Source organism: Plecotus auritus (assembly GCF_963455305.1).
Source record: "Plecotus auritus genome assembly, chromosome: 6".
Taxonomy (NCBI): Eukaryota; Metazoa; Chordata; class Mammalia; order Chiroptera; family Vespertilionidae; genus Plecotus; species Plecotus auritus.
The window spans coordinates 102,652,334-102,724,422 of NC_137773.1; positions in this window are offsets into that span (position 1 = coordinate 102,652,334).

Sequence of the window (72,089 nt, forward strand, 5' to 3'; positions counted from 1 at the left end):
CATATGGGAAAACCCAAATGAACCTACACAAACTGCCAACATGACCTGCAGACTGATGAGAAATATTAAACATTTTAAGCCAATAAGTTTTAGGATGATTTATTATGCAACATCATTGTGACAAAGTTAATGATATGTGCATCTTCTAAGATCAGTGAGTACCCAGCTTCTGCTTGCATTATACTAGTGAAAGAGACTTAAATAATTGATCAGAAGTTAAGTTTTACTTTTATTCTTTTTTTAAATTAAAATTTTTTTCAGAGAATGGGGCTCTTTCAGTAGATCTCAGTAAATAATGACAAGGATATCATTGTTACCCCACCATTTTTTTTCTAGTTTATTCCAGTTCTATGGCATTTCCAGTTAAGATATTAGAGCTGATTTTTCCTAATTGTCCTATATATTTAGGACAATTAGAGAATCTGAGCAGTGAATTTGGAACATATTTTATTGCATATGTTCCTCAGGAACTATTTCTGAGGGGGTGGGGATTTTTAATGAGGGACTTTGGTTACTTTTACAGAATTGAATATTTCAATCATAGACGTGATATGTTGCGTCGAAAGCTCTGTGTCTACTGTTTATCAATTAGGAAAGCACGCAGCTGCAATAAACAAAAAAACTAATTGACATGGCTCCAACAAATGAGAGGGTTTTTCTCACCTACAATAAAAAGTGTGGAGTCACTGGAGCTGGTTTAACAACTCAACAATATCAATTTTCTGGAATTCTCATGAACCCAAGGTAACTATTCTAACTCCAGGTCTTTTATCAAGGCAAGAAGATGAGGTAAAAGGACATTACTAAAATTTCCCTATTTATTAAAAATAAATACTAAAGACCCAACTGTTTTGTACAATTGCCTAGAATTGTGCACATGGCCATTATTGCTGTAGGAAAAATAAACTATACAGTTAGCTTTTCTATAATCTATGTGGAGGCAGCAACAGGGAGAGAGGTGCTTAAGAATGGGTACCTAGTTAGCCAACAACAATGTCTACATCGTATATGTAGTAAAACAAAAAGTAAAGTTGGGGGAACAGTTAAGACACATTAATCAGTACAGGATTTATGTGTAGGCACTTGGCAATTTTCAAAAAATGGTAAATATTCTGAGACTTTGCCAGGGCCCCTAAAATTACTTGAAATAATAATGGGGTTATCTATATTGTGGAAGAGGAACCATAGCCTGGGAATATCAATTCACCCCATGGCTCCAGAACATGTACATTGGAAATAGCACACACACATTTCTATAAATTCAAACTAAACTTGCAACCCCCAACCCCTGCCACAATCCATCCTCTTCTTCGACCATACATATATCAATCCCAGTGCAAGCAACTCTGTCTCCCTAGTCTGACTCAAACCACTCTTCCTCTCCATTCTTACTGGTTCCATTGTAGGGCAGGTTCTCATTACCAACCTGCATTACTACAATTGGGGCCTTACACATTCCTTTCTTCTAGCATGCACAGGTACATGCAAATGAAACTGACCATCAACTTACATTATACAAGAACAAACTCAAAATGGAGAAAAGACTTAAATGTAAGTCGCAAAACCAAAAGAATCCTAGAAGAAAACATAGGCAGTAAAATCTCAGACATCTGACATAGCAATATTTTTGCCAATATATCTTCCAGGGCAAGGGAAACAAAGGAAAAATAAATAAATAAATAAACTAAAAAGCTTCAGAATAGCCAAAGAATCCACCAATAACATGAAAAGGGAACCCACTGTATAGGATAACATATTTGCCAATGATACATATGATAAGATTTTAATTTCTAAAACATCTAAAGAACTTATACAACTCAACATCAGGAAGACAAACAACCCAATTAGAAAATAGTCAAAGAACCTGAATAGGCACTACTCCAAACAGGAAATACTGATGGCCAATAGACATATGAAAAAATAATCATCAGAGAGATATAAATTAAAATCACAATGAGATATCACCTCACACCTGTCAGAATAGCTACCATCAATAAGTCAATAAACAACAAGTGCTGGTGAGGATTCAGAGAAAAGAAAACCCTAGTGCACTGCTGGTGGGAATGCAGTCTGGTGCAGCCACTGTGGAAAACAGTATGGAGTTTCCTCAAAAAATTAAAGATGGAACTGCCTATGATCCAAGATTCCACTTCTGGGAGTATAGTCTAAGAATTCTGAAACACCAATCAAAGAATATATGCACCCTTATGTTCATAGGAGTGCTATTTACAATAGCCAAGATTTGGAAACAGCCTAAGTGTCCATCAGTAGATGAGTGGAGAAAAAAATTGTGGTACATTTACACAATGGAATACTATACAGCTGTAAAAAGGAAGGATCTCTGCCCTAGCTGCTTTGGCTCAGTGGATAAAGCATCAACCTGTGGACTGAAGGGTCCCAGGTTTGATTCCAATAAAGGGCACATGCCCAGGTTGTGGGCTCAATCCCAGTAGGGAGCATGCAGGAGGCAGCTGATCAATGATACTCTCTCATCATTAATGTTTCTATCTCTCTCACTCCCTTCCTCTCTGAAATCAACATATATAACTATGATCTCTTACCCTTTGAGACAGCATGGATGTAACTAGAGATTATTATGCTAAGTGAAATAATCGAGACAGAAAAAGACAAATACCACATGATCTTACTAATATGTGGAATCTAATGAACAAAGTGAACTGAGGAACAAAATAGAAACAGAGGCATGAATGCATGGAACAGACTGAAAGCTCTCAGAGGGGAAGGTTGTTGGGGAAGTTGATGAATGAATGTGATATATAACGTATATGTGTAACATACAGTATATAACACATAGACACAGACAACAGTGTGGTGATAGCCAGAGAGAAGAGGGGGTGGGATAGATTGTAGGTAGGTAAAGGCAGGAAAATGGGGATGGAAAGAGACTTTGCTTGGGGCAATTGATGCACAATATAGTGTGCAGATGATATTCTGTTGAGCTGTACACTTACAAACTGTAGGCATTTATTACATTTATATTGAGTTAATAATTTAAAAATTCAGAACTGAAAAAATGAAAGTAAGAACTACTTACTATAGGGTATATAAATTTTTCACAACTATGACAAATCCTGCCATAAATATCTTTACACATAATTTTTATAGTCATTACTCTTCATTTCTTTATGGGATTTTGAGTAGAGTGCAAGTATATTTAAAATGTTTTTTTCTGATTTATTTACTATCCTATATAATAAAAGGCTAATATGCAAATAGACCAAACAGTGGTACAACTGAACAACTGGTTGCTATGACGTGCGCTGACCACCAGGGGGCACGCATGGAACACAGGGGTGTCAGCTGAGACAGGATGGTGGAGCAGGTGAGCGGGGGCACCAGACCAAGGCTGGTTGCCAGTGGCTGTCATCAGGGTGAGCCTCTGGTGGTTACTGAAAATTCTTTGCTTCTGTATGCCATGATCCCACCTGGCACTCGCACCCACTGCCAGCTCCCGGCGCCAGCCCCGATCACTCGGTGCCATCAATGGGTGTGAGCAGAAATTGCTGACCCTGATCACCCTTCAGGGTTTCTCCACCTCCCCCTGCTCCTGAGGGGCAATCGGGGCAACAGCCACCACTCACACCCACTGTTGGTGCCGGCCCCAATAGCTCCATGTCATTAGTGGGTGTGAGTGGGACTGGTGCTGTCAGCACATGGGAACAGTGGCGGAGAGAGCGGGGTTGCTGGCAGAGAAGGGACCGGGGTGGGGAGAACGTGGTGGGAGGGGCTAGGTGGGGCCGCTGAGGATGGGCCAAGACCCGCCCCTGCGCCCACGGCAGCCTAGCAGCCCACAGTTCCTTTCAAGGTGCTTGAATTTGTGCACTGGGCCTCTAGTTTATTATAAAGTGGTTGTTCAGAAAGACAGCAACTTCAAATTAATGAATATCATACTATTTTTTATCTCTTTTCATTTTGATAGGCAAAAGCTCTATTTTAATTCTTACTTATGTGATTACGAGTGAAATTGAAAAATTGTTTATGTTTATTATTGCCTCTTTACTGCTAACTGTTAATTTTCTTTGCCCATATTAAAGTTTTGAAATCTCTGTTGGCCCTGTTTATTTCTTATTTAGTTTATGGTTTATATAACAGCATTTATTACAGATAATAAAAATTAGAAATTTGTGTATTTTATATCTAAAAGTATCTAAATAATAAAATAGTGATATAAAGTGTACTTGCTTCATTTCTATATTGTCTTCATAGAAAAACTTGGAACTTTTGCCTCTTTCATTTCTGAGCAATTTTAATTATTTTTGCTCTTTTACCATTTCTTGGCTATTTCTTCTTATGCTCTTGTTGGTTAATATATTTTTAAGGGATTTGATTGTATCTTCAGAACATTCAAATGTATTAACACTAGTATTTTCCTATTTTTATTTTGAAATTTACAACACATCTGGCAATAACCTCGTTCTTAAACTATTATGTTTTCTCATCATTTTGGTTGTATTCGTCATAGATTTAACCACTCAATGACATTTTATTTACCTCCCACCCCAAATCAGAATGAAATAGAGATCACTCTGGAGTGAGATTACTTTTATTAAGAATCTTAGTTCCATCACTTTTTTTTTTTTTTTTGCTGTGTGGTTTCAGAAAGTTGCCTTACTTCCCTTGGCCTCAGTTTTCCTATATGTACAAAAAGATGATGAGATAATAGAGTAGGTATGTGCATTATAAGCATTACTATAATGAAAAGTTAATATATACTTATGCCAGGCACATAATAAGGGCTCAATAAATTTTGACAGTTATTAGCATATTTTGCTATGGAAGTTGAGATGTATAAGGCATACTACCACAGGAGAAAGAAGAAATTTGGAATTGAAAGGCTAGAAAGCTTGACAATTTTATAACTTTACTAGCCATTCTGGGTGAAAATATTTAAAATGTTATGACTTTTCAGGATTTTCTTAGTGCAGGAGCGCTCAGGACTCTAACATTTTAGCACCATGGTGCTAAAGGCAAACAGATGCTTCTATAATAGAGCAATGTCAATGTCGATATCAATACCAACACCAATAGCTACTTGAGAACATGAATCATTTCTTGACCTCTGGATCCAAGCATTAATAAAAGCTTTCAAGGAACCACTTATTGCTGATTACTTTAGTGGAAATAGCATTGCACCAAAGCATGAAAATCATTTTTATAGTGATTCATATTCTATTCATTTCCAAAATTATGATTTCCTTCTTTGACATTCAACATAAGTTTACCTAATTATCTCATCAATTTGTATCTCTTATGTATCAGCATATGTTTGCTCTTAAGGAAAAAAGGAAAGATTGCAAAAGCAATTGATGATCTATCAAATGTCTTGGCACTAGATGAGTCACGGACCCAGAGCTGATTAATTGCACAACTCCAGCACAACTCACATTGTTCTCTATATATAGTGCATGTAGTACAATGTAAGTGCCTGAAGCCCTCCCCCACATTGATGATGTATCACAGCAATTCAATATCAGGAAGAAATGTACTTCTTGTCCCATCTTGCAAAGGAAAAATGGAAACAAAAGTTGTTTACGATCTGTCTCAGAAAATTAGTGAATTCCTAGTTTTGAATGTTCCATAACATTCCAACCATTTTGTTAAAAGTTAAATCGTAATATATAATTTTCAACTTAACAACCTAGGAAAAATATGCTTATGTCATTTAAGTAATTTCTTACTGTGAAAAATTCAATAATTCTGGATTGGAACTATTTCTCTTTTTCTATAACTACTATAATTCCAAGTCATTTTTTAGTCCCCAATTTCTCCATAAAGCATTCTCAGATTGTTCTAGGCCAACTCTTTGAAAACTTATAGAACTTCTGATTGGTATCATTTATTTTCCTTTGCACCATAAAAAAAATGAGGTTTCTCTGGTATTGTTGTCTATTTTTCCATGTGCTACATTAAGCTTTCATCCACTTATGAAGACACTACCACAGGCCAAGATTCTTGGTGAATTCTTGGTCAAATAAAAATTTTTATAATGTAATTGCAGTCTGCCAGGAATTCACAGAATATTGATAAACACACAGTATACTGATGAATAGACAGAGAAATAAATGTATGCATTGCATAAACTATAACTGGGAGTGACAGGATATCATAGAAATCTAGAAAATTCAGCTGTCAGCTCTGCTTAAACAAGGAAGGCAGAGAAGAGAAGAAAATTCATAGAATGGATGGCATTTCTTAAATGGGTCTTAGTAGGTAAAAGATCATGTTACACAGTAAAATGGTGGGAAGACATGCCAAGTAAAAAGTAATTTGGCCCCTTCCTGGTAACAAATGAAAGTGAATACACAACAACCCCAAATTTATGGGACACAACAAAAGCAGTCCCAGCCTCAAGAAACAAGAAACATCTCAAATAAACAATCTAACCTTAAAACTAAGAGAACTAGAAAAAGAACAAAAAGAACAGATCAAAGTAAGTAGGAGGAAGGAAACAATAAAGACCAGAGTGAAAATAAATGATATAAAAACAAACAAATAAACAAAAAACAAATACCCATGAAACCAAAAGCTGGTTCTTTGAGAAGATAGGCAAGATTGATAAAATTTTAGCCACAATCATCAAGAAACAAAGAGAGAGGACCAAATAAATAAAATGAGAAATGAAAGAGGCAAAGTAATGAATGACATCACAGAAATACACAGGGTTGTAAAAAAATACTATGAATAGCTATATGACAACAAATTGGACCACCTGGGCAAAATGGACAAATTACTAGAAATATACACTCTTACAAACTCAATCAGGATGAATCAGAAAACCTGAATACATTGATTACAATAATGAAATTAAAGTAGTGATGAAAAGAGTCGCAGCAAACAAAAGTGTCTGACAGATGGCTTCACGGGTGAATTTTATAAAATATTAAAAGAAAAATTAATACACCTATCCATCACAAACTATTAAAAAATAAATAGGAAGGAAGATTTCCAAGCCCTTTTTATAAGACCAGCATTATCCTAATTCCAAAAACATAAAGACACTACAAAGAAAGAGAATTATAGGTCAATATCCCTGATGAAAATAGATGCTAAAATCCTCAACAAAGTATTAGCAAATTGGATCCAGCATTACATTAAAAAGATCAGATACATCATGACCAAGTGGGATTTATTCCAGGGATTCAAGGTAGGTATAATATTCACAAATTAATAACTATGATACATCATATAAACAAAATGAAGGGTAAAAATCACATGATCATATCAATAGACTCAGAAAAATCATTTAACAAAATCCAACATCCATTTATGATAAAAACTCTCAGCAAAGTTGGAATAGAATGATCATACCTCAACATAATAAAGGCCATATATGAAGAATCTACAACCAACATCATATTCAATGGGCAAAAAACTAAAAGTGTTTCCCTTAAGATTAGGAGAAAGACAGGGATGTTCATTTTCACCACTCTTATTCAACACAGTACTGGAAGTCCTAGCCACAGTGATCAGACAGAAGGAAGAAAAAAGAGGCATCAAAACTCTACTAGATTTAATAAATGAATTCAGAAATCGAGAGTATTTTTATGCACCAACTAGAGGACCGGTACGAATTCGTGCACGGGTGGGGTCCCTCGGCCTGACCTGCGATCAGAGCCAATCTGGGGTGCCAGTCTGCCGGGTAGAGGGACCATGGGAAGTTGGCTGGTCGGCTGGGGGGAAGGACTGCAGGAGGTTGGCTCCAGTAGCAAGCTAACCAATGGCTGATTCTGCGAGGAATTGGGCTCCCTCCTCCCTCCTCCCTCCTCCCTCCTGTCTGGGTCCGGGGTGTGGGTGAACCAGATTCGGGGCTGTTAGGGCTCCAGAAGCAAGGTCTGGTCAGTTCGTGTCATAGCTACCAGCCAGTCATCCAGTCATTCTAGTCGTCCCAGTTGTTCGGTGGTAATGGTCACTTAGGCTTTTATATATATATATATATGTAATGAAATACCAGAAAGATAAACTAAGAAAACAATCCCATTTACTATTGCAACAAAAAAACATAAAATACCTAGTAATAAATTTAATCAAGATGGTAAAAGACCTGTACTTGGAAAATTATAGGAAACTGAAGAAAGAAATTGAGGTAAATACCCATAAATGGAAGCATACATCATGTTCATAGATTGGAATAATTAACCTCAATTAAAATGTCCACACTACCCAAAGCAATCTTTAGAGTCAACTCAATCCTTAGTAAAATATTAATGGCATCTCTCACAAATCTACATCAAACACTGCAAAAATTTATGTGGAACCAAAAAAGACCCTGAAGAGCCTCGGCAACCTTGAGAAAGAAGAACAAAGTTGGAGGGACCACAATACCAGATATAAAACTATGCTATAAAATCACTGTAATCAAAAGAGCCTGGAAATGGCACAAGGGCAGACATAAATCAATGGAAAGAGAAAAAAAAAAAGAGAACCCTCCAAATAAACCCACTACAAAGACTTAAATGCAAGTCACAAAACAAAAAGAACAAAACAAAACAAAATCCTATAAGAAAAACATAGGCAATTAAATGTCCCACACCTTTTGGAGCAACATTTTTTTCTGATATGTGTCCAAGGACAATGTAATCAAAAGAAAATATAAATGAATGGTTCTACATCAAACTAAAACGCTTCTGCACAGCACAAGAGACCATGAACAAAACAAAAAGTGAACCCACTGCCCTAACTGGTTTGGCTCAGTAAATAGAGCATCGGCCTATGGACTGAAAGGTCCCAGGTTCAACTCCGGTCAAGGGCATGTACCTTGGTTGTGGCACATCCCCAGTAGGAGGTGTGCAGGAGGCAGCTGATCGATGTTTCTCTCTCACTGATGTTTCTAACTCTCTATCCCTCTCCCTTCCTATCTGTAAAAAATCAATAAAATATATTTTTTTTAAAAAGTGAACCCACTGTATGGGAGAACATATTCACTAATAATTCATCTGATAAGGAGTTAACCTCCAAAATATATAAAGAACTTATACAACTCAACATCAGGAAATCAAACAATCCAATTAAAAAATTGGTAAAAACATGAATAGACACTTCTCCAAAGAGGGCATACAAATGACCAATAGACATGAAAAAATGCTCAAGGTCACTAATCATCAGAGATGCAAATTAAAACTACAATGAGACATCATTACACACCTGTCAGAATGACTACTATAAATAAATCAACAAACAAGTGCTAGTAAGGGTGTGGAGAAAAAGGAATCCTACTGCACTGGTGGTGGGAACTCAGACTGGTGCAACCACTGCAGAAAACAGTATGGAGTTACCTCAAAAAATTAAACATGGAACTGCCATTTGATCCAGTGATATCCCAAGAATCTTAGGACACCAATCAGAAAGAATACATGCACCCCAATGTTTATAGAAGCATTATTTACAATAGCTAAGATCTGGAAATAGCCCAAGTGCCCATCAGTAGATGAGCTATGGTACAGCTACACAATGGAATATTATGCAGCTTTAATAAAGATCAAAATAGGACCAGAGTTATGGACACATGGAACAGACTGATGTATCCCAGTGGTGAAAGGGGTGGAGGGATGGTACTGGAGGAGATTAATTCAGAGAACATATATGCATAAATGTATAGCCCATTAGCACAGACAATGATATGATGAAGGCCTGGGGTGGGGTAGGGGCTGGGTGGAAAGGCACAGAGTGGGGAGAAATAGGAGACATGTATAATACTTTAATACTATCAACAATAATTTAAAAATAAGTAATTTGACTCAATTTGTATTTTGAATCACTAATAATTTCTTTACTTACGTTTTCATATAAATATCTGCTTCCTAGTAATTTCAAATTTATTTAGAGAACTAATGATATCTGGGTAGTAATCCTATATAATAAAAGCCCAGCAACCGAACAGTGGAACGACCAGAATGATAGGTCGACCAGTCACTATGATGCACACTGACCACCAGGGGGCAGACCCTCAACATAGGAGCTGCCCCCTGGTGGTCAATGTGTTCCCACAGCAGGAGCTCAGAGGGTGGGTCCACAGCCACTCAGCTGACCAGAATGAGCATTGCTCCCGCAGTGGGCCGATCCTTGCAGGCCATGCCCCCCCACCAGTGCACAAATCCCATCCACTGGGCCTCTAGTCCTATCTAATAAAAGAGTAATATGCAAATTGACCATCACTCCAACACACAAGATGGCTGCCCCCATGTGGACACAAGATGGCCAGCAGGGGAGGGTAGTTGGGAGGGACCAGGTCTGCAAGGGAGAGCACTTGTGGGCAATCAGGCCAACAGGGGAGGGCAGTTGGGAGGGACCAGGCCTGCAAGGGAGAGCAGTTGGGGGAGATCAAACCTGCAGGGGAGGGCAGTTAGGGGTGACCAGGTCAGCAGAGGAGGGAAGTTGGGGGTAACTGGGCCTGCAGGGAAGGGCAGTCGGGGGGGGGGACCCAGGCCTACAGGGGAGAGCAGTTGGAGGGACCAGGCCTGCAAGGGAGGGAAGTTAGGGGTGACCAGGCCTGTAGGAGAGGGCAGTTAGGGGCAAACAGGCTGGCAGGGGAGCAGTTAGGCAACAATCAGGCTGGCAGGGGAGTGGTTAGGGGGTGATCAGGCTGGCAGGCAGAAGCAGTTAGGGGCAATCAGAAAGGCAGGCAGGCGAGCAGTTGGGAGCCAGCAGTCCGGGATAGTGAGAGGGATGTCCGACTGCCCATTATCGGGCCTAAACGGGCAGTCAGACATCCCTCAAGGGGTCCCAGATTGGAGAGGGTGCAGGCTGGGCTGAGGGACACCTCCCTGCCATGCGTGAATTTCATGCACTGGGCCTCTAGTTTTATATAAGAAAGTTCCTAATCAACTTTTGGTCTTCCAATGTTATTCTGAAGTGCCTTGACTATAGACAAACATGGGATGAAGTAGCTATGAGACATTAGTTAAATCTAAAATTTCTCTAGCCTCTGACTATAATATTGAAATACATAAATATGTTATCATCCACATTGGTGGAGAGGAAAACTGAAGCAGAAAATGACCTGGCCAGATTTGATTCATTTCCTAATAAAATGTAATTCATATATCTCTATTTATAATCATCCAATCATGAAAAACATTTCTATTATATATAGGACAGTTCTCTGTTGAATAAAAAGGTACTGGGGGCAGCAGGTTGTATGCACCACCTCCTTTCTTGCCTGCTGAGTTGGTAACTTGTATAATCAGGCAAAAGGGCTGGCAGAACACAACCACCTTGTTTTTCATCCATTGGATAATAAAGCTCAACTTCACCATTTTCCAAAAAGTTAGTTTCACAAATTTAGCACTAGGAAAGAAAGAGGTTTAAAAAGTAGAATTCACATAATATTTGGAGCTGTCTTATGCTATGCACAGCATGACAAGACATTAAAGTTAACTGTATCTACTGGTAACATTTATTTAAAGAGTCAGTGTCCAAGCAAACCATGGATTTATTCTCTCCAGACTTTCCTTCCAAAAACACCCTAAAGAGAATGGTAAGATGCCAAAAGTGATGATTTCACACAGTTTACATTAGCAATTATATATTTGGCATGAACTCTATCAGAAAAAAAAATACATTTGTGTTTGGTATAGTGCCTTTGCTATTGATGGCCTATAAAATTACATTGAAAAATCAATGAAAGTATGTAGGTGACTGTCAGGAAAATGGAGAAGCCATTACCATTTATAAATGCTTTTACATTCTAAATTCTAAATCCATTAGTGCAGTATGTCTATGGTTATAAAAAGGCATTTTGCTATCAATCTTTGAATAAGAATCCCTCTATAGACACTCAGATGTCTCTCTCTCTTTTTTAAATGGAGGTTAATGTTGACAGAAAAAAATGTGTTAGACATGAATCCATAAGAAAATTATTTTCTTAAATTTTGTAAGTGCACAGTCATTGGAGAAAATAGTAATGTGCAAGATACGTAAATATCTTGGCTAAAAGTTGTATAAATACTCCCTTGACTTAAGTGAGCAGTTATTTATTTGAGCTTTTGATTATTCCTCCTTAGAACAGAGCTTGATTCAGAATGACATGCGTTTAGAAGATTCTGGTTTCCTGACCTGGACCGTAAGCTAACTGAACCCCGTCTGGAGAATATTGCTTTTCGGAGTGACCCATCCATGCACAATAGTAAAGCATTTTCTTAAGGAGAAATTACAGAATAGGTTGCAGAATTACTTTGTACTATTTTCTAATGAGTCCTGAAATGTGGGAGAACTTGGTCTGTAACTTAGTACAGTAGAATTTGGCTTTGTAACTTAGTAGGCAGGATGTGATAGAGAAGACCTCAAGATTCCATGCAGCTCAACTGCCCCTATTATCTCCCCAAAATATTGTGCATGACCAAATTTGAGATACAGGGGGCTAGGGCTTCAACATATGAATTTTGGGGGAGGACACAACTCATTCCGTAACATTAATTACCCTTAACTGAGGGTGTTGAAAACAGATTGTATTAACAAGATATGAGGACTCTTCCTCTCTCCTCCTCCTCCCTCTCATTTTTTCTACTCTCACTCTCCCGGTCCTGTGCTTCCATGAGGGGCAGGTTGGAAAACTTCTTGTTTTCCTAAATAGTTACAGGGTTTCTGTCCCTTCATCCATGCCAGCCCCTTGAAGAGAGGGGACTTTTCATTCATGCCATTTGCCTAGCATTCATATAATTACTCTCGCCATCATGGCACCTTAGGTGGTTCTCTTCAGACCTTTGGATTCAGGTGTGTGTGTTTTGTTGTTGTTGTTGTTGTTGTTTGTTTTTTTCCATTGATTTCCAGAGAGAGTGGAAGGGAGGGAGGAGGGGAGAGAGAGGGAGAGCAACATTGAGGTGAGATGAAACACATTGATTCTTGGCCTCCCACAGGAGCTCCTACCAGGGCTGGGAAACCTGCAACAGAGGTATGTGCCCTTGAATGGGAATCAATCTCACAACGCTTTGGTCCCCAAGCTGACACTCTAACCACTGAGCAAAACTGGCCAGTGCTGGATTCAGGGTTTTTGTCAAAATAATGCTTTATTCACTCTTGTAACCCTTGCCTCCAGAAGACATTATCCAGATCTCTCTTTGATCCGTTCCTTTGTCCAATGGTGAGTCCTTTGGTAGGGTGGAGAAGTGACAGTGAGCTCTTCCCACAGCCTGGAAATCTCCACCATACCAATTAGCCTTGTCTCTTGGCTAAACCTGAGTCCTCTTACCAGGTTGTCCTCTTCAAGTTTCTTACACTTTGCTTTGATGACACCAGGGTGAATTTGTAAGCCCTTAAAAAAGGGGAGGGGGCTGAGAAAAGAGATGCCAGTCATGCTTTCCTGCTCAACTTTTATGTTGAGCTGTGTGCAGGATCGGGAGATAAGGGCATGGATGCTTTTTGTAAAAAATAAAGGTAAAGGAAGAAGGCAGTCACTAATGTTTAACAGATGACTTCTGTCTTCTAAGACACTCTTTCTTCCTCCTAGCTTCAAATTATGAAAACCTAGTAGGAAAAATCAGGATTTCAAGCCTTAAAAGAAGATATCCCTGGATATAGAGTAATCACAGAAGCTCAGAAAACATAAAAGCTTCACCAAATACTTAATATGCAAATGCTTTTCAGTCAACCTGCCTCAATTTTTCTTATTTATAAAAATAAAAATTATATTGAACAAAACCTGCCAGTCATTTGGTGCCTGGAGTCCCTTAGAGACAGATGCAGGATAAATGAGAATGGAAATATATCCCATTTTGCTCTGTGTGCTTATTGGTAACTCAGTGAACTCACATGTTTAAGAACACACAGAGAAGCAATACCCCACCACAGAAACACAATGCAGCAAGAAGCGGGAGACTGTGGTTCTAAACCTGTCCCTGATACCAACAATTTATAAATTGGGCAAGCCACTGAATGCCTCTATTTCTGCATCTATGAAATGGTGGGTGAAATGATTGGATGAAATAACCTCTAAGATTCCCTACTCTTTTAAGGAAATAAAAGAATTGAATACTGGCTAAAATAGATATGAGTGGGGAGTAATGGAAGGTATGTGGATTAAAACTCACCTAACAAAAGTGCTATTTTACAAGTGTAAGCTAAACCTCTGCATTACAGAAGCAATATAGTACTTTATAAATAGAACACTTCCCCAAGTAATCATTGTGAATTGGGCGCAAGCAACCTGGAAATGGCAAAATAATTTCTCTGTGTTGGCTCTTCATTTCACTCTACTGATAGAAAATGTGTTTGTAGAGATAATGCTGAAAATAAGGCCAGTCATGATTTCACAGGTAGCACTGTCCAAAAGGTGCAAATAACCTGACCTTTTGTTAGTCAACCAATCTCTAAGTAACAGTCTTCACTATGCTGGTCTCAAAGCCATTAGGGTGTAGTGGGCCTCAATAATTATGTTCCAAATGGAAGGCAATAAAATGAAATGTATGTTACTGTACATTACAAACAGTAAAAAACAAGTATTTTTGAAACTATTTCCAGTTTTATATATGTGTATATATATCACATGTACATATACAGCATTTATTTATATGTGTACACATTATGTTTACATATGCATATATAACATATATCATATTTGTGTATGTTTATACAGTCATGTGCAGCTTAATGACAGGGTTACGTTCTGAGAAATGAGTCTTTAGGTGATTTCTGTAGTTGTGTGAACATCATAGAGTGCACTTACCCAACCCTAGATGGTGTGCTATACGATATACAGACTTTGCTCTTAAGCTACAAATCTGACAGCATTTTACTGTACAAAATACTGTAGGCAACTCTAACATAATGGTAAATATTTGTGTATCTAAACATAGAAGATGTACAGTAAGAATGTGGTATAAAGATAAAAAGTAGGGTGCTTACCATGAATGGAGCTTGCAAGACTGGAATTGGCTCTGGCTGAGTCAGTGAGTGGGGAGTGAGTGAATGTGGAGGTCTAGAACATGACTGTGAACTACTGTAGACTTTATGAACACTAGACCCTTAGGCTACACGACTAAAATTATAAAACAAGTTATAGTTCAACCAAGCATGAGGAAATGATGCAATCAAGAAACACAGTCAACACAAGATGTATGATAAACACACAGTTTGTGACAGGGCATATTGTTTTACAGCAAACTTTGTTTTATAAGTAGAAAGAGTACACTCTGAAATAGCAATAAAAATATTGTACAGTAAATACATAAACTAGTAACATAGTTGTCTATTGTCATTATCAAGTTTTATGTCATTATCAAGTTATGTGTGCTATACTTCTTTATGAATGGCAGAGCAGTAGATTTGTTTACACCAGCATCACCATGAACACGTGAGTAATGTGTTGTACTATGACCTTATGACAGCTATGACATCACTAGGTGACAGGAATATTTCAGCTCCATTAAATCTTATGACATCACCATGGTATATGTGGTCTGTTGTCATTATGTGGCTCAAATAGGTCATTTTGCAAAATTTATTTTTTTATTCTAAATCAAGAATTTTTAAAAGGTGAGAGCCATTGCGCTAGGGCAGCTCAGATCTTTCCCATTCTCACTCCCACCTGACTCTGTGGGACAAGAGGGCACTAACATTGTGTAGCTTTCTGGAAAGAAGCAGAACATGTAACAGGGATGAAGCATTTATGTTAAAGAGAATTCTAACTTCCCTGAAGCACCACTTCTTGACTCTTGCATTTGTGTTTTCCCCAAAGGCTCTGATAGAATCTTTTATTTTTATTTGTAAACATAAAGTTTCTGACTATGTGGTTGATGCATAAATATAGGCCACACCCCTCTTGCCTTGTTTTAGAAACAGTACTGTCCTAAGTCTGTTAGGGAGTCTGGAATGGAGGGTAAAGCAGGGGAGACCTACTGAGACCAATTACTGACATCTCTCGTGGGCATGGGAGGTGGAGAGGGATGGAGTGTGAAAGACGAAGAAGGTAAGAGAATTATGCTTGAGATAGAGAAGTTCCCAGTATGCCACACTATAGGTTTTAGACATGATGCCATAGGAATTGGGGAGAAAAGAGAGGCAGTCACAAGAGAGGCCACTGAAGTTTAAGTCAGGAAATGCAGGAACCTATTTATTGCATTTAAGAGAGTTTTCTGAAGGCAGTGTCAAGACCCAGTGACAACCATTCTCTTAGTCTAGGCAAGAACAAAAATAATGCAAGTGTGAACTAGGATGCCAGCAGGAGGCAGAGGATGAAGTAGAGCCAAGACCTTTTTAAGAGACACAGGATTTGATCCCATATCTCTAATGCATTTGTCTACATTTTACCACATACACAAAGCATCTAAAACTTAAATATTTTCTCCAGAAAGAAAAAAATTTCTCTTTCTGACTTGATTCATCACTAGTAGAAGAACTATCTGGTTACTCAGATGAAAAAATAATTATAAGCTTCTTGAGTCCACAGTGTCTTTAGCCCTTTTTCTTTTATTATTGCCCAGACACTCAAATCTATATTTTTTTGTTCTTCCCAAACATCATTAACTGGTCGAGCCCACTGAGATAGCTCTTCTTTCTTTTTTTAAAATTGATTTTAGAGAGGGGCAGAGAGAGATAGAAACATCAATGATGAGAGAGAATCAATGATAGACTGCCTCCTGCACGTCCCCTACTAGTGATCGAGCCTGTAACTCAGCATGTGCCCTGACCAGGAATCAAACCATGACCTCCCAGATGATAGGGATGCTCAACCACTGAGCCAATCTAGCTGGGCCACTGAGATAACTTTTCAACAGGTTTTCTTTCCCTTTCTCATTCTTCTCTCTCCCTCTTTATTCTCTGCCTTCAAACTAATCTTTCTATGACACTACTTTTGTGTCTATACCGCCCCAGTTATGGATTAGCAATGAGTTCCAATAACCAAGAGAATAAAGTTATAATGCTTGCCATTCAAAGACCATTACAGTTGGTTCCTATCTTATCAATCCTACTTTGTTTTCCAAACTTTCTTGAACAGATTTCCCACTTTTAATTCATCCTACAAATAATCTGACCACTCATGTCACCTATTTAAGCTGTGCACAGGAACTATGGTAAAGAAACATGCTAGAAATAAATGAATTTGTTTCAAAGCATGGCAAGAAGCCATCAGAGTTTATATCAGTTTTGGTTTTTAATTTTGTGTTTTTAAAACATGGGCTGACATGACCTGCTTCTATTTTGAGCCCTTAAAGTCTTTCTGAAAACTGGGTAGAGAATGGACTCCCGAGAAGTCAAAGAGAAAGAAAGCAGCCATTACATTATTTGGGAGAAGTTATTGTGACTTGGACTAAGATGATAGCAGTGGAGACAGAAAGAAATGAATAAATTTTGAATATCTTAGGAGGATAATTTACAGGACCTGGCTGATGGATTACCCTTAGGAAAAATGGCAATAAATTATTCAGTAAAGACTTTAGAGTTAGATATAATTGTCTGACCCTGAATAAACTATTTAACTTTTCTGAGGCTAAATTTCTCTATTTAATTAGGATAATAGTATTGCCATTTTGATTGTAGTAACCTACAAAAACCATATTTAAACAGTTTAATCTAATACAAACTGACAGAATTATTGTAAGGATTAAATGAGATAAAGTATTTAAAGAAGTCAACTTCTTACTGTACTTAGTAGATGTTGGTTTCCTTCCCCCTTGTTTTTCCTTTCTTATATTTCATGATCCAAATAAAAATTTTTTTATTGTAGTCTTCTTTGATTAACTACTGTACATTGAACTTTTTACTCTCTGAACTCTAATTAGAAAAACAGATTTCTCTGCCCTAGCTGATTTGGCTCAGTGGATAGAGAGTCAGCCTGTGGACCGAAGGATTCCAGGTTCAATTCTGATCAAGGGCAAGGGCACGTACCTTGGTTGCAGGTTCCTCCCTAGCCCGGGCCCTGGTTAGGGCTTGTGCAGGAGGCAACCAATTGATGTGTTTCTCTCACATTGATGTTTCTCTCTGTCTTTCCCTCTATCTTCCACACTCTTTAAAAGATCAATGGGACAATATCCTCAGGTGAGCATTAAAAAAACAAAACAAAACAAAAAAACAGATTGCTCTACTTTAACAATCCCCATATCTGCCTTGTTTGCAAAAGTTCAGACAGGACAGAGGCTTTCACCTGTTACATGGCAGGTTAATAATGGACTCAGGGAAACCAACTTGACTAATGGGTTAAAGAGTAAAGTGGGTTAAGAATTGGACAGGTACCATATGTAAGGTATGCATCTTTATAGTAAATGGATAACAAATATTGCATTTGTTGCAATTTTGTTCACCACAAAGGCACTAATATGAACATTAATCTACTTAGAGACACATAAAAGTTAGCAAGAATATGGAACTAGATGCAAATTAGTCCCATAATGATGATCATGCCACATTTTTTTTATTCACTAAAATAAGCAGAAAACTATTTCTTTACTTAATGATATCAGAAGTGCTATCTATCACATATGTGATGCAATTAACCATGACTAAAATAATTGCAAATATCCTGATTTAGGCAAAACCAAGCCACCATGAAATAGTTAAGTATCTTGATTTTGTTGGTTGATAGTGAAAGCTTTAAACTATAACACAATTTGGTGAGAATAAATACAGGGTTGGGCAAAAGTAGCTTTACAATTGTTCATATGGAAAATAATAAAAAAATAATGAATGAGTAATAATACAAAGGTAAACTGTGTTTCATGTGTCCACAACTGTAAACCTACTTTTGCCTCACCCTGTATTTAATGATAGGAGCTGGTATTAATCCTTGAGTTAAGTCTTTTCTGTGATGGTTTTTGATTGACAAAAAGTAAAGAAGGAATCAGGTCCTGGGTGAAGTTCCTATACTAGACACAGTAGGATCTGGAGGGGCTTACCTGGCTACATGAAGACTCAAAGCAGACAGAAGTCACTGTGAGCTTTTGTGTCTCTCAGACTATAGTTAGCATCAGTGTTTCAAAAGAAGCCAGCAGAGCAAACTGTTGGGAATCCAGAAGTCATTAAACCTTAGTCACTCCATCTAGAGATACTCTGAGAAACATATTTCCCAATAGAGGTATTTATTTAGTACAACTTGAGATACTGAGTACCTTTAAAAAACAAAAATACAGCTCAGCAATAAAAGAAAGAAGAAAATGTTTGGAAGAGAAATTGGGATAAAAAAGTTATTTTTTTGTCTTTAAAGACTGGATGAACTTGATGTTTAAAAAAATTTTTTTGCTTAATCTCCTACCAAAAGGAAAGAGAGGAGGGGGAGAATGAGGGTGTAGGGAGATAAATAGTGATGGAAGGAGACTTGACTCAGGGTGATAAACACATAATACAATATACAGATGATGCATTATAGAATTATACATCTGAAACCTATATAATTTTATTAACCAACTAGAGGCCTGGTGCACGAAATTCATTCATGGGCTGGGGGGTGTTCCTCAGCCTGGCCTGCATCCTCTCGTAATCTGGGCCCCCTTGGGGGATGTCCAACTGCCAGTTTAGGGCCGGATATCCCACTCGAAATCCAGGACTGCTGGCTCCTAGCCTCTGGCCTGCCTGATTGCCCCTAACGGCTCACCTGCCTGTCTGATCACCCCTAACCACTCACCTGCCTGCCTGATCACCCCTAACCATTCTGCATGCCTGCCTGATCACCCCTAACCACTCTGCTGCCTGCCTGACCGACCCTAACTGCTCACCTGCCTGCCTGATCGACCCTAACCGCCTCTGCCTTGGCCCCCGCTGCTGCAGCTTTATCTGGAAGGACATCCAGAATGACATCCAGGAGGTTGTTTGGCTGTCTGGTCTAATTAGCATATTAGACTTTTATTATTATAGATGTTACCCCAATAAAGTCACTAAAAAGGGGGGAAGGGGGGGCTAGATGGACTTAAGCAGGTGAGTCAGAATAACAGTGATAATTGAAAATACATAAGACAGAAAGAAATGATTGAATTAATGTCTCTGAATAGGCAGCAGGAGAAGGAATCTGGAATTCAGGGATGTTGCAAACAAGAAAGGAGGAGAAAGTAAATACATATAAATATAGATGTCATTAATGCTAAGAAACTTCCCAGCCAATGACTTTTATATTTTATCCTAAAAATGAAGTGAAATGACACAAAAGCAAAAGCCTTGAGGAGAGTGAAGAGTGCTTGAAATGGCTTCTGAGGAAATTGAAGGTAAAGGCAGATTAGGGAAATGAGTGATTGCTAAGCAATAGGAAAGCATTTAAAAGTGTAGACCATGATTTCCTAGTGCTTTTCAATATTGCACAATACCAAACATGGGCCCACAGAGTAATGCTTAGTTTTTATTCTGTTAACTGGATACAACAGAAGAAAAATGTGATGAATGAATTGGTGATATTTGTGTAAACACATTTTAAATGATGGTACATGACCTCTAAATTGAATAAAGTATAAGACAATGACAGGAAAGGATTCATAGGAAAAGAATGGAGGATCTAAAAACTAGCGATATACATATTATAGGAAATATATTTAGAAAACATTACTAAGTAAGGAAAATTAATTAGATGCTATAATATTTAAGCTGACCTTTGAATTTAAGTTTTTAAGTTGAATTAGGGTTGTAAATCAAGGGTATAATCAGGGTACTGAATGACTAAGTGAAGTGGCCAATATGGAAGGAATTAAGAATCCTATATAATAAAAGGCTAATATGCAAAATTTCCCCTTGACTTGGATTTCGACCAGGAGTTCAACCAGAAATTCGACCAAGAGGCAGGACCAGCCTGCCAATTGCCCATGGCCCCTACCCCCAGCTGGCCCCACCCCCAGTCGGCCTCCTCCACCTTGATTGGCCCCAATCAGGGACAGGCCAGCCGGACCCCACCCATGCATGAATTCATGCACTGGGTTTCTAGTCTATAATAATTAAAAAGTGTATTTGTAACAGGGGTCCTCAAACTTTTTAAACAGGGGGCCAGTTCACTGTCCCTCAGACAGTTGGAGGGCCAGACTATAGTTTTAAAAAAAAACTATGAACAAATTCCTATGCGCACTGCTGGCCTGGGATGAGTTGGCTGCTAAGCAGGACAGGCAGCGACACCCAGCGGGCTGGATAAATGTTCTCGGTGGGCCACATGTGGCCCACGGGCCATAGTTTGAGGACCCCTGATGTAGAAGAATAGAAGAAGATAGGAAAGAGAGTAGGAGTTTGGCACCTTAACAAAGTTGTGACTAAGAGGTATTCAGCAAGCCAGTGGTAGTGAGGATAAGGGTACAAATTAGAAGAGCCATTTTGAATAAGGCTCTAAGGCCAGATATGCAGGGAGTAGATGAGGCTCTAATAAAGTTTAATTACAATGGAATTAAATTACAGAAGTCATAATGGGCATTTGGGGATAAAAGAGAGAAATATGCCTTGAGCTAGGAAAAAGCAAATGTGAGATGAGAGTAAAAGATAGGATAGATAAATGGAGCACTTCTGTCTTCATAGTGACCAAGAAACACTGGGTTTCCAAGGTGAGTGTTCCCATGAATCTCATTTGGATAGACTGTGCTCTTGAAAGAAAGTTATCCAAAAGATAAGATATTTTTAAAATATATTTTTATTGATTTCAGCGAGGAAAGGAAAGGAAAGGAGTGAGAGAAACATAAATAATGAAAGAGAATAATTGATAAGCTGCCTCCTGCATGCCCCACCCCAGGGACTGAGCCCACAACCTGGGCATATGCCCCGACTGGGAATTGAACCATGACTTCCTGGTTCATAGGTCAACACTCAACCACTAAGCCATGCTGGCTGGGCTAATAAGATATTATTAATTGCACTTATCATTCCCATCTACTTCTATGTTCATGATTGTTTCACAGGGCTAGAATTCTAAACACTATTTCTCCAAGTACCTTCGAACTTGAGTTCTGTATGAGAATGAGGTTTCAATAATGAGATGCACTTGAGGAAGTTTGAAGGACAGAAGGAAGCCAGAGACTATAAACCTGCATCTGTGGCAGGGACCAAGAAATTTTCCATAAAATCAATGTTTGTAAATGTTGGATTGTACATTCTACTGGTAGCGGCGGCAGCAGTACTGGTAGCATGGCCAGTTTTCTGACACTAGGATCTAAACATTCAGCAATATCTTCTGATTTCTGCTTTTCTAGCCATTATCATGGTTTTGTAAGTATCCAGTTTCCTTTATTAAATCCAATCTGCTTTGGGGAAAAACAACTAAAGTGATCCCAGTTTCCTATAACTAGCTAGTACACAAGGTTAGCAAGAACAGCCATCTTTCGGAATCCTCACTATGTGTGGAAAACTGAACAGGTCTTCTTGAATGGGCAGGCTGGAGGCTGAAGTCCTCTTCAACCTTAATTGTGTTCTAAGTGGTTGCTTGGCCCAATTAAATAAATATGATGATTCCAAAGACTCATACAAATTGGAAATAGCAGCAACCCTGGAGGATGGGAACATGAAAACTGCAGATAGGACCCAAGATGTAGTAAGGAATCAGATCCTTGTCTTTATGGATCCTAGACTCAGGATAGGGAATCAATTAGATTCCAGGACTTTTGTGGTTGTTTTTGTTTTCTTTTTCTTTTAATGGTTCAATATTTTTTTCCTTTTATTTTAAAATAATTATAGATACATAGGAAGTTGCAAAGAAATGTACAAGCAAACCTCATGTACATGTCCTCCAGTCAAAATTAACTTCTAACATAACTATAGCATAACTAGAGGCTCAGTGCACCGGTGGGGGTCCCTCAGCCTGGCCTGTGGGGATTGGACCAAAACTGGCAATCTGACATCCCACAAGGGGTCCCGGATTGCAAGAGGGCACAGGCCAGGCCGAAGGACCCCACTGGTGCACAAATCCATGCACCGGGCTTCTAGTATGCATATAAGATCTTTGGTTAATCTCTTCCCCTCCCATCTTCCCTCTGAGATTCATCAGTCTGTTCCATGTTTCCATGCCTGTGGTTTCCACTCCTGCATTGAACATCTGCCCCCTGGTTGTCAGTGTGCGTCATAGCTACTGGATGGTCTGCCGATTGCTTAGGCTTTTATATATATAGATATCAAAGTCAGGACATTGGTGTAATCCATAGAGCTTATTCGTATTTCACCAGTTACACATGTATTCATTTGTGTACTTGTACCTTCCTAATCACCATCAAAGATACTCAACCATCACTCTAAGGTTCCATGATGCTATTCATTTATTGCCAAACCTATCTCCTTCCCCATCATTAACCCCTGAAAGCCACTAACCATTCTCCATCATTATAATTATGTTATCTCACAAATGTTGCATATATGGAATTATGTAGGATGTAACTGTTTGAAAGTCTTTTCTTAATAATAAAAAAAGCCAGTCTTCCTGAAAAAAAGAAAACCACAATGTTTTGCACATTTTGTAGTGAAATATTATGTAAAGAAGATGATATTTAAACACACTTCCAGGTTCTGGATATAAAAACATCTTGACTAGAAGGTTTTTGTCAGTTTTAAATGTGGTTTTATTTAAAGTTCAAGAACTACTTCCAAATAACTCAATAGTTTCTAAAAGCAAATGATGGTTGAAATAATTTTCAAAAGAAGGTGGTTCCTGTGGGATGCTGCCTAATTTCCTACAGTAAATAACAACACAGATGCAATTATACAGACTTAGAAATATGCTGTCTCATGTTTCAGCAGTCACATTTTCAGGCAAGTGAGCTTCTCCACATTACTAATACAACCTGAATCTTATGAATGATGACAGTGCTTATTTTGGAAGACAAAATATATTCTATCCTCCTTGCTTTAAGAGGGAAAAAAAAAAAGGTAAACCCAAAAGAATTCAGCAAACTTTTATCCATGTGGGAAAAACTGAAATTAAAATAGGAACCCTGTGGAGGCACTGTCTGATTTGATTCAGAAGAGCTCAGAGGAGTACTAACGTGAATTGCATTATCAGCAGGGGTATATAATGGCCAGAAATTCAACTTTAAAACTCTCTCCATTTTTTAATTGGATTGTTAGGTTTTGCTTTTTGTTTTGTTTTTGGTGTTAAGTTGTATGAGTTTCTTATATATTTTGAATATGAACCCCTTATCAGATATATCATTAGCAAATATCTTCCATTCAGTAGGTTCTTTTTGTTTTATTGATTGTTTCCTTTACTGGGTAAAAACTTTTTAGTTGGATGTAGTCCCATTAGTGTTTATTTCTTTTTCCTTTTGTTTCCCTTGCCCTAGGAAACATCCAAAAATATTGCTAGCAGTGATATCAAAGAATTTAATGCCTATGTTTCTTCTAGGAGTTTTATGGTTTCAGGTCTTACATTTAAGTCTTTAATTAATTTTTAGTTGATTTTTTGTATGGTGTAAGAAAGTGGTCTTGTTTCTTTTCCTTTCTTTCGTGTTCTTTCCTTTTCTTTTTTGCATGCCAAAAAACAAACAATCCAATTAACAAATGGGCAGAGGACCTGAATAGACATTTCTCCAAAGAAGACTAATAGACATAAAATAAGGTTAACATCACTAATTATCAGAGAATACAAATTAAATCCACAATGAGATATTACCACACACCTGTCAGAATGACTATTGCCAATAAATCAACAAACAATTGTTGGCAAGGATGTGCAGAAAAGGGACTTCTTGTGCATTATTGATGGCATTTTACATTGGTGCAGCCACTATGGAAAACACTATAGAGGTTCCTCAAAAAAATTAAAACAGATCCAGCAATTCCACTTCTGTGTATCTATTTGAAGAAATCCAAAGACCCATTTGAAAAGATATATGCATTCCTATGTTCACTGCAGTATTATTTACAATAATCAAGATATAAAAGCAACTTAATGGATAAAGAAGATGTGGTGCATATACACAATGGAATATTACTGAGCCATAAAAGAATATTTTGCCATTGTGACAACATGGATGGACCTAGAAGGTATTACACTAAGTAAAATAAGTCATACAAAGAAAGACAAGTACCCTATGGTTTCACTTATGTGTGGAATCTAAATATCAAAATAAATAAACAAAACAGAAGCAAACTCATAGAAAAAAAGGACAAATGGATGGTTGCCCAATAGGAGAGGTTTGGGGAGATTGGTGAAACAGGTGAAGGGATTAAGAAGTACAAATTAGCAGTACAATTTAAAAAGGAATATTTCCCTCTATTTTGTCCAAACTTTTCCTGCAGGAATTTGTACCTGCAGAGGAAAGCTTGATTGAGCAGAACTATAATAAGCTGCTGGTCACTTTCCTCTTCCATGAATGGAGACAAGTCACATTGAATCACTTATTTTTTTTTTTTTTTTTTTTAGGAGTCACCTGTATGGCTCTTTCTAGTGGTATAAATGGACGGTAAGCTAACAATCATTACCTTGAGGATAAAATATTATAAAGCCTTCACTAATCAGTCTTAACAAAGGTGACCCCTTTCAATAACCTTTGATGAGTGGACTTTGCCTGTGGAGAAAAGATTGGCAAATTTATAGCATTGAGTATCCTGTAAGAACTGATTAAGAGCCCAGCTTTGTTTGGTGGAGTCTCTGATGAACTGAGATAGTCCCAAACAGCAGTAAAGACACCAACAATCCTCAAGGAGAACTTTCAGGAAGGGAAAGAACTATTTGAACCAGAGAACTGGTTTAATAACCTAGGAAATTACCGCAAAAAGACTTATTCAGGTGTATTCACTTCAAATCTACTGAAGCTTCAAACTTTTCTATTTCTGTGGGTGAGGGGGAAGAATTTCTCTTGGTTCCATTTATTTAATGATAGGACAGAGTTAAGTTCTCTAAATGTACAGATAGTCAGTGTTAGCTCTGCATGTACACAGGGCCTGAAACCTGGCTATCAGCCTCTGAATGTAAATCAAAAACTCATGTCCCAGAATGAAGTCCAGATCAAGCTCATATATGCCCATGCACTTTTCATTCATACTTCTTGATTATTGCTCTCAGAGTCCATCTATATAACAGCAGGCTTTTAGACATTGCTTTCTATTACCCGTGTTTCCCCGAAAATAAGACAGTGTCTTATATTAATTTTTGCTCCCAAAGACGTGCTAGGTCTTATTTTCAGGGGATGTCTTATTTTTCCATGAAGAAGAATACGGTACACATTTATTGTTAAATGAAAATAAAGGAAATTTATTACCTGTATACAGTACGGTAGTACAGTAGTTGTCAACACAAACCAGACAAACTGTGAATCCTACAGTATCAAGAATTTACTCATTTATTCAATGACAATCATGTCCTCATCTTCTGGAACATCATCATAACAATCCAATTCCTGAATTTCCTGGTGAATTTCTTGTGACTCCATTTCTTTCAGAATCAGTGGACCAAATCTCTCATGTTTAGCAATAGCACTGTCTTTAAATGAGTACTTCTTGTCAAGGTAGCCTGCTCGCAGTGCATTTGCAATGCAACTGTCAGTGATTTTCTCCCATGAATTCTTCACCCAAGTCACAACTTCTTGCAGTTTAGGTTTCACAAAGTTTCCACGCTGATTTCTCTCCATTCTATTTTCAATGTAGTCATTAATTTCCATGCGCAAATTGTCTTTGAATGGCTTGTTTATTGCAATATCAAGAGTCTGGAGATAGGCCGTCATTCCTGCGGGAATCATTATCTGATCTATTTTTCTTTCGTGAAGAAATGTCTTCATGTCTTTAGCGTGGTGAGTGCTGGCTGCATCCCAGACTAGCAGACCTCTTTGGCTCCCTCGCATAACAAGCGGCAGCACTAAATCGACCCACTTCCTTATAACTGCTTGTGTGGCCCAGGCTTTTTCAGTTTCAAGAATGAAAATGCCCAAAACACGTTCAATCTTTTCCTTCTTGCCCTTAGAAATGATTAAAGGTGGGATTTTAGTGCCATCCAGACGAATTGCCAAAATACAGGAAACACGTGCACTTTCATAAGCAGTGGAGGGAATGTACGCTAAGGAGGCACCCCGCTGTTCAATTGTTGCTTGAGATGATTGGCCCATAAACACTGCAGTTTCATCCATAGCAATCATGTTGGAAAGACTGTATTTAGAGAAGTCAGCATCATCAATAAAGGACTTGAATGCAAGTGCTCGCTTAATCACTTGAGTACCTTCCAACCTAAACAATGTTGTAGATCTTCTTAAAGACAGTTCACTTCGCTGAAGGAAATTATCCAGCCAGCGTTGTGATGCTTTGAAGTCTTCGGGGGCTATGTCAAACTGTGGTGCCATTGCAAGGGCAAATTCTTGAATCTGAGCCCTATTCACAACCAAAGCCTTTGCTCTCCTGTCAACAACCCATTCACAGATCAGGTCTTCCAGCTCGGAAAATAATGGTTGCCGACCTGATCCGCACTTGTGCTTTTTAGCATTTTCCTTGTCCACTTGTTCAATGAGGTTACCATACTCTGCTCGCCATTTTCGGACCAATCGGATACTCAACATCTTCTCTTTGTAGAAAGCAGTAAGATTTTGGCCCCAAGAGTCTTCCACGATTCCTTTCTTGTACTCCACGGAGTAGCTTTTTCTTTTTGCGCTCATTTCTAGGGGTAAAAAAAAAAAGGAATTGGGGTATCAAGGTGGGGGGAGGGGGATCACTCAAAATGACACAGGGGGGATTAGAGGGGGGAATCAAAATGGCACAGGAGAATCAGAGGGGGGATTACCATTTTAGTAACCCCTTTTGATCCTCCTGTGTCATTTTGATTGTCCCCTCTGACCCTCCTGTGTCATTTTGATTGTCCCCTCTGATCCTCCTGTGTCATTTTGATTGCCCCCTCTGATCCTCCTGTGTCATTTTAAGTGATCCCCTTCCCCCACCCCTGTGCCACTGAACACCTTCACCAGACATCCCCCCTACCCCTTTATCAGACATTTACCCCCTGGGGCCTGCCTGGGGACTGTCACTGGGCTTTCTGGGGCCTGGATCTGGGCTGGAACAGGGTCTGCCACTGACTGAGAACCTTCAGTCATCATGAAGGCGGCCGTGAGCATCAGGTAGTGTCACCAGAGACAGACCAGCACTCACCACCTTCGCCGCGTCCTGTCCTCTCTAATCCTCCTGTTCTTCTACACGCATCTGCGAAAGTCTCCTCCTCTCTCCTGCCCTGCGCTCACCGCTCACTCCGACCTCCGCTCCGCCTCCACACAGCAGTGATGTCAGGACTCCGCGTAACGTCACTGGTTGCTAGACGCCAGTCGGGGCGGCCCTAGCAACCAGTTTACGGTAAATTAATTTTCATTCTGAGACAGAGCCTGGGGCCTTATTTTCGGGGGATGCCTTATATTTCACTCAGAAGGAAACCTGTAAGTAGGTCTTATTTTCAGAGGATGTTTTATTTTCGGGGAAACACGGTATTAATGGCTATGTATGAAAATTATCATATTTTATCTAGTGATCATATAGGATTGATTCAAAAGAGATGCTTTCACATTAGCTCATTATAGCAGACTTTTACTGGCCCATTTCTTTGTTTGCAACTCCCAGTAATCTTTGGTCCATGTGGAATCAGATACTATACATAGTTGGTTCACTGCAACTTAGCACTGAGTTGAAGAACTCAGTCTATATTTCTCAAATGACGAGTGACAGTAGAACATTGTGGTTAAATTTTTACTGGAAACCAGGTTGCCTGAGTCCAAATCCTGCTCTGTCACTTACTAACACTAGCTGTGTACACTTAGGCATGACTCTTAGCATCTCTGTGCTTTCTTCAGTTTTCCCATGGGTAAACAGAATAATAATGGTACACGTTTCTCTTAAGGTTGTTGTAGGGATTATATATATATATATATATATATATATATATATATATATATACACAGGGTGGGACAAAAGTAGGTTTACATTGTGAGTTTGTGAAACAGTTTATTCTTGTATTATTACTTATTACCATATTATTTCCCATACAAACAACTGTAAGCCTACTTTTGTGTGCACGCGCGCACACACACACTTTTCTATTTTATATATATACTAGAGGCCCAGTGCATGAAAATTCATGCACTGGAGGGGGTGTCTCAGCTCGACCTGCCCCCTCTCACAGTCCAGGAGCCCTCAGGGGTGGGAGGTGACCTGGCGATCAAGGGAAGGCAACTCCCCCATCACACCTCTGTTGCTGCCACTGACAGCAGTGCAAGCCTCGGACGGCCCTGGTTACCTGAGCCTCGGGTAACCCTGTGCGGCTGGGCAGCCACTATCCAAGGCTTGCCTGCATCTCAGGCATCAGCTGGGCAGCCGACATCTGAGGCTTGACTGCACCTCGGGCCGGCCCTAGGCGGCTGGGCAGCTGACATCCAAGGCTTGCCTGCACTTCGGGCCGGCCCTGGGCAGCTGGGGGGCTGAGGGTGGGTCTGGCCGCACCGTGCACCTGCTGCCCCCTGGCTGGGCTGAAAGGCCTAGGGGACTCTGGCGGGGCTGAGGGGCTGGGCGCTTCCATCTGTGTGATGGTGTGACAGTCAATTTGCATATTCCCTCTTTATTAGATAGGATAAAGCACCTTGACCAATTTTTTTGCTTGTAATAAGTATTATAGGAGTACTAGAAGCCCAGTGCACAAAATACATGCATGGTTAGGGTCCTTAGGCTTGGCCAGCCACCAGGGCCAATCAGGTTCCCCACCTCTCCATCTTCCCACCTCCTCCTTCCCTCGCTCCCTCAAGGCCACACCACCGCTGCTGCTGCTGATCATGCACCATGTTCCCCGCCATCCCCTGGTGGTCAGCACACATCATAACGAGAGATCAAACTCCCAGTCTCTCGGTCAAATTCTCAAGGGGACAATTTGCATATTAGCCTTTTATTATATAGGATTAGCTCTTATGATTTGCATTCTCATTATTAATAATAAATTTAATTTTGGGTTAGGTGAGCTTTTTAGTTAAATACATAGAGCAAACAGTTATCTCCTCTGCCTATGTAGAGAGCTGGCCTGGGATCAAGTCATCTTGAAGAATGTTGCTGAAAGAACAGCTCAGAACTGAGACATGGTGTTAACAAATCAAATGATAAATTACAGTGGGCTCAGCAACTTACTGCAGGATCAGATCTATGTTTGTTCATCCCAGCAATCAAGAGGCCCCTGGGTGAGGTGCATGGGGACTGGAGCCAACAAAGGACAGAAAAGAATGTCCTAGTGTCTTACAAACACTCCAGAAAAAAGTTAAAAGAAATCCATATTTCCTACCAAGTATTACATTCTCTCTTAAGAAGGATTCTATTTGTATCAGAATCAACAATTTCAAAATCTCTCTCATGAACATGTTAATAGAATCATCTCTCTAGATTAAAAGATAACAACATACAACTAGAAACCCTATTTGGGAAAGGTGTAACAGTCTAAGAACTGGCAAACATTTAAGTTCAATAAATTCAGTAATGTCATACTTCCAGCTTAAAAAATATTCATTCCTTTGTAATATAGAAAGTTCGCAGCAGAAGGGATCTTAATACTGAATCTTGCTGATATAGATGAACTAACATTAGAATCATATCTCATGAAAGAAAGAAAAGACAAAGCAGGCTATGATTTGTGTCAATAGCAGCAATACTATTTCTACTCCCAACACCAACTGTATAAAAAGTTTGTATTGCATACACATGTTTTCACTTTGGTTGTTTTCAAAACTATTTCAGCTGCTATATGTATCAAATTATCATCTTTCCTAGATTATGACAGTGCACCCAAAACTAAACTAAACTCTCTGGTGAACCAAAGGCATAGAAGAACAGCAAGGTCTCTATTTCTTCTTTCAATAGGCAGGGCAATCACATAGAAGCAATAAAAATTTCCACAAAACTAATTTAGTTTGTGTCTTTCTCACTTTCAGAGAGCAAATGGCAGGACAGATTTACATATACTTATCATCTCTGACGTTTTACTTAAAAAAAAAAGCTTTTGGGGGTGACAAAATCAGTCAAGGTTTAAGTTACAAATATATTGTAAAGAAATATCATTGAGCAAATATTTTAAAATAATAGTCAAAGGTTATGTTTTACTGTTAGAATTATACAACTTGAGAAACATAAAATTCCTATTAATAAATGTAAATATCTTGGCTTACAAATTACATTTCTATTTGCATAGATGGTAGGATAAAGTTTTTATATTTTACTGAAATAGAATGGGTTGGCAAATATTTTAAGGGATGCTTTATAAACACATGTACATAGTTGTATACATTTAGTCACTGGTTCCTGAATGCTTCTGCGCAGACCTGCTACTGCTGAACGTAAAAGTAGTTCATCTCTGCCTCCGTCCACCAGGTGCTCTACAAAGGCGCTTGCCTCAACTGCCCCACTGGTGTGCAGGCAGCTTCTGAGACCTAGCTCTGCAGGGGTGGGCTTTGTAGCCAGCCCTGAGCTTTCGCACGAGTTAACAGAGTATCTCAGCCACTCAAGGGCTTTTCTTTCATTCTGAACAAGTGAACAAACAAAACAACAAAGAAAAATCCCACAGTGTTTTTTTCTCCTATGTTACACTATAAATTATGCCCTCTTCACCCTACCCCTAACAAGGTAAGGTACCCTGGCATTACTGACTATTTCATGATGTGTGGAGCCTAGAATCCCAAACACGAAAGAGTAGAAATCTATGGTATGTTCAGGAAAGGGCAAGACGTTGGTGTACTGGGTGATTAGAGTGAGGGTGTTCTTAGGAAAGGTGGCAAGAAATGATTCAAGGCAGCGAAGACAAGTAATAGTTAAATTGTAAACAATACTGTTGCTAGGCTAAAGAGTTTGGACTTTATAGTATATGTATTTGAAGTATTTTAAGCAGAGGAGTAATTTGATCAGATTTGTATTTGATGCATTTGTAAAGATCACTCTATTGGCAGGTCAACCTGTGGAGATAAATATATACCTGTAGCAGACTTTTTTGCAAAAATCCAGGTGCAGGTTGATGAAGGTCTATACTAAAGCAATGGCCTTGGAAAAATGGGGAAGCAAATGAATCAAGAAATATTAGGGAGGTAGAAGTCATGAGATTTGGTCATTGATTGGTACACTGGAAGAAAATGTGCTATAGAGTCAGACAGACATGGTTGGAAACACTGGTCTCACCACTTACTATCTATGACTACTTGGACCTGCCATTTCAAATCTGTGGCTCAGTTTCCTTACCTGTAAAATAGAGAAAATAACAATACATACCTCATAAGGTTGTTATGAAGACAAAATAAATAATGCATATGAAGCCAGGTAGAAAGTTAAAAGTCCATACCTTTAGCTCCACAGAGGATGGGCAAAAACTTAAGAACGACTCTGAAATTCCTAGCTGAGTATTCTATCAGGGATGTCATCGAGGAAATTAACAAACTGGGCTTGATGAGAACCCATGATTCAATGGGATAAAGAAAATATAGCTCTTATGACACAGATAAAAACATTGGACAGAGCATAGTTTTTTATGGCCTTTAGTATCAATGAACTGTAGTAAAATGTCTGGTTGCTGATCTCACTCCAGGCAATCTGTCCTGCTTCCTTTGATTTATTGGTCTTTGCAGAATTCTAGGAGACAGCATTTGACTCTGCAGCTTTACAGGCAATCCCTTATCTCAATACTGTCTGATCATTTTAGCCTCAGGTCATGCCCTTGTCTAAGCACCTCAGCTGCTCCACAGCAGGAAACATTTGGCTCTCCATTAAATGCTGCAAGTGAAGCCCTGGTAACCATGGTAACAATCCTCAGAAGACAGCTCCATCACCAACCTGACCTTTTGACCATCCATTGTGAAAACCACAATTCCTTCCTGTTTGAATGTTTTAAATTATAGGCTCATGTGGTCTGCTTTCAGTCAAGGGAAAATACCACATGTCCATGCTGACAGCTGCCTAATATCCATCAAAGCAAGATTCAATGATAAAATGCTGTTCTAACATAATGTGGGGCAAAATGCAATCAGTCCTTTATCTCTAAAGGGCAGCCAACGTTTTTCAATGCTTGCTATTATTCTCAGGTCTGTGGTGCCTTCTTAATATTTTAAAAGATTTTCTGCATGAAGAAAATATTTTCAGCATTTTTTCTGAGAGGAATATTGTAAGTAAAGAAAACTTAAGCCCTGGCCAGGTGGCTCAGTTGGTTGGAGTGTCATCTTGTACGCTAAAAGGTTGCGGGTTCAATAACCTATGGGAACGCCTACCAGAGGCAGCCCATCATTGTTTCCCTCTCACACCAATGTTTCTCTCTCTCTTCCCCTCTCCTTCTTTCTCTCTCTCTCTCAAAAAATCAATAAAGATATCCTTGGATGAGGATTTAAAATAAAACTTAAGAGTGCTATAATTAAAATGAAACCTAATGAAACTTCTAGTTCTCTAATTTTATTTTTTAAAATATATATTTTATTAATTTTGGAGAGGAAGGGAGAGGGAGAGAGAAATATCAATGATGAGAGAGAATCATTGTTTGGCTGCCTCCTGCATGCCCCCCACTGGGGATCGAGTCCACAACCCATGCATGTGCCCTGACTGGGGATCAAACTGTGACCTCCTGGTTCATAAATTCATGCTCAACCACTGGCTGGGCTATTTTTTAATTTTTTAACTGAATTTATTGAAGTGACATTGGTTTGCAAAACCATACAGGTTTCAAGTATGCAACTATGCATCAGGTGTTCATCGCCCCAGGCAACGTTTCTTTCCATCACCATCCGCTCCCTTTGCCCACCTCCACCTAGCCTCAACCCCTTTCCCTCTGGCTGTCACCACACTGTTTTGTGGCTATGTTTTACCCACAGGGATGGACAAAATAGGTTTACAGTAGTTTGTATGGAAAAGACATGCAAGTTATTATTATTACAATAACTTTATTAACTTTGTGTTTCATGTACTCACAACTCTAAACTACTTTTGCCCATCCCTGTATGTTTTTTTGGCTAATCCCTTCACCTTCTTTCATGTGTCTGATTTTAATAGAAAGAAACTAAAGCACAAAAGGAAAATAAAATGACTTACCCAAAATAGCAAGACTTTGAGGGGCCATGCTGAGACTTTAAATCTCTCTCTTGACCTCGTGGGCCTTTTTAAACTGCATTCCACTCCTTGCTGGATGCCAGAACAGTAGTAAAACTAATTATGCTGTCATTTTACAACTAGATGTGTTGTTTTGTTTTATGTTTTAGAGATCAACAACAACAAGATAGCCCCATTGTAGTGGGAAGATCAGTCTTTAAAGTCAGAGAGACTTTAAAGTTTGAATCCAGCTTCGGCCACTGTCTCTGAGCCCTTTTATAATTGTTTTAGTTTTCAGTTTCCTCATGAAACAGAAATTTTTAGGGGTGAAAAAGACAGGTTTTAGTAAATTTTAGAAATTAAGGGGACCATGAAGGAAGCTCGGGGCTGCAGAGCAACAGAAGGTATATTTCCAGAGAATGGGGGAGCTGAAAAGCTGCAACAGGTACATTTCCATAGAATGAGAGAGCTGGGAACAGTAAAAGGTCTATATTTACAGAATAAAGAGAAGGAAGCCCTTCATCCAGAAAAAGAAGAAGAAAGCCCAAAAGGAATAGGAAAAGGATAAAGGAGTGGGAAGAACCTCACAGGTCCCATGTGAGGTTCGACCTTTGAGCTCAGGAGTTACTATAGTAACCAGTCTAAGGGAATAGTGACCAATCAGAGGGGATATTAAGGCACCAGGATCTGCAGCCTTTATAAGCCTTAGGGAAAAGGAACTCAGTGGGACCCTTTCCCCCTCCCCATGTGGGAGTCCGTTCTGGGGGGACTCTTTCCCCCTCCCAAAGTGGGAGCCTGTACTTGTTCTTCAATAAACCTCCACCTTTGCTATACCACCTTCTGTCCGTGGATTCATTCTTCCATGCTGGCAAATCTGGGTTCCAATCCAGAGGAACACTGAGAGCTCCAGTCCAAAATTTCTGTATCACTCATTTAGGGAAGCTACTTGCTTACAGGGCCAATGTGAGAATTGATTAAAGCCATCTATATAAAATGTCTGATATTCATCTGTTACCAATGGATGGACCTTGAGTATACAATGCTAAGTAAAATAAGCCAGAAAGAGAAAGACAAATACCACATGATTTCACTCATAGCTTGAATGTAAAAAAGCAAATAAATAAAAAGAATAAACAAAACAAAAACACACTCATAGATACAGAGAACATCTTCAGTGGTTAGCTGAGGGCAAGGGGATGGAGGATAAACAAAAGGGGTGAACGGGGTCAGTCCTATGGTGATGGTAGATAACTAAACTTTCAGGGTCACTCTGTAGTATATTCAGATGTGGAATGATAATATTGTACACCTGAAACCTAAATAATAAAAATGATATAAAAATAAAATATCTAGCATTAAGGCAATGCACAATAAATGTTCATTTCTCTCTTCCTTAAATTCTATACTCAAATTATAGTAAGTGAATAGCATATTTCTAAAGTTAATATGGATAAGTGGAGACATGAGGATGGATTCACTTCATTTCTTCCCTTCAGAGAATAAAAAGGTGATGTTGTAGTCTCAGAAGCATGTCACACATGCATAGGGTACATAAAGAAGCTAAAAGATAAATAAAAGAGGCTTTTGAATTCACTGAGTAGGTAGCTTACATCTTTTGAGTATGAGATAATCAAAGTTCATTGAGAATTTTGAGATCAAGGAAGTTGACTCAACAATGGCATTGAATGGGCAAGACATATGGTTCAAGGGAAAATTACTGAGGTGAATGAAAATAGAAACAACTGTTTTAAAAAAAATTCAATAAGAGAGTGCTTATAAGAAACACACTTCTCACAGGCAAAGAACATTTATGATTTAAACTTGCAGGTAAGGAAAAAAGACAAAGTTGATGAGGCCAAAAGCCAATATTAAGATACATCCTGATGCCAAAGTCAAGATGAAATCCCAATTAATAAGCAACAGGACAGATCAAGTTATATTTAGAAGAAACCTTACTCAGGATGTATTTAAAACCAATATCTCTTCACAAATAAAAATATAATAATAAAAAATGTTAGAGGCACCTGTTATCCCTCACTGACTATCTCCAAATTCAGGGCATCAATCAAGAACAAGGAACCATTACCATCCTGTTTCCTCCCACACACGCACTCCGAAGTCTTACCATTTTTATCAGAAATATATTCTACAAAATGAGACAAAGAAGAGTGAGTTAACAATGCACTTTCATATAAAAATTGAATAAAAATAGATTAAATTTTAAATGAATTTAACTGACATAACGGTGTATAGCAGCAATTTACAAATAATAATAAAATATGCAATGCTCTTTATTGTATATTTCATATTGACAAATTATCACAGACAATAAATTTTGTTGAATTTTGCTGTATTTTGCGATTCAGACATCTCCTGAGGGCTCCTGGACTGGGAAAGGGTGCAGGCCGGGCTGAGGGACACCACCCCCCCATCTCCTCGAGTGCATAAATCTTGTGCGCTGAGCCTCTAGTAGGAAAACAAAACATTTAGTTGAGAAACGAAGGCATGAAAGTCATGAAATTTCCTTAGAAAAGGGTAGGAAGGAAAAAAAGAGAGAGAACTATCTAGCTCATAGGGTAAAGCTCAAAATTAAGTATCAATAGCCTTATCTCTAGAAAAGTAGGATCCTGAATTCAATAAGCAGACCCTCAGTCAACTGCTATCCATGAAGCTAAATGCATACTGAGGACAGCTATGCAAAAGAGTGCTTCCTTATGACTTATTAGTGATTTATACTCAAATCCCCATTTGGAACCTCCTAAGTTTAATGACAAAATGTTATCACTTTTCTTTGTTGTAGGATCATGTGTTTGTTTTCTTTTTATGTGTTCGTACATTTATATAACTTTCTTAAATATATGTATATGGCACTGTACATTAATTTTTTAAAATTCTGCTATTTTTGATTGAAGAAAATCTATAGGTACCCACCTTTATTATTAATCACCATAGAGAGACTAATTTCAAATGTAATAAAATATTAGCATGGCATGCTGCCCTGGCCAGTGTGACTCAGTTGGTTGGGTGTTATCTCTGGCACCAGGGGGGTTGCCAGTTTGATTCCTCGTCAGAGCACATGCCCAGGTTGTGGGCTTGATCCCCAGTGGTGGTTGTGTAAGAGGCAGCTGATTGATGTTTCATTCTCACATTGATGTTTCTCTCCCTTCCTCTCTCTCTAAAAATCAATAGAGAATCATTACAAAAATAAACAAAGCAATATCACAGCCATATTAAATAACTAGTGCCCCATATTCATGCACATTGAAAGGAAATTATTAGAAAGTGGCCAGAGGGGAGGGATTGTGCAAGACGGGCTGGACACACCCTGGAGCTAACCTCCGGCAGTCCCTCCCCAGCCAGCTGCACCTGGGGCAGTGTGGTGGCTTGAAGGATGTCTGCAGAGTGAGCAGGATCCCTCCAGAAGGTGGGGTCCCTTGGCATGGCCTGAGGGGATTGGGATGAAACCAGCTCTCTGACATCCCTCAGGAGGTCCTGGAGTGCGAGAGGGCACTCTGCAAAGTTGCTGTCGTACAAGGTGTGGAACACAAACACAAGTATGCAGTAAACCAGATTTGGGGCCCACAGTGCCCCAGTAACAACATAACCCATGGCAGAAGGTGGAATTGTGTGGCCCTGCAAGGAATTGGGCTCCCTCCTCTCTGGTTCTGGGTGTGTCACCTGAGAACTGCACCTGCCAGGTCACTGCAGCTCGGCAGCTCCTGCATTGAGCGTCTGCACCTACAGGCCAGTCAGCTGGTCAGACGGTTGCTTAGCCTTTTATATATATAGATAAAATACCTAGCATTAGATTATATGAGTTTTCTTGGGTTAATAGTCTTCCTGAGGAATAAGTTATTTAACTTTCTTGAAATTGTTGAAGATTTGGAAATAGAAAATTTTAATATACTGTTTTTTAATTGTATGAATACATTAAATTCTGCAACTAGAAGCTATATCTTGTCCCATGTGATAAATATCTGAGAACATGTATTCTAGTCTCTCCATTTCCAAATAGAGGTGCCAAATGTTCCACAGCTTTATTCATTATTAACTACCTAAAGTCTTTTAACATGTGCTTTGTACCCCTTCTTTTTTAAATACGTTTTTATTAATTTTTAGAAAGAGAGGAAAGGAGAGGGAGAGAAACATCAGTGATGAGAGAGAATCATAGATCATCTGCCTTCTGCATGCCCATCTCCCGCCCCCACCCCACTGGGGATTGAGCCTGCAACCCGGGCATGTGCCTTGACTGGGAATTGAACAGTGACCCCCTATTTCATGGGTTGACACTCAACCATTGAGCCATACCGGCCGGCTGGCCAGGCAACATCTCTTCTTTTGAGAAGTAGGTTTAGTTTTACTCACAGGCCATACTCATAAGTGTTAAATAAATGCCAAATTACCATATCACTAATTTCCACTGTAGGGCTTCTTTGAGCCTCTGCTTCTGAATCTTTGGTCCAGCAAGATTGTGGATTGCTTAAATTCTACTGCATTTTGCATAACTCCTCAGAAGAGGAACAATCGGTGGTGTTTGTAGCCCAGGAGGCAACTGCAATCATGGACTGCAGCGCAGACGTGAAATAGCAGAATGGCTTTTCCACAAAACCTCTTGACCAGCCAACAAATTGGAGGTACTCTTTTAACATTGTATCTTCAAATAGAAAAATTATATAAATCATCCTTATAAAATGCCTTAAAATATATGTTTAGTATAATGGAGATAAAACAATCTAAGGCTGAAAATCAAGAGTCCTGGATCCTGAGCCCAATTCTACCACTTTACACGATTTTGAAGAAAGTCATTTGACCTTGGGATATCTCATTTTCTTCATCAACAAAATGAGATTAATTAACACTGCTTTTTGCTGCCTCACAAGACTGTTGGAAGACTCAACGGACTGGAAATAAACTTCCAAATGTGTAAGAGAACAATGCAAATACCCAGTAATGTGATTTTTAAAATTTCAAAGATCACCTATTTATAGATCAGTTTCATTCATGTTTGAAAAAAGAAAGTGCTTTTTAAAAAAGTGTGATCTGAGGCATTACATCTCATAAGGAGACTCAAACAATACAATGACTGTTTTATCTTGCCAGTAGACACTATTGTTTTTTGGCATTTAGACCCAACTAAGTCAGGGTCTAAATAGTGTATATCAACTCTATGATAAACTTCAAAATAGAAGTTAAATATTTGCTCCAATTTTTTTCTATATGAAAATAGGGCTGATTCAGTCTGATAGCCTCCTGTCCCCAGATCCCAGGGAGAATGACACCACTGACAACTCTAGGGATTGAATTCCACAACAAACAGACTGAGTTCAGTCTGGCACCATGAGGTTGGCAACTTTCATACAAAGACCTAACTCAGCATTTCTTCCTATCTGCTCCCCACAATAAGATAGGTTCCTTGGGCCGAAACCGGTTTGGCTCAGTGGATGGAGCGTCGGCCTGCGGACTGAAAGGTCCCAGGTTCGATTCCGGTCAAGGGCATGTACCTTGGTTGCGGGCACATCCCCAGTAGGGGGCGTGCAGGAGGCAGCTGATCGATGTTTCTCTCTCATCGATGTTTCTAGCTCTCTATCCCTCTCCCTTCCTCTCTGTGAAATATCAATAAAAAAAATGAATTAATTAATTAAAAAAAAAAAAAGATAGGTTCCTTGGGAGGATCCAAATATCGTTTTCATCTTTATGTTCCTCCCTGTTTATAATATAGAAATGTGTGAGTTATAGACACAAATGATAGTTGGTTAAATAAATAATTACCATTTCTATCCCTGTAGCTAGCTATATAGATAATCAGCATTTAGTGAGCATGTACTGTGTGCTTGGTTACCAGGCGTAATGCTTTACTGACAAGTCTCCTTTAATCTCTAGAGGGATGTGACAAGCAAAGTTTAGAACATGGTAAGCCCTAATAAGAGTTAAATGTGATTAAGATAAGGATCATTCTTCTTATTGCTCTTTTCCTTAACAGATGAGGGAACTAGTTTCAAAAGGGTGAAGATGACCAGTCACATGGCCAGTAAATGGTGAAGAGAAGACTTGAACCCAAATGTTCCTGACGTCTGCCCTTGCACTTAGCCATTTTACTGCTTCTCTACAGAAGTGGATATGATTACTGAAATGTTGCTCCAGAAGGTAGTGCCATCTTTGTCTATTATCACAAAATGACCTCTCCCTCTCTATGGTTTGACTGACCTTTTCTCACATACTGGGCTTCACAACAGGTGCTTCAGGATTTCTCTGAAAGCAGGCTCAATGTCTGTGTAAGTAGCTTATGATACCAATGTACATGCTATGACATTCTTTTGTTCAGTTGGAAAGTTTCAGTCATTTTTGCTATTTTATGAAATATTGTTCCTTTTTATTCTTTATAAAACTAATACTATGTTTACTATAAAATACTTAGTAATACAGAGAAGCAACACAAAGGAAAAAATAACCTCACCTGTAATCACACTGTTTATGACTATTCACAATTGAGTAAATGTTCTTTTCTACACATCATGTGTATGCGTTGTATAAATATTATATGAGTGTTTTAATATACATGGAGCCATACATATAATAGCATCAATCACATAAACCATACATATTAGTTTTTACCTAAGTAATATATAATGAGCCTTTTTCCCTTAAGTTACCATTTAAGTGGTTACATAACAATGCCTGTATGGACATGTTATATGTTATTTAAACAATCCTCTATTATTACTTTACTAGGGGCCTGGTGCATGAAATTCGTGCACTGGGGAGGGGTCCCTCAGCCCAGCCTGCCCCCTCTCACATACTGGGAGCCCTCAGGGGATGTCCTACTGATGGCTTAGGGCCTCTCCCCTTTGGGAGCAGACCTAAGCCGCAGTCTGGCCTCCCTTTGCGGGAGACCACCGGGCTGATCAGGGGAAGGCGCCAGCCCCATCACCCTGCTGCTGCAGCCATGGCCAGTCACCGCAGCCGCCAAGGTATTTTCATCAACATGGATTCCAGTCCCTTCACCATGAAAAAAATGACAACTTTCTTTAGGCATTTTCAAGATGTGTCTTTCATAGGATATGACATTTCTTTCTTTATTTTTCTTTTTACCCTCACCTGAGGATATGTTTCCATTGACTTTATCCCCTTTCCTCTGATCCCAGGCTCGGCCCCTTCCCAAGCCTAAAGCCTCCACCCCAGGCTTTAGATTTGGAAAGGGGCTTCCCCCCCCCACCCGCCCCTCTGATAGCAGGCTCGGCCCCTTCCCAAACCTAAAGCCTCTGCCCAATGGCTGGCTGGGAGTGACCCAGGTATGTATGCAAATTATTGGGTTAATTTGCATACTCACTCTGATTAGCTGTGGGCATAGTGGAGGTATGGTCAATTTACATGTTTCTCTATTAGGTAAGATATTTAATTGTAAATACAATCCTGTAAGGCTTATCATTGTAGCTGAATATTTATTCACCACATTATTTCCTTAAAATTTAAATTACTTCTAGATTTTTGTCTTCTCCAAATGTATAATTTCACACAGAGGAGAAAGAGTTTGTTTTCATCTGTAGGTGAGTCAATATAAAATGCTTAAATAGTGAATGTACAGGATACCTGGAGTCTAACCTTCAATATGTATCACATAAATGTCCCTACACTTTCCATTGTACCGTGTGGTCTCCTATCACAACATACCAGTTAAAAAAACTACCGTCCACATGCCCAAAATGCAGAAGGAAAGTTTTAAAATGGGAAATAAGAATGCTCGTCCCAGGGAAATTGTCATTTTGGCATCATCTTGTATTTAAATTTTTAATTTGCAAAGTGCTAGAGGGAGCTTGGCACACAGTCTCCAAGTTCCAGAGGTCTAACCATGAAGCATATTGGCCTTTCTAATGAGCTCAGCAATATTAAGGGGAAGAAAAATGCATTTATTGATTTGGCTCAGCTGTCTCGATTTGGGAGCTGTCCCAGTAATCTCATTACTATGGTATGTGTGCTTTTATTCCCTCAGCATCAGATTGAGTCTATATATAGAGCCAGCAGCTGCATTCTCAGCAAGACCTCGAGGCATCACACACACCCAGGAGCTCTCAACCCCCATCTCATTAACACAGGGCACTGACGACAAATACCTTTTTCTTGACCTGCACATTATGTCTAACCCACAGATTACTTTCTTTCTTTTATTTATTTTTTATTTTTTTATTTTTTGCTTTTTTTTTTCTCTAATAAACTAATGCGGAACTTCTATGATTTCTAGATTCAGGCCTTATCCTCAGATTTTGGCAGAGATTTGAATATATTCTAGCAAACTTTCTTTTCACCTAACTCGTAAAATCACTAGATTGGCCCTCAGAATATTTAATGAATGTAATATAAAGAAAACTGTAATAACTAAAGAAAGATAGTGTGTACCTTAATGTTCTTTTCATCACAAAAATTAATTTTAAAATAACTATAATGTTTTTCTCACCAAGAGAACCTTTCTTCAATGTTATTCCTTCACATTTTCCTCTCTTCTGCAAGGAAAACTATGATCGTGTACAGAAAGCCTGGCTTGCTAGAGTCTCCCGCACTTGCCATATGTGATGCATAAATGTGTAATGTGTTAAGTTTTCAGAACAGCTGCTGACAAATTTCAGCTCTCCGACCTAGGTTTAATTCCTCGTAGACTCTCTGTCCCATTGTATCAGCTCTCTGAGTTGTGAAATGCTTTTATGACTAATCAAATATCTTCAGCTGCAAAGATTTGAAGGGCTCTTAGGGAAAATGAAAACCTGTATTAAGAAGAACTTGAGAAGTGCTAATGCATTGTTTGCATGAATGTCACTTTTTCCCCTTTATCCTTTGAAGGTCATAGGCTTTCAGAACACAGGGTTTCCCCAATGACCAAATTCTATGACATTCAAGTGAAATGCTGAATTATAAAGTTACCTTCTTAAATAGTAAGATTAATCCCTGCATTTGCTTTCTAGTATCCCAAGCAAAAGTTACATTCTACTTATTTCCATTTGCTTGAGACAAAATCCAGCATATTTAATGTTTTGCTACTAAAAATTAGACAATTTTAAAGAGGGAATGATGGTTTGTTTCAGTGACTTCATTTTGTAGGAAAAGCAATGGAAAGTTAATACCACCCAAACCGGTAATGACAGAGCTCTGGTTAAAAGTGGAGGTCTCCTAAGTACCACCCCCAAGTAGCACAGAAACACATTAGATCTTCTTTAAATGCTGAAATATGAGTAGAAAACCTATTTGCCTATTTAAATTACTTTGGTATCTTAAAAAAAAAAAGGCAGATTAGAAAGGTTACAATTAATAACCCAACAAAGGAAGTGTTTTACTTATTTGACTAAAAATATCTCGCTAATCAAATCAAAACTGTTTACCCACCAATCCAAATAAAGATGAAATGAATCTGCCTGAGAACAGCAGGCTAATGAAGTAAATTCTGACATAAAAGAAAAAATCCAAAATTATTCTAAACAATATGTCATCAGTAACTGATGGAGATGATGGTGAACAGTTCATTAAGTTATCTAAAATGAAAATTTTAAAATATTTTTATTTTATTTTATATATGTATTTTTATTGATTTCAGAGAGGAAAGGAGAGGGAGAGATAAAAATATCAACGATGAAAGAGAATCATTGATTGGTTGCCTCCTGCATGCCCCACACTAGGAATCGAGCCTACAATCTGGGCATGTGCCCTGAATAGGACTCAAACCATGACCTCCCGGTTCATAGGTCGATGCTCAACCACTGAGCCACACCAGCCATGCTAAAATGAAATTTTAAAAAGAGAGAGATTAGGGCATTTTCTAGAGTAATGACATCTTGAATAAAAGCACCTAAGCCACCTTTTCTCTTAAAACACACAGAAATGACCAGAAAAATACAAAATTCAGAGAAAATATGTGTCAGCACTGGAAACTAGAAAATAATGCTGTCCACATCCTGTAAAACATGACGTCATATTCTGCTACCAGAACAAATAGGAACCAATGCTGAGTGCTTAATGTGTCTGACAAGGGAGGGGAGGAGTGCAAAGATGGGGAAGTGTTTTTATAAATAGTTTTAATGCTCTTTCTTTTGTACAAATATTTTTATTACAGTGATTCAGTTTGCTCCCAGTTAATTCCTTACAGATTCTGGTAGGTTATCTGTCAGTCTAAGGTTTATATTTTTTCTAGAGTTTTATATATTTCTGCATCCATGGGTATTTAGTAGGAAATTGGAGAATATTCACCAGAGGCTTATAGCTAAATTCCATTTTCAATTGTAAGTCTCTGAATAAATGATTTTTAATCAGGGAACATAAGCCATGTGCAGTAGAGCTGATTAAAACTCATTAAAATGCAATTTCCTTAAATATGGTGTTTCTGTTTTACTCCGTATCTCTTATTGTATTCTCACAGGCCATCAGGTATGCTAGAAGATTCCTGTTTCCAGAATTAAGACTGACACCACTTATCTATAATTCTCCAAGACAGATGTTTACAAACTCTTTTGGCACCTCCCTTTATAGTTCCCCTTTAACATCAAGAGAAAAAAAACAACTTATATTTGTCAATATATTTGATTAATTGCAAAAAAAATAAAGTTTTAAAGTTGCTCATATAATCAAACACCCTGGAAAATATAATGCATAATAGTTTAACTATCATTCCCAGATAGAGAATAGAGACATAGCTCATTCTATTTTTCTCTTTATTTGTCCATTTCTTCTGAGAATTTTCCTTCATCAACATGAGCTTTCTTAGCATTGAATAGGCCCCACTTTAATTAGTGGGAATACACAAACTCAGGAATATATATATATATATATATATATATATATATATATATATTTATGTTTGCATACTCTAATAAATCTTTATTGTTCAGATTATTACAGTTGTTCCTCTTTTCCCCCCATAGCTCCCCTCCACCCAGTTCCCACCCGACCCCATGCACTTACCTCCCCCACAACTGTCCTCATCCATAGGTGTATGATTTTTGTCCAGTCTCTTCCCGCACCCCCCACACCCCTTCCCCCCCAAGGAATGTCAGTCCACTCCCTTTCTATGCCCCTGATTCTATTATATTCACCAGTTTATTCTGTTCATCAGATTTTTTATTCACTTGATTTTTAGATTCACTTGTTGATAGATAAGTATTTGTTGTTCATAATTTTTATCTTTACCTTCTTCTTCTTCTTCTTCTTCTTCTTCTTCTTCTTCTTCTTCTTCTTCTTCTTCTTCTTCTTCCTCCTCTTCCTCTTCTTCTTCCTCTTCTTAAAGAATACCTTTCAGCATTTCATATAATACTGGTTTGGCGGTGATGAACTCCTTTAGCTTTTTCTTATCTGTGAAGCTCTTTATCTGACCTTCAATTCTGAATGATAGCTTTGCTGGGTAGAGTAATCTTGGTTGTAGGTTCTTGCTATTCATCACTTTGAATATTTCTTGCCACTCCCATCTGGCCTGCATAGTTTCTGTTGAGAAATCAGCTGACAATCTTATGGGTACTCCCTTGTAAGTAACTAACTGTTTTTTTCTTGCTGCTTTTAATATTCTCTCTTTGTCTTTTGCTCTTGGTATTTTAATTATGATGTGTCTTGGTGTGGTCCTCTATGGATTCCTCTTGTTTGAGGTTCTCTGTGCTTCCTGGATTTGTAAGTCTATTTCTTTCACCAGGTGGAGGAAGTTTTCTGTCATTATTTCTTCAAATAGGTTTTTAGTATCTTGCTCTCTCTCTTCTTCTGGCACCCCCATAATTCGGATGTTGAAGTTGTCCCAGAGGCTCCTTACACTATCTTCATATTTTTGGATTCTTTTTTCTTTTTGCTTTTCCAGTTGGGTGTTTTTTGCTTCTTTGTATTTCAAATCTTTGACTTGATTCTTGTGATCCTCTAGTCTACTGTTAGATCTCTGTATAATGTTTTTTATTTCAGGCAGTGTAAGCTTAATTTCTAGTTGGTCCTTTCTTATATCCTTGAGGGTCTCACTAAATTTATCAGTGGTTTCTAGAAACTTTTTGAAAAACCTTATAACCGTGGTTTTGAACTCTATATCCTCCATTTCTTTCATTTGTGATCTGTTTCTTTGTCTCTGCATTTTGGCTGCTTCCCTGTGTTGATAGAGTGGTTTTGTGTGCTAGGTATCCTATAGGGCCCAGTGGCTCAGCCTCCCCAGTTACCTGAGGTGGACACTCTTGGTGCACCCCTTTGTGGGCTGTGTGCACAGTCTTGTTGTAGTTAAGCCTTGATTATTGTTGGTATCATTGGGAGGAATTGACCTCCAGGCCAATTGGCTGTGAGGATCAGCTGTGTCTGCAATGGGAGAACTTCTGTGCTGGAGGCACCGTTATGAGGCAAGACTTGCTTCAGTTGGGGCTTTGGTGCTCACTGAGTCTGTCCCCTGAGTGTGTCCCTTATGGATCTGAGAAGTTGTAATCTGGATGGTCCCACTCTGACCACTGAGTACACTGGCTCTTGGATCTCCAAGGAGGTGCTAATTTAGCCTCTGCCTGAGGCCACCCAGCAGGAGCTACAGAGAGATCTGCAGATTCCTCTTCTTTGTTTGAGTTTTGGAGGTGCCCAGCTGAGGCCCAGCTGTGAAGCAATGCAAGCTGCTGTAGGGCCTTGGGCTTTCTTTTGGATGTTCTGGGTCTCTCTGATTCAGCTGCAGTTTGTTAGGTAATTTTGGATTTCAAAAGACCAGGCCATTCATATGCAAAAGCCTCTGTGCACAGCTTGGGTGGAGCGGGGTCTCAGGGTGGAGCAAACAGCAATGGCTTCCCATCAGCCCTGCCCTAAGAGGCCCCCGGGTCTCAGTGTCCCTCGGTAATTGCTGCAAGCACCTCTGAGAGAAAGCCGCCCTTGAGTTTCACCTGATGCCAGACAGTCCAGTTTCTCCCCGAATGAGTCTGGGTTCCCATAGTCTCGCCTGGAACTGGAGTTCAGAGCAGCTGGGAGCTTGTGTCTCCCTCCCAAATGAAAAAGACAGCCTCATCCTCAGTTGCCAACCCTTTCCATGCGCATGCACCTCCGTACCTCTGCACTTTACTTCCGCAGCTCCTCTGAGTCTCAGTATGCTTTTCTCTTTCCTTCTAGTTGTATAATTTCCACTCAGCCAGCCTTCCTGTGGTTCTGGATGATTTCCGTTTTGTCTTTTAGTTGTAGTTTTAAAGTGGTTGTGTGAGGCAGCAAGTTCAGGTGTTTACCTATACCACCATCTTGGTTTCTCCTCAGGAATATATTGGCTCTGTTTAGTGAAACCTACACCAGTCCTATGTAATAAAAAGCTAATATGCAAATAGATCAAACGGCAGAACAACTGGTTGCTATGATGTGCACTGACCACCGGGGGCAGATGCTTAATGCAGAAGCTGCCCCATGGTGGTCAGTAGGCTCCCACAGTGGGAGTGCCATTCAGCCAGAAGCTGGGCTCATGTCTGGCAAGCGTAGCGGTGGTGGCGGGAACCTCTCCCACCTCTGTGACAGTGCTAAGGACCCCTCGGGGGATGTCTGACTGACGGCTTATATCTGCTCCCCGCAGGGCCTAAGCCATCCGTTGGACATCCCCCGAGGGCTCCCAGACCACAAGAGGGCACAGGCCAGGCTAAAGGACCCCCCCACTAAGTGCACAAATTTTGTGCACCAGGACTCTAGTTTAATATAAATGGAGACATTTTTGAAATTCTCTATATCAACCAATCCTATCTTATGACTCCATCAATGTACAGAATTCCTTAAATCTGCTTTTTCTGGGTTGTAAAAGGTGAATCATAAACTGTTCTCTGCTACTGAATACATTATTAGACACACGACATTTTCTGTATTCATGTGTGCTATAAAACATAAAATCTCATTTTATAGATAAGAGATTAGCTGGTAGTTATCTTTTCTCCTTTAACCACCCATTCAATTATCTCAAAGTACCTTTGACGATAACTCTACTCATTTTAATAGGTCTTCAGAAGGGTACCTTGATCTGATAGAAAAAGGGAAAATTCAAAAGAGCAATAATAGAAGGTTACATTTTTATTATATTGCCTTTCCCCCCAAAAAAATGTTGGGAGCCAGTTTTTATCAGTAAAAAAATACATTTTGTAAGTAATGTCATTGGAATCATCACCAGCCTAATAATTTTTTATTTCATATATGTTTGAAGCAGAGGAAACTTTTTGAAATAGTTGTTTTTATGCACATTCTATTGTTTGAGTACTATATATGTGTTAGCAATGTGTCCTGTAAATCCCCACATATGATGTCTCATTCTGTCCTTACAATCTCTCTGTAAAGTAGAACTTTACTTCTCAATTTAACAGAAAAAGATATGGAGACTCAGAGGACCTTGATAACTTGCAAATGAACATTTAGCTGCTTAATGGCAGCTAGAATCCATCCTTTCAATGGAGGTCTGATACTATTAATATCTGAAACCCAGGAATTCCCAGCAAGTTAAAAAGTAAAGATGTCTACTACTAATATCATACTTACTGTTGGGAAACTAGGTTTTCCACTTAAACCATGAACAAGATAAGGAGTCCTATATGAAACCAACCAATTACTTGAAAGACTCACACAAGAAGAAATAGACAATTTGAACAGGCCTATATCCATTAAAGATATTGATTAATAATTAATAATCCCCCAAACAGAAAGCACCTGGCCCAGGTAGGTTCACTGGATAATTATGTCAAACACAATTACAAAGATATTATATTGAGTCTACACAATTGCTTTCAGTGACTAGAAGCAGGGGGATGACTTTCTAACTCATTCTCTAAGGCCAGCATTACTCTAATACCAACATCAGGCAAAGATATCACAAAAAAAGAAATCTACACCAATAACTCCCATGAATATAGATACAAAACTCCTCCACAAAATATTAGCAAATAAAATCCAACAATGTTTAAAAAGAAATACACCATGACCAACATGAATTTATCTCATGTATGCAAATCTGTCTCAATATTTGACAATCCATTATGTCAATAAGCTAAAATAAATCACATGATCATATTAATATATGCAGAAAAAGCATTTGACAAAATTCAACATTCATGATTTTTTTAAAAACTCTCAGTAAACTAGAAATAGAGAGAAACTACCTGAATTTGATAGAGAATGTCTGGAAAAAACTTGCAGCTAACATCATGTTATGGAGAGAAACTCAAATCTTTCCCTCTAAAATCAGGTACGAGGCAAAGATATTTCCTCTCATCACTTTTCAACATCATACTGGAGGTTCTAGCTAATGAAATAAGACAAGAAAAAAATATATAAAAATTGGTTAGGAAAGAAGAAAATTGTCTTTGATTTCAGGTGATGTAATTGTCTATTTAAAAAATCCCAAAGAGTCAACAACAAAAAATTCTGGAACTAATTAGCAATTATAACAAGGGGATAAGACATAAATTTAAAGTACAAAATTCCATCAACTTCCTATACCACAAGCAATGAGCAAGGGGAAATTGCAGTTAGAAACACATGTCATTTATTTTAGCAACAAAACATTCAATACTTAGATATAAATCTAACAAATATGTATAAGATCTACATGAGGAAAACTACAAAACTCTGATGAATGAAGTCGAAGGAAAACTAAATAAATGGAGAGATATTTCATGTTCACAGATAGAAAGATTAAAAATTATCAAGATGTCAGTTCTTCCCAACTTGTCATGTAGATTCAATGCAATCCATCCCAATCAAAATCTCAGCAAGTTATTTTGTGAATATTCAAAAACTGATTCTAAAGTTTTCAGGAGTCAGGAATTTCCAGCCCACGGGTCTTATAAGGCCCATGAAATCATTTGGTCTGACCCTGACAAGGCAATGGCAGGCAGGACTCAAAATTCAATAAATCTAGGGGCTTTTTTCATATTAACATAACTTTATATGAAGTGAATTATATTAAGCAAATGAAGTTGTAAATATCCAAATGGTCCTTGGCAGAGAAAAAGTTCCCCATCCCTGGTTTATATGGAGAGATAAAAGAACCAGAATAGCCAACACAATACTCAAGAAGAAGAACAAAGCTAGAGGACTGATGCTACCCAACTTCAAGACTTATTGGTAAGCAATTCTCAAGCAGTATGCCCCAAGAATCTTTAAAACGTGCAATACCTGACTATTTATTCTGGGTCACTGACTTCATTTCCCTTAGATTGTCAAATTTAAAAAAATGACAACAGCCAACACAACAATAGCCATCCAGTGTGAAAGAATCAAAATTATACCTATATTTTTTGTCAGATTGGCAAAACATAAAATATATTTTTGGTGTGCCACATAATTTTAGTAATTAGCTTATGTGTGCCATTATATGTAAAAGGTTGAAAATAGCTAGGCTAGAGTAGTCAAGACAATATGGTATTGGTGAAAGAATAGATAAATAGAACAATGGAACAGAATATAGAGGCCATAAATAGACCCATATAAGTATACTCAAATGATCTTTGACAAAAAAACAAAGGCAATACAATAAAGACATGACAATCTTTTCAACAAAAATGTGCTGGAAACTTAACATCCACATGAAAAAGAAAATTAATGTAGACACAGGCCCTAACACCCTTCACAAAAATTAACTCAAAATGTATCATAGAGCTAAATGTAAAACACAAACCTATAAAACTTCTAGAAGAGAAGTTATACAAGAGAAAATCTAGATGACCCTGGGTATGGCAACACCAAAGGTACAATCCATGAAAGAAATAACTATAAGCTGAATTTCACTGAAATTAAAATTTTCTGCTCTGTAAAGACAATGCCAAAAGAATGAGAAGATAAGCTGCAGATGAAGAAAAATAAATTGCACAAGACTCATCTGATATAGGACTGTTCTTGAAAATATACAAAGAATGCTTAAAATGCAACTATAAGAAAACCAACAACCCAATTACAAAATAGACCTTAACAGATACCTCACCAAAGAAGATATGCAGATGGTAAATGAGAATACACAGAGGTGCTTCACATCATATGTCGACAAGGAAATGCAAATTAAAAGAACAATGAGATACCACAACACACCTTTGAGAATGGCCAAAATCCAGAACACTGACAGCACCAAATGGGGCATGGATGTGGGGAAGCTAATATATTCATTCATTCATTGCGGATCAGAATGTAAATGGTACACCCACATTGGAAGACAGTTTTCAGTTACTTACAAAAGTAAACATACTCCTACCATACAATCTAACAACTGCATCCCTTGGTATATGTGCAAAAAAATTAAAAACTTATACCCACCCCCAAATCTGCACGTGGATATTTATAGCAGATTTATTTACAATTGCCAAAACTTGGAAGCAACCAAGATATCCTTCAGTAGTGAATGGATGAACTGTGGTACATACATATAATCTATACTAATAAAAGGGTGATATGCAAATTGGTCACGATGCCCACACAGTAATGACCAAACAGCAGGCTGCATGGGGTGGCCAGGCCAGCAGGGGGGTTAGTGAGGGACAACCAAACGACTGAACAGCAGGCTGCGTGGGGCGACAAGGCCAGCAGGGGGGTTAGTGAGTGATGACCAAACGACTGAACAGCAAGCTGTGTGGGGCTACCAGGCTGGCAGGGGGGGGGCAGTAAGGGGCAACCAGGCTGGCGGGGGGGAGGGCAGTTGGTGGCAACCAGGCCAGCAGGGGGGGCACTTGGGGTGACCAGGCCGGCATGGGGGGAAGTTAGGGGTGATCAGGCAGGCAGGCAAGTGAGCAGCTAGGAGCCAGCAGTCCTGGATTGTGAGAGGGATGTCTGACTGCCGGTTTAGGCCTGATCCCTGGGATCGGGCCTAAACCGGCAGTCAGACATCCCCCAAAGGGTCCCAGATTGGAGAGGGTGCAGGCTGGGCTGAGGGGACTCCCCTCCCGTGCACAAATTTCATGCATTGGGCCTCTAGTGGAATATATTTAGATCTAAAAATAGATCTATTATTCAGAGCTATCAAGCATGAAAAGACGTGGTGGAAACTTAAATGAATATTACTAAGTGAAAGAAGCCAATCAGAAGTGGCTACATGCTGCATAATTCCAACTACATGACATTCTGGAAAAGGCAAAACTATAGAGACAGTAAAGAGGTCAGTGCTTGCCAGAGGATCAGGGACGGAGAAGGAATCAGTAGTCAGAGCACAGTCCTGACCTGGGTGATTGATATGTCAATATAGGGAACTCCATGCATGTGTGGAAGCATAGGGATATGAGAAATATCTGTACCTTCCTCTCAATTTTGCTGTGAACCTAAAACTGCTATAAAAAACGAAGTGTTAAAATAGAAAAGAAATGCCTGGCCAGTGTTGCTCAGTAGTTGAGCATCAACTTATGAACCAGGAAGTCAGGGTTCAATTCCTGGTCAGGGCTCATGCTCAAGTTGCTGGCTAGATCACCAGTAAGGGACGTGCAAGAGGCAGCCAATCAATGATTCTATCTCATCATTGATGATTCTTCCCTTTTCCCTTCCTCTCTTTGAACGTAATAAAAAACATATTTTTTAAAAGCCAAGCCATATCAAGTTTAGAATTAAAATGTGATAAATAAAAGAAACATTTAAATGAACAAGCTGAAAAGAATTCTTACAAGATAAAATTTATAAAATGTTAGAATAAAACATACCAACATTACCACTAAATATTAAACATATAATGATTTTTGTCTTCAATGACCTCTACTGCCCCATGCCTGAGTCTAGATAATCTGTTTCTCCACCTGCATATTTTATAATTATACTAGAGGCCCAATGCACGAAATTTGTGCATGGGGGGCGGGGAGGAGGGGGAGTCCCTTAGCCCGACCTGAGCCCTCTCACACTCTGGGACCCCTCACAGGATGTTTGACTGCCAGTTTAGGCTCAGTCAGGCCTAAAACACCAATCAGACATCCCTCTCACAATCTGGGACCCCTCACTCCTAGCCTCCCGCCTGCTCGCTCCTAACCACCTGCCTGCTCGCTCCTTACCGCCACCACCACTGTGCTCACCAGCCACGAGCCCAGCTTCTGGCTGAGCAGCGCTTCTGCTGTGGGAGTGAGTGCACTGACCACCCAGGGGCAGCTCCTGCGTTGAGCGTCTACCGGTCAGTGTGCATCATATCTACCAGTCATTCTGGTCATTCTGGTGGTTCCACTGTAATGGTCGCTGGGCTTTTATATATATAGAAGCTTTATTGTACAATGATTTCCCCCTATCTTATAAATTCTACTTCTATTGTTTATTTTTTTCTCTCTTTAGAAATTTTCATAGATCTATGTAAATGACAAATTTTGCCATGGCTTCTTTTCTCTTAAACCTTGCTAATACTCTGAAAATATGCCTTTTACGAAGATATATTCTCTGACTGGAGTAAAATAGGATTTTAAAGAGCTCTGCAACTTTGAAAAGAAAATTCTCATAGCTGGCAGACTCACATTCATTACTTAGAGGTCATTTATCTTTGGTAGCTTTCTGTCTCCTATTATAAAATAATCCCCTGCCTGCTCCCTTTTTTAAGGTGTTGATGGCTGCCTGAGTATACATATTTTCATGTGACTCATCTTCATTTCAACGTGTCTATTATTATCAGCAATAGGAATATCCAGGGTGTTCCCAAAGTGTAAACACACTTTGAATAATTATTAATTCCAATGGGTTAAATCTGGAGAGAAAGAAACATCAATTGAGCTATCAGCTGTTAAGTGTGCATACATTTTTGGGACGCCCTATATTAGCAAGCAAGCACATAAAATTTCTTGCTTTCCAGGAGCTTACATGCCATATGGGGAAGCACAATAAAAGTGATAACTCAGTAAATTATACAATGATAACTGCCAAGTGATATATGAAATGAATACGTGCTAACAAGAATTTTTCAAAAGAAAAAAATGGAAAAAGTTTAGGTAAGGTAGCTAAGAAAGATCTAACTTTGGTGACATGAGACCTGAAAGAAGAGAGGTGTCTGAGATAGTTACGTGGCAGCACTCAGCAGCCTAGCGTTGAAAATGAAGCTGTGTGAACTTAAATGCCTCAATGAGGATCAAACCCACAACCTTGGCCTCACCTGGGTTAAACAGGGTCCACCTGCCAGTAATGTCCAGGGGACCAGCTCCACATTGTCCGCATCATTATGCTAAGGTTATTTCACCTGTGCATTGGGTAGGACCAATCCTATATAATAAAGGGGGAATATGCAAATGGTTGTCACACCCTCACACCATCATGCCGTAATGGCTCAAACACTCAACACTGGGGAGAGAGGACTGGGGACCAGCCAGGCACAAATGAGCTCATGAGAGAGGAATGGGGACCAGCCAGGCACAAATGAGCTTGGGAGAGAGGAATGGGGACCAGCCAGGCACAAATGGGCTCATGAGAGAGGAATGGGGACCAGCCAGGCTCAAATGAGCTCATGAGAGAGGAATGGGGACCAGCCAGGCTGCAGCCTGGGAGAGAGACAAGCTGCACGCCTCAAGGTCCTGGGTGCCAGCAGCTGGGGCTGCAGCCCAGGAGAGGGACAAGCCACCCGCCCTGTAGTCCCAGGCACCAGAGTCTGTGGCTGCAGCTCAGGAAAGGGACAAGCCACCTGCCCCGCAGTCCTGAGTGCCTGCGGCTGTGGCGAGGGCGAAGCTGCCCGCCCACGGTCCCCTGCAGCTTTGGCCAACCCAGGAAAAGCCGGACTGGGTCCTGGGTGCCTTCCAGCCAGAGGGAGGGAAGCCTGGGTCCTGGGTGCCTGTGACCAGCTGGAGGAGGGAATCCTGGGTCCCAGGTGCAGGGCGAGGCAGAGGCGGTTAGGGGTATCAGGCCGGTAGGGGAGCAGTTAGGGGCAATCAGGCAGGCAGGCAGAAGTGGTTAGGGGCAATCAGGTAGGCAGGCAGGTGAGTGGTTAGGAGCCAGCGGTCCCGAATTGCAAGAGGCAGTTGGACATCTCCCAAGGGGTCCCAGATTGGAGAGGGTGCAGGCTGGGCTGAGGGCCCCTCCCCCCCCTCCATGTGCATGAATTTCATGCACCGGACCTCTAGTGAGTACATATTTGATGAAGTACAAAAGTTTATTTTAGCCCTAGCTGGTTTGGCTCAATAGATAGATCATCAGCCTGCAGACTGAAGAGTCCCAAGTTCGATTCTGGCCAAGGGCACATGACTGGGTAGCCGGCTCAATCCCCAGTAGGGAGTGTGCAGGAGGCAGCCAATCAGTGATTCTCTCTCATCATTGATATTTCTATCTCTCCCTCTCCCTTCCTCTCTAAAATCAATAAAATATATATATTTTAAAAAGTTTAATTTAGTATTATGTGTTCAACTACTTGTTAAATGCCCCCTGAAGTATCTAGTTCTCCCCTAAATGCTATAGCTGAAAGTGTAATGACGCCAATACACATGAGTCAGGATCTTTATTACATTACTTTATACACATTATCTTATGTAATCCTTACGATCACTCTCTGAGGTTTTCTCGTTACTGCCAAGGATGCAAAGGCTCAGACAAATTAAGAAACTGCCTTAAGTCAAAGTGGCAAGAAAGCATTCAAACTGGCTTGCTCAGAGCCCATGCTCTTCTTTAAAAAATATTTTAGATGTTTGTTATATATCATAAAAAACACATTATCACATCTGTTAATATTAATTAAAATTTTAAGTTCACATATGCTTATTAGTTATGTTGTCAAATGTGATCATAATGCTATTTACATTTTATTTTATCTATTTTTCTTCTTTTCAACTGCCATGCTTTTTTCAATAAAGTTGGTTGCATCAGGCATGGAAGACATCTGAGAATTAATCTAGTCCACAGTGAGGCCCTGAGAGGTGGAATTATTTTTCCAATGACTCAAAGAATGTCCGGGGCAGAGTTTGGCCTGGAAATCAGATGTACTCATGCCTAGCCTGGCTATCTTTCTACTACAGCCAGCAAGGGTTACTCATTGCTCTAGCATAAAGCTCCGGGAAGAATAGACACCTTGGAAAAAGACCAAGGGCCCATATTCCTTGGTGAGAATGGCCATGACCTTTTAACTCCTTTGGAAAGCCATACTTGATATTTCAGGACACTGCCACTCTCTCCTTTCTCTATACATCTATTATTGCTGTATCTTGTCATCTAAATCATATCAAAATTTATAAATCACATGCCTTTATCTCCTTTAAGGCTGAGCCTCTTGAGAGCAATCAAGGCATCATTCATCTCATAGACTTCTCACAAAGACTGGCAAGGACACCATAAGCAGCTCTGCACTGTGTTTCTTGCAGAAAATTACTGTCTCAAAAGCACAGAAAATGTCACCTAAGACTTCCCTAAAATTATACTTAATGAGATGTCATCTTTACATGTTTTACCTACTAATATTGAAACAGAGATGATCTGGATGTGTATTCTATATTTTTTCCTAAGGCATTTAAAGCACAGAGCTTTAAAAAATATATTCAATTTTCCCAGTCACACCTGCATTTATGAAATCTCTCCATGTTATGAAGATTGAAATTTAGAACTCCCATTAGAATACAGAAAACCCAAAACAAATAAATGGAGATAGCACATAGGAGCTTCATATACCACTGTAATTTAAAAAGATTAATACTACACTTATTTCTTGAATGTCAGCCGAATGGGAATTGCATAGAAATTCCCCATCTACAATTCCCCAACCGTGGGCTTGGGAACATATTGGTAAAGTTTATCTTTATTATGACATCTTTATGTAACAGCCATATTCAGGTGGCTTGGAGCAACTAGAAATTAATTCTGTATTTCCATGTTATACTCACCCCCATTTCTCCTCCTCCTCCCCCCCCCCCCCACTCTTGAGAACTGTCTCTTTCTCCAGGTCTCTTAAGCAAGTTTTTGTTTATTTTTATGGAGAAAAGTGTATTGAGAATAGGATCCATCCTACCTAAGAAGTCAATATAAGATTCAGTATTTCTTCAACCACTGATTAGTGATGGAATTTTATAAAATGTCAAAGGGTATTTATTCTACAAAAATGAATACCCTGGGCAGTGTGGCTCAGTTGGTTGGGCATCATCCCACGCACCAAAAGGTTGACAGTTTGATCCTGGTCAATGCACATGCCTGGGTTTTGGGCTCCATCCCCGGTAGGGAGCATGCAAGAGGCACCCTCACATCATGTCTCTCTCTCTCCCTCTGCCTTCTTCTCTCTCTAAAAATCAATTTTAAAATATTTTTAAAAAGAAAATTAGAATAATAGTAAAAAATAGTACAAGTTAGTGAAAGTGTGTGCACTCACATACTCTAAAAATTTCAATGTTTTCTCTGATAAAAGGTCTTGCTAGAGGGGGCAGTGTTCTGTGGACAACAGTATTCAAAAAGATTTGAAATGCTGTGATGAATCACTGCATTCAGCTAGGTAAAGAGGAGGAATTTACCTAGAGAAACAAAATGAGAAGAAAGAGAACTAATTTTTACTTGCATATTTGAGGCCGTTTGTGGGATATAAACAAGAACAGAGTTGTAGCTCAAGAAAGAAGGTCAGTATCTTAATAAAGAATTAACTATGCACATGTCACTCCTGGAAACCCATGTGCAGAGTTACCTGGTCATTTAATGCTATTACAATTAAATGCTTAGATAGAAAATAGATGATAGATAGAAGACAGATGATAGATAGATAGATAGATAAATAGATAGATAGATAGATAGATAGATAGATAGATAGATAGATAGATAGATGATAGATAGATAGATAGATGATAGATGATAGATAGATGATATATAGATGATAATGTTGATATATAAATGAACTAAAAATAGCACTCAGTTATGAAGCACCATATTATCTGTTAGTTTCATTTTAAGTCAAAGACTATGACTAACTTTGAACAGTGGATAATAAAGTTTATTCCTTGGTGGGATAAACTTTGTAAAATTGCTATGGTACTGCTAGTGCATGCCTCTCTTTGCATTAGCAGATCCAAGGACAGGCAACCTTATCCAGGAGGACTAGTAAAAATGGAAGTTTATTTTATTATTATCAACCAATATTTACTGAGCACCTACTAGTACCTGTGTGGTGTTCACTGTGTCATTTTCTTTTCACAGCACCCTGCTGAGGCAGGGATTATTAAGCTCTTCCTCTACTTAATGAATGAGCAAACAGCCCAGCCATGGTAAAAAAATTCACTTCAAAGAAAGTATTAGAACTTCAACTTTAACTAAAATCTCTAACTACAAAACCTTATGTGTTATAACTGGCATTTATTAAAGTAGGTGTTGTTGAGAAAGTGATATAGTTAATAGCATGAACTTTACAATCAGACAATCCAGGCTAAAATTGCAACTTTGCCATTTAGAAGCTGTTTAACTTTGGAGAAGTTATTTATTCTCTCCCAGCATTAATTGCTTCATCTATAAAAGGAGGATTAAAAATACACCTATTTCAGAGAATTGTTTTGATAGTTAAAGAAGATAATGCATTAAAAATAATCACTTAGCTCAGTGCCTAGGTCATGCATGGTAAATACTCAGGAAATGGTAGCTGTTCTAATTGTGATAAATATACCGGGGCCTCTGCCCTCAAGCACCATAGATTTAAGAAGGGAAGACTAGATACGTACCGAGTGACTGTCATAGGTAATTGAAGATGACATTGTGAGAGTTCAGAGTGATAAATTCAGTCTAGAGAGATCATCAGCATCATTGTGGAGGAGGACACATTCTATTAGTGCCGTGAGGGATTGGCTTATGTAGATTCAAGGACAAGTCAGCACAAGGAGAGGCATGAGCAAAGCTGGAGGCAGGACAATACAAAGCTCGGCTGATAAAGAGAACTGAGACTGAGACTGATTCAAACACGTGCTCTATAAAGGATCACAGTGGAGACAAGACTAGAAAAATATAATGGAGATTTGAATGTATAGCTTAGGAATCTGTTCTTCATTCGGAGGATAAAATAAAATCTTTGAGATTTTTAACAGAGGAGTCACAATGTGATTGAACTATGAAGTAAGATGTAAATGTAAAATTCTGGAAAAAAGGAAAAGGAAAAATACAATAATCAGGGAGGCCAATTAAAAAAGAATCTAAAGAAATCAAAATGGGCAATAATATTACTTGAGCAGGTGGATAAGTGGGAACGTAATTCAGACAAAGGGACTATTTCTGAGGATGATGGACACAGAAAGTGGACAGGAGTTGGCAAATTGATTGTTCCAAGGGGACCACGGAGAGAAAAGAAAAATGACTGAAATTTCAGGTCTGAGTTGGAGGAGAGGAGAGGAGAGGCATTAAAAAAAAAGCACGATAAGAAAGAAGCCCAGTTTTGCGGCAGGTGAGGAGGCCTCTTGTGGATTTACTGCATTTGAAAGCAGACAGCTACACAGAGGAGCTGAGAGAGCATCAGAATTATGTGACTGCAGCTCAGGAGAGACTGAATCGGGTTTTACCTAATCTGGAGCGCCATACATTTGGGAAGTGAAGCATCCTTTGCTCAAAGACACTGTTGAGGTAGGCAGAAAAGGTAGAAAAAAATTGCATGCAGAGAGGAGAAAGAGTCACAGAAAAAAACAAGGAAAAAAAACAGAACATTAAAGCATCACAAAACCAAAAAGAAGAAGTTTTAGGTAAAATGGATGATCGTCAGTGCAAATTGGCAAAGTGTAGTCAATGATAAAAATGAATAAAAGGCCAATATTCACATTGGAAGGTAAGAATTCATTGGTGTTGTTCACTTTGGAGAATACTCTGACAGTTTCTCACAATGTTAAACACAGATGTACCATATGAATCAGCAATTCTATCCCAAAGTATCTACCCAGAGAGAAACGAAAACATGTGTCTACACAAAGACTCCAACAAAAATGTTCATAGTAGCCTTGTCCATGATAGGCAAAAATGGAGGTGACCCAAATGCCCACCAATTGATAAATGGATACATAGAATATGCCATATATATAATGAAATATCATTTGGCAATAAAAAGAAATAAAATAATCAGATGCTACAACATGAGTGAACTTTGAAAACGTGATGTTAAATGAAATATGCCAGTCGTGAAAGACCACATATTGTATGATTTCATTTATATGGAATATCCAGAATAGGCAAATCTCTACAGACAGGAAGTGTATTAACATTTGCCTAAGGTGAAGGGGATTGAGCAGAATAGAGAGTGACTGCTAATGGGTATATGAGGATTCTTTTGGGAGTGATGAAAATATTCTAAAATTTTGTGATAACTAGATAACTATGTAAGTATATTAAAATGATTTAATTGTACACTTAAATTAGCTGAATTTATAGTATATAAATAAAATCTCAACAAATCTATTTCAAAAGGAAGAATAATTCATTGGTAAGGTTTGAAAGAGCTATTTCTGCAAAGTGGTAGGATTCAAAGGAATAAATGTTTTCACCATGAGCCACATTGAAGCCATTTGTCAGTGAGGTATGGCCATGAGGTAAATCAAATGAAGCCTTAAATATGACTTTAACTAGGCCATTCATTGCCTGGCGTCTCTGCAAATGAAATTCTCATGGTCCGTTAATGATTTACCTGGTGGAGAAGGTAAAAGAAAGATGTGACTCCAAATGCTAAAACCAATTTTCAACTTATTCAAAGTACTTCAACATAACAATGCATAGATTTTTGAATGAAGTCTAAGATTTGGTTTTTAAAACTCAAATGCTTTTATTAATTACTGTGAACATCTTGCATGCCATCACCACATGTAGTCCCAATGCTCAGAGTGACCCAGTGGGCCCAGCATCACACATTCACCAGTCCCTAGTATACAGTGAAGTCACTGAGAGGACGGCCTGGTGTCCTGCATGATGGCTGCCCTGACTCACCTGGAGTCTTACTGCGGTGATAACATGAAGGGCATGAACTGAAGGTCATATCATCCCTGTATGGGATATTGGAATAGTACGAGGTGTGATAGAGCTGATGGGCACCCTTGGGCATTTGGTTGGGTCTGGTTGGTCCAGGCACTAAAGTATGTCCAGAATCATTACAAAACAGAAAGGAATCTGCCTTGGTACAAAAGGAATATTAATATTCATTGAATAATGTGTGCATTAAGATCAGCTGACTAGTAACTCAAATTCAGGAAAATAATATTAAGATTAAACAGAAGTGTGACAGTATAATAAACATATATACTCTAAGCAGAAGAAATCCTATTTATTAGTAAAACATCTCAAATAAATAGTTTAGGCGGTACTGGAGAAATAATTTCTTTCAAATACCATGTTTTTAGTTCTTATAATATGAATGAGTGAATAAAGGGAGTTCTCTCATATGTAATAAGTAAATAAGATAATCTATTCTTGTTAAATTTCCTGACTACAAAGGACTTTGACATACTTTTTAAAAAATGTTTTTTTAAAACATTTTTTAAATTTCTTTATTGATTATGGTGTTACATATGTGTCCTTATTCCCCCATTACCCCCTCATCCAAAAAAATAAAAAATAAAAGAAAATAATGGTTTAGACCATTGTTTGTTTCAAAACTGATTAGTGACCCAAACTGATTAATGGTTGTGGCAAATTGCAACCTCAGCAGCTTTTATAAAACAAATTGATGCTTCTAAAATTGTAGAACATATGTGTCAACATCTCAGGAAAACTCCCTCCAATTTTCCTTCACCCTCTGGAGGTGGGACAAAATGAGTAGCATTCTGTCAACTAATCAAAGGAAATAAAAATAATTTTGGCAACTAGTAAATGGTTAAATACCATTCTATTTTCAATCCTCTGGGCTACCTCATTAATATAATGCAATTGAGACACTGCAGCTTCAGGGCCTGCACTCCCTGGAATTCTAAGATTAATGCTTCAAGCAGAGCCCTTCAGAACAAGACACATAGACCAGGAACATATTGTAGTTTATCAGTTCAATGGATTGATAATTAATGCAAGTCAACAAATTTTTGAGTATCTACTATGTACCAGACACAAGACTCACAATTCTGAAGGATAAAAAGAAATGTAAAACACACTTATTCTATTTGAGGAGGTATTAATGTAGTAGAGTTGGTAATATTAAAAGGTTAAAGAAATTTAATTTTAGGCAATTTAAATATGAAAGGGGTTCTAAAACAAAATGAATTATGAAGTTTTTGAGCTAGAACCTTGTTTGAAGATCAAGAAAACCAAGAGAAAACTATGAGAAAATTATCTTTGACATAAGGATAGGATAATAATATATTTAAATATTTGTGTGACAAGTATAACACATCTCTTTTCTCATTTAATCCTAAATATAACACTCTGAGTTAGGTATGCATGTCTCCATTTTGTAGATAAGAAAACCGAAGTCCCAAGAGATTTCATGGATTTCTCAAGTTAATGCAAGGTTAAAAAATAGTGGAACCTTTGTGCAAACCCAAATCTATCTAGTTCTAAAGTTTTAACAGGTCAGCATAATAATGGCTTTAAGAAGAAAGGTAGATTGGACAAGCAGAACTTATGTCAAATCCCTTAGATACAGAGAATTAAAGTGCACAGATGTGTGCACAAAAGACCACAGGGATCTTGACGGATTGTCAGTAATGTAATGGCATGCAAGCACAGTAGGAAAGATTAGAGTGCTCAAGAGTTCAGAAAGAGTGCTTTAATGTCACTTTGTGCCTTTTTGGTAAACAATGCAAAGCCACTAGAAGACTTTTCTAAAAGGGAATAAAATAACCAGAGCTCTAATTCTAGAATATTGTCCAGACAACAGTACATAGAAGAGATTGTATATCAAACAGTAATGATGAATATCCATAAAAACATATCTCCAAACTAAAATCCCTGCTGGTAATTAGAAGCAGATTGTTTATTAGATGCATTGACTATGGGTAACAAAAAAGGATGTTTGGAAGGTATTTGATATAAAATAATTATTCAGGGTGCCCACTAAAAGAATGCTGAGTATTGCATTGGGTGAAACTCTGTAATTTATTTATAAAAGTCTGCTGGACTCACTCTGTCTTGTGGTGTTTATCCATATTGGGCTCATAAGAGCCAATAATTTCTCCATCCACCCAAATATATACTAGTATTTTATCTTCAAGTGTCACTGTTTTCTATTTCAATAATCCCATTGACACTTTATACATTCATCCCAGATTTTTATATCTATAAGCATATTTTCTTAATTTATTTTCAGATCATTATCGATAATCCATTATTTATGGAACACTTTCCAAACTAGGAACTATGCCAGGCCCTAGGGAAAACAAGAAAAATAACAAAGGTTACACACTAAGCCAGGGGATGTACACATGTAAACAAAGTATAACAACAGGTTGTGCTATGGGTGTGTAATTGAAGCATATAAAAATCACTATGTATATCTAGTAGTAGGATAACATCATAATCATTTCAAGTACTTATGACAGGCAATTTAATGCAAGTAGTTGGTTACACAGAAGAGAGAGGATCTAAGAAGCTAAAGAGTAAACAATGAGATAATCTACCCACAGCAGACAACCTCTACCAGCAAGATACTGGAGAAACAAAGAGAGAAAGTACTTGTAGTAGATTTAATGGTGACCCCTAAAAATATAGTCACATCCTAATTTCTGGATCCAGTGACTGTTACCTTATTTGAAAAGATGGTCTTCGCAGATATAATTAAATTAAGACTCGAAATGAGATCATCTTCGATTACTCAAGTGAACCCTAAATCCAATACATATAAGAGACAAAAAGAAGATGAAGAGAGAGAAGAGGAGGCCATGTAAAGAAGGAGGCAGAGGTAATGCCACCACCAGCCAAGGAGCTCCAGGAACCACCAGAAGCTGGAATAGGCAGGGAAAGATTCTCTCCCAGCTGTCAAAAGGAGCACTTCTCTGCCAATACCTTTATTTCACATTTTTGGCTACTGGGACTGGGAGAAAGTACATTTTTTTGCTTTTTTTAAGCAAAGTTTGTAGTAATATGTTACGACCACACCAGGGAACTACAGTGGTATTGCTAGAGCTGGAAACAGAGCAAGCATGTCTAAAGGGAACAGCAAATCCTACTGGGGACTCCAAGCTTAAGCCATGCAAGTATTAATAGAGAGGGCTGGGTTAAGATCTGCGTGAAGACTGTGTTGGGTAGTAGCGATTCATAACAGAGCAGTAGTCTGATTTCTATTTGCTTTTCTGCCTGTAAAAAAAGCCAGGGATGTTCACATGTAAACATGTACACATGTATTGCCAGCTGGCATGGCTCAGTGGTTGAGAGTCAACATATGAACCAGGAGGTCACAGTTGGATTCCCAGTCAGGGCACATGCCCAGGTTGCAGGCTCCATCCCCAGTAGGAGGCATGCAGGGGCAGCCGATCAATGATGCTCTCTCATCACTGATGTGTCCAACTCTCTCTCTTCCTCTCTGAAATAAAAAAATAATAAAGGGAGCTGGAATTTAGACATGAACATAGACATAGAGTGAATATAGCCACTGCTAGGAAAGCCACTCAATGCAGAGGAAAATGAGGAGATGATGGCTTCTTCCCTCCCACCAAGTCTCTCTTTGGCTGGCACCAGCCATAAGTCAGCAACAATGGAGCCTGGGGAATGCAGAAAAAGCCAGTCCCTCACCATACAGAGCACAACCACGAAGGACAAAGAGTATTTCTGAGGACCACAGGCTCATGGCCAGTACACTACGGAGCATGCTAGTTAAATTAAGCTTGATATATCATGTTTTTTTCACAGAGAAGGTGACATTTAGGATTAATCTGGATGAATGAGTAGAAATTCATCACGCAGTACAGGGAAGGCATTCCACAGGAGCAAAAAAACATGTGCAAAGTCAAGTTCAGAACTCTATGCAGTCTTCCTGTCCTCTACTTTGTGCTTCTGGTGTACTATGTGGAAAATAAATATGGGCTGAGTCTAATTGCCAGGGGGTAGGCACCAGATAATTGATCTAGGGTCTCACCTGAACACTTAGCTATCTTAGGTTCAGGACAGAGAGGGAAGAGCAAATCCTCCTAGGGACTCCAAGCTGAAGTCACGCTGTGCAAGTATTAATAGAAAGGGCTGGGTTAAGATCTCTGTCAAGACTGTGTTGGGTAATAGTGATCCATAACAGAGCAGTAGAATGATTCCTATTTGCTTTTCTGCCTATGTGTATTTCCTGGACCTTATGTATAAGGAACCCTGGTAGAGGTGAAGTGAGAACTAGGCTTTTCAATCCTCTACCATGTTCCCCAAAAGAGAGGTTAATTTTTAGTTCATATGATCCGTTCATGTGTGTTGGCTACACAGTTGAAGTATATTTCTAAAATTCAAAAGAAATATCTCGACATGACATAGAGGTTTGGACATCATCATGTAGTAAATTAAAACACTGCATTGGATGAGGTCATCTAGGTAGATGGCAGATGAGCACTGGGCCCCTTTCAGTGAGGGGCACATTGCCCTTGCTCTTGAGATATTCTGCCATTGTTCGTCGGACCCCGGCAACTATGTGGGCTCTGCCACTTTACCCTAGAACTGAGCTAAAGTTATCAATAGAAGCTTAATTTTAAAACATTCAATAATCCTTTCTTGCAATACCTATTCTACCAGTTATTGGAAGGGATTAGTCAGAAAATGACCCTGCAAAGCCATCACAGCCAAGCAACATTTTTTTAATCCACCAATTTTACCTGGATTTCAACAAGAAAGATGAAGGGGGAAAGTGCTCTTATCTCACTTGATTTACAACTCCTGCAATATATAACTCAATTTTACAAGCTTCTGCTTTTTAATTCCTTGCTTTATTTTATCATTTAAATTCTTATTCAATGAACACTATAGTGATATTTTCTTACTTTAGCTCCCTTTTCAAGTGACCTTGAAAAGTTAAAGAAGATCCTACAGTAAAGTTTATTTTCTTGATATCATGGTAAAAGAGGATGAGAATACTGGCTCGTCAACTAAACAGCATTGGATGTTCAGGGACGCAGCCCTTCTCGGGGACAAGGCTGTATCCAGGCAGAGCTACAGCCTTGCAAGTAAATGAGAGATGCACTGCAGATAAAATGCAAATCAACCTAGCTTCTGGGCAGCAAGCCCATTCAAGGAAGAAACCTTGCTCTTTACTGGAAGCACACCATTTTCCTTGTCCACATTCCCCAAATGCCTGTCATTTCTTCAAGAAAATATCAAATAAAGGACTGGCCTCATTGAAGGAGTCACCATCCCAGCGAGGGGACTCTGACCTTTCAAAGCAGTTATAAGGTTCCATTTTCTGAAAACAGAATCAGCTCCAAAAATTTAGATGTTATGGGAATGTTTGTTCCTTTGCAGGTTTATTTCAATGATGCTTATAAAACATCCTAAGTAAATCTGACTGGGAACATTTATGTCTATTTTCTGGCATTTGGAATGTTGATTATAGCTTTAAAATCTGTAAATTTGTAATAGCTAAGATCATAAAGAGAGAAAGGATATTAGAGAGCATTTAGTCTAATGGCATAATCTATTTTTAGCAAGAAATTTTCTTTGCAACATTTCTGGGAAATTCTGCTTTCACTGTCTGGGGACAGGAAGCCCACCAACTGTCAAGACAAGCTCATTGCTTTGATTGAACGTTCTAATTGACAGAAAGTTCCTCTCGATAGAAAGATGAGATGTACTTCACTTATCTTCCTCCATCTTGCCACTGTGATGAATCCAATCTGTTCTTCTACATGACAGCTTTTCATATATTCCAGCTTCTGATTGTACCATCCTTGTATGTGAATTGTGAAGGATATGCCCTACTGTGAAATTGACCAGTACAGTGCCTGCCCTACAATACTGCACTTGTTCAATAAATCTTAGTGTCTCTTTAAAAGTAAAAATAATCTCTGATATTTTAGTAGAACTTTACAATTTGATGGGACTTTTACAGACTCTCTTAGAGTATCTCTTCAAAGTGAAGAGGAGGTTGTTATGATCTACACTCTTTAGTAGATTATATTTGTTCATTCAATAAATACCTGTCACATGACTAACATGTGCCATGCCCTGCTTTAGGTGTTCAAATTGACATTGAGAAAATAAGACATCTTCTCAAGTTGATGGAGCTTCTAAGAGGAAGATTCAGGATCCCATACATGCAGAACTTCATATATCAAACCCCATTTTCTTTCTACCACATAAATTCCGCTGTGTCTCCAGAGATAGAGGAGCACAGGACTCCATGATCCTGAGCAGTGTAGGGTTTTATGTGAGACAAGTCCAACTATTTGTAAGCATTCAGACAGATTTTATATAGCGGGACCCTAAAATCTGTCTGACTGGAGAGTGAGGGAGAGGAAGAAAGGAAGGGAGAAAGAGAGATAGAAACATCAATGATGACAGAGAATCATTGATCGGCTGCTTCCTGCATGCCACCTACTAGGGACCCAGTTCAAAACCCTGGGCAAGTGCTCTGACTGGGAATCAAACTGTGACCTCCTGGTTCATAGGCCAACACTCAAGTACTGAGCCACATCAGCCAGGGGAAGGGAGCCCACTCTTAATTACCACATATTTGAGGGAAAATTCACTATAAGAGACAAAATCAAATACCAAAAGCAACAATAAGGACATAGAGATAGTACAGGGAGAAGATTAAAATCTATATTAACACTATAAAAGAGATAAAAAATGTTACATCCATGAGGAAAAAAGCAGGATGCTTCAAAAATGACTATTAAGAGAATAGCCAAAAAGATACGTTAAGAATTTGAAATTAAAATAAAATAAAAAGTAAACTTAAAGAAATCTCCCAGAAAATAGAACCAAAATATAAAGAATTAAAAAGTGGAGAGAGGAAATAAGAAAATTGGACAGCCTTTCCAGATTATCCAATACACAGAGAGGAGTCCAAGAAAAAGAGGACAGAAAAATGGAACATCAGAGGTAACTTGGGAAGGTTTCTCAGATTTGTAGCACAGAAGTCACCAGATGGGAAGAGCCCACTCCAAGCTCAGCAAAATGAATACAAATATACCTACACCAGCACCCTGTAAAATCAGAACACCGGAGGTAAAGAAAAATTCCAACACTTCCACAGAGAAAACCGACTTCGTGGAAAAGATCAAGAATCAGATGGTGTCAGATCATCTGATAGCAACACTGGAAGTCACAATACCATGAAGCAATGCTTTAAAAAGAAATTAGTCTCAAAATAGACTTTTATCCAGCCAACATTCAAGTAAGTATGAGGGTAGAAAAAAGACATTCTCAGATATTCATATTTTCAAACCAATTTTTTTTTTTTAATTACAAGATCTAGAAAGTAGGTATAAAAGCATGGCAACTGTGTACAGCAGCCAAAAGAGAAACTAGTCCACATTGGAGCGTGTCAAAAAACTCTGATATTTATTTTTGTAAAGATGATATTGAAAAATATCGAATGAGTCTGCATATATGAAGAGATTTACACCACTGATAGAGAGTTCAGGTGTAAATTAATTATCTATATATATAAAAGGCTAATATGCAAAGTGTCCCCTCGGGAGTTCAACAGAAGACCAGGAGTTCGATCACTCGCTATGAGGTGTGCTGACCACCAGGGGATGGCGTGGAACAAAGGAAAGCCCAGGCAGCCGGGGATGGGGGGTTCCAGCCGGCAGCCACAGGTAAGGCCCCAGCTGGCAGCTGGAAGGCCCTGATCAGCCCTGATTGCAAACCAGGCCTAGGGACCCTACCTGTGCAAGAATTTTGTGCACTGGGCCTCTAGTATTTTTATAAAAACCTAATCAAATGGTAAAAGGACAATTATTAACCCAAAGGAGAACAAATAAGGTTGGTAAGAAAGGAAAAGCAACTCTGGTATGCATACAAAGTTCAGCTACAAAGTATATTTAATGTGAAAATAAAATGTTTTTCTCACCAAGTGGTTCCTAAAGTGTGGCATCTAGGCCAAGCAGTAATCAAACTGTGAATCAAACTGGGAATCATCGACATCACCTGGAAACTTGTTTGAAATGCAAGTTAATTGGATCCCCCTTTACTGAATCAGAGGGAAAAGACAGGAATCTGTACTTAAATGGGCTATCAAGGCAATTCTGATGCACACTAAAGTTTGAGAACCACTGATCTAACTAAAATTAAAATACTTATACTAGAGGGTGACCGGTTGTTTTCATGTGTACAGATGAGGATGGGCAGAAGAGAAATTCCACATTAAACCAAGCATTAATAAATGAAGTAATCTATACTAATAAAAGGGTAATATACTAATTAGACCAGACGTCCTTCTGGACGTCCTTCCAGACAAAGCCACAACAGCTGCAAGGGCTGAGGGCCTGCAGCCAAGGTGGCTGTGAGGGCCAATCCAGTGCCATGGCCCCTTTTGCAGAGGCCACTGGAGAAGGCGCTGCAGGAGAAGGCAGAAGGGAGAAGGCACAGGGAGAAGGCAGCGCTGTGGGAAAAGGGAGCAGGGAGAAGGCCGGCACCCTGTGAGAAGGGAGAAGGTGAGAAGGCCAGGGCTGCAGAAGAAGGGAGAAGGGAGAAGGGGGCAATTAGGCAGTTAGGGCAATCAGGCCAGGAGGGGAGAGAAGTTAGGCAGTTAGAGGAATCAGGCTGGCAGGTGAGAGCAATTAGGCAGTTAGGGGGATCAGGCCAGGGGGGGAGAGCAGTTAGGCAGTTAGGGGGATCAGGCCAGGAGGGGAGAGCAGTTAGGGGGATTAGGCTGGCAGGGGAGAGCAGTTAGGCAGTTAGGGGCATCAGGCAGGCAGGGGAACAGTTAGGAGTCATTGGTTTCGGATTGCAAGAGGTATCCCAGATTGGAGAGGACGCAGGCCCGGCTGAGGGGGACTCTTCCCCCCATGCAAGAATTTCTTGCACGGGGCCTCTAGTATGATATTTAGAGATATGGAAGCAGAGATGGATGAGAGAGCAGGGGCAGGCTGCTGTAAGTTTTATCTACGAATCTTATAGGACTATGTGGCCTTAAACTATGGTCACATTTCAACTGATAAAAGTAAAGACTAAATTATAAAAAGAGCTCTGACCTGCTCAGCCATTTCATCCACTGAAATCCAGGATGTTTTCCTTTTGCAAATTATAAGAAGGGCACCTGATCCCTAAAGGAAACCTAGCTTAAATTTTTTAAGATGTCTACGTTTTTTTCATACATTAAAATTCCCCATACATCATAAACCATGGACCTTCTGTTCCAAAATATTCTTTTAAAATTGGTATTACTTCATTGTCCTATAGGAGAGGTTTTTAAATGAACACCAACATTTAGGAAAAGCATGGCATTGTGCCTTTTGTCACTGAGCATGGTGTGATGTATGTTATATTTATGTAGGATTAAATAAAATGGGAGAGATTGTGTGTGTGTATGTGTGTAAAATATTATTTGATCCTCATAACAGAAAACTGGTTATCTCCAGTTTAGAGATGAGGAAATCCTGGCATCAAGAAGCTATTGAAATTTAGCATCACACAGCTAGCAGATGTGCCTCAATAACCCCCTGTTAAAATATATCCAGAATGTTATTATTTATATTTCACCGAGTCAGATTATGCATCATCTGCCGACAATTACAACAGGCAGAGGACCCAATCTTTCTGCTTTGATGTAAGAAACTCAGTAAATTAAAACGAGGAAGTGGCTCTATAATTTTCTACATGATCTTTAACAAGCAGGATAATCTACTAATCATCAAAATGTCTCAGGCTGTTTAGTAGCCAGTGGAGATACCTTCTTTTTCTAAAGAATCAGGCCCAACTCCAGACATAGGAGTGAAGGAGGGAAAATCTTATTTGCCCTAGAATTCACAGACCTCCTGCAGTCAAGTAGTAAGCCCCTCCCCGACAGCCCACCTTGTTTCCTGGGCTGTTTAGCATGCATGCTTGACTCTGAATAAGGCCACACGGTCAGGGGGGCTCAGTCCTGGTCCTACTGATTGACCAGGGAAGCTGAGGAGATATGTAGACCCTCAAGCTGACGGCCAGATTCTCCTCTCTTTTAAAATTAGTTTCACTTGGAGCCTGCTCTCACTCCATCCTCATTCTGGATCTCAATACAAATGCCACGCTTTCCCTGAGACAAGCAGCCCAGGCCCTAACTTCAGAGACAATCTTACATCCCATCGCAGCCAGCTTCCCAGCCTCTGCGGCTGGGCCTCTACAGACCCCAGGGCTGCTTCCAGTCAAGTTATTCCCATCCCATCCGAGCTCTGTGCTTCTTTTGTCCAAGAAACTCCACTCGCAGGCTGACTTATTCAACAACAAGCCCACCCTCAAACCCTTACACTGGGGACTCGGGCAGACACAGCTAATCCCACAGATGAACAGGCCCCCAAAATAAGCTTAGTAACTGTGCAAAATGATTAGATTACTAATGATGATGTAACAAATTTTGGAGTGAGACTAACTTCATGTTCCGGGCTGGCTGAAAGTGAGCCTGTTTTCTCTTTGTGGTCTGCATCTACTTTGGTTTGTTCTATTGACATGAGAGAGAATTTGCAGGATTCTAAGGGGTAACCTTGCTAAAATGATTCACTCTCCCTTTATTCTTTTGTAAAAATAGTGTCAAGCATTATCCAAATCATTTCCAGCTCTCCCCTCTTCTTTGGCATGAAAGCTTTTCCCTAGTGGCCCAGGCCCATAACTGGCTCAGATCGCCGGGTGACAGGGAAGACCACAGGCCATGCAGAACTGGCCTCGCATCCATTCCAACATGGGATAAGGTGCACAATGAAGATGGGAGACAAGTTTTCTAATTTCTGTTACTTCTTTCATCAAAGAAATATATCTTCTCAATAGGATGTTTCTATTATGTTTAAATCTTTTTTATTGAGAAATATATATACCAACCATATAGAAAATGTATAAAATATAAATGAACAATTAGATAAATTATTGTAAACATCTCTAAAACCACCTCCAACGACATAAGAAGAACATTTTTGTAGCCAAAACGTACTCAGCATACTGTTCTTAATAAATGCTTTCTCCTACCTCTGGGAACAACCTTCACCTGACTTTTATGGTAATTATTTTCCTGCTTTTGTAATATTTTTAATACTTATTTATGAACCTCCAAATAATGTAGTTTGGTTTTGCCTATTTTTAACCTTTATATAAATGAAATTATACAGTATTTTGAATGTAGTTTTGTTCTGCCTTCTTTTGCTCATTATATTTCTGAGATCACTCTGTGTGCCTGTCTAATGAAGGTATAGCAGCCATTCATTTTCACTGGAGTATAGTGTTTCCTTACAGCAAAGTGAGGGGATGGGAGACACCTATAATAGTGTCAACAATAAAAAACAAAGGAATTAAAAAGAATGGGTACTGATCCCAATTCTAGGAATATATCCTAAGAAACCCAAAACACCGATGAGAGAATA